At 43.1% G+C, this 72,089-nt stretch overlaps 1 protein-coding gene across 2 annotated transcripts; it reads right to left on the bottom strand.

Annotated features, from left to right (window-relative positions):
- Positions 1-11,947: 11,947 nt before the first annotated feature.
- LOC148508008 (uncharacterized) lies at positions 11,948-56,309 on the bottom strand. Of its 2 annotated transcripts, none has more exons than XM_088445078.1 (2): positions 56,279-56,309; positions 11,948-14,049 (listed from the first exon to the last, which is right to left on the bottom strand). In XM_088445078.1, exon 2 carries the CDS (start codon positions 14,024-14,026, stop codon positions 12,173-12,175), a length of 1,854 nt encoding a protein of 617 aa, XP_088301204.1. In that variant the 5' UTR covers positions 14,027-14,049; positions 56,279-56,309; the 3' UTR covers positions 11,948-12,172. The 2 variants fall into 2 exon arrangements, with proteins under 2 accessions (XP_088301204.1, XP_088301203.1); XM_088445077.1 differs by lacking the exon at positions 56,279-56,309 and adding an exon at positions 25,662-25,694.
- Positions 56,310-72,089: the final 15,780 nt, after the last annotated feature.

Genomic DNA, 72,089 nt, shown 5'->3' with positions numbered 1-72,089 from the left:
TTTGCATCCCTACAGCAACCCCATATACTTTTTGCATCCCTACAGCAACCCCATATACCTGTCCCATCCATACAGCACCCCCGTATACTTGACCCATCCCTACAGCACCCCCATATACCTGACCCATCCATACAGCACACCTATATACCTGTCCCATCCCTACAGCACCCCCATATACCTGACCCATCCATACAGCACACCCATATACCTGTCCCATCCCTACAGCACCCCCATATACCTGACGCATCCATACAGCACCCCTATATACCTGACCCATCTATACAGCAACCTCATATACCTGTCACATGCCTACAGCAACCTCATACACCTGACCCATCCATACAGCAACCTCATATACCTGTCACGTGCCTACAGCACTCCCATATAGTGCGCTCATAGCACAAACACTGAGCGCTACTTTGAGTGACAGATATCGCCATTTGTGGGTGGTAACAGGGGAAGGTCCAGGAAAATGGGGGAGTGGATGTGTGAACGCAGGAGTGTCTGAGCATCAAAACGGTGTTCTTTGTGCGTGCGTGATTAGCATGGAAGCGTCATTGTACACGTCACCTGGTTGTATTTCAGCCTGCAGCAATCGCAGTGCTTGCGGCGGGGTAGCGTCTACCTCAAGCAATGCGTGCAGCTCCGATGGCTCTCGATGTTACTGATTAATCATACACTTACTGGAGATGACGTTTGCTAAGAAAGAAAAGTGGGCATCATTACACCGGTGTGCCATCACTCTGCCGTCGCTCTCTAAGACATAGAGAACGTCCTTAAACCTGGCCGTGCGATCACAGAATTTTCATACCTGGCCCCTGTCGGCTACGAAAGTGCACTGCGCTGCGAACGTGTCTGAATGAGCCCCCAAGTCCCAACATTTTTATCTTAAAATAGGGTTTTTCCCCAACTTTGCTCCTTCTCAAGGGGACTAGAAATAAGACATGGCATTAACACCAATTACAGAATTAACAATCATGTGTTTTTAACACTCGAATTTGAATTTAACACTCAATTGAATTCCCCATTAATAAAGCTGTAAAGTAACTACCAGCCTCCTATTGTATACTATAATACCTCTTATGTCATGGTAGTTAAATCAAGTGTGGAGAGTGCAGTGGGTGACCTGCTCAGCACTAAGGCAGGCAACCACAAAGGTTCTGATGTGTTTGGCCCTTTGGCTCTATCATGGAGATCAGATCACATTATTGCCGCATAGGTCTCTGGGCCTGATTCAGACCCGGTCGCAAGCGCTGAGCGCTCGCAACCGGGTCGATGTTAGCCCACTGGGCATGCGCATGACGGAGCCGGCTCCATCGTGTGCATGCGCGAGACCTGGCTAGTGACGGGCGCTCCGTCGCTCCGGGTCTCGCACCAATGGGGGCGAGCTGTCGATGGTGATTGACAGCTCACCCCGTTTGGTGGGCGGGCAGGGGGGCTGGCTGGCCAAACGGAGGCGTTTCCCAATGGAATGCTTGCCGTTTGGGGGTGGACTCAGTAGTGAGCTTCCGGCTCTATTAGAGCCGGAAGCTCACTGGGGCTTGCGATGACCGAGACCCTAATACAAGGGTCTCGTCGCAAGCCCGATAGTCGTGATGGTCGAGACCATCGTGACCATCATCCTGGCCGCACACAAAAAAAAAAAACGCCCCGATTCAGAGCGAGCGCTCTTTCAGAGCGAGCGGCTCTGAATCAGGCCCACTGTGTATACCAGGAGCCAGACAATGGGAGAGTTTACCAAATTGAGGATTTGATCTTGGAAGTGACATTAGGTGTTTTTTACATATTATTATTATTTTTGTATATATTTATATATTCTCTTCTTCCCTTTATGTTCACTGATATGTTCTCATTGCCAGACTGCTCCCAGCCATAGGTACAGTAGGAATTTCTCTTTGCACATCACAATTTTATCAGCACGTAATTCTCACTAATCTGTGTGTATCTATTGTGATAACTTTGTATTGTATTTCTGCATTACTTTCTAAGTAAGTTTTATACTGACCTCGGATATGTTAAATAAAAATATAAGTTGGGCAGCACCACCTTGTGTTTTACATATGAAAATATTTAGAATAACATTGGCCCTCATTCAGAGCCGCACGTTAACAACAGTACGCTCGTTGCGTTCCGATGTTGACTAACCGCGCATGCGTCGGTGTTACACTGCGCATGTGCGTACGGCAGATTGCGAGCTTTTTTTCTCTCGTTCCTAAAATAGCGTACAGGAAGTGACATGTCAAATGTGATTGACAGAACAGGGCGTTTTTGGGTGTTGACGGGGGTGGAGATGAAAAAACGCAGGCGTGGCGAGGCGTTTTTGGGGCGTACATACATTAGCAGATGCGAACGTCAAATGTGTTCGGACCGTCTCATACGTCACTGAAACATCCGCTTTCCCTTCAAAATGCTCGCACAGCTTAGGGTCAGGATTACTCGACCACATTGGCGATGGCCTTCTCCTCCGTCCCGGGACTCCACGATGGTGCAGCGATTAATCGCGGGGGGTCAGTAAAGTAATTAGTGTTGGATTGAAAACCGGCTTGGTATGTGTTTGGAAAGCAGTTTATTGGGATAGCACAAAAGCGTACGCAGGTGGAAATCATACCTGCTAATGTCATGATTACATAATCAATTTGCGTACATTTTTGGGGTTTTATTTTGGCCACAATTTGGTGGTTATGGCCTATTGTAACAATAATGTCATCATCTTTTAATTAGCTCCCCTTTTTTTTGGTTTACTGTGGAATTTGCATCGCTATGTGTTTTTTTAAACGTTCCTTAAAGAGGCCTTTTTTTTTTTTAAAGAGGGTCAGTTTTTGCGTTTAAGGCCAGGATTAAATGTAACCCATTTGTACAATAATATCACAATACAATGTCAGTGTTTTGTTTTTAATTTATTGTTTACACACAAACAAATTGGCCTAATATTGTATTGCCTTTTTTTGTGGCCAAGATATTTGATCCAAAAAAAAATATAACATAACTACTAACATAAGCGTAAATACAAAATTGAAAAACATTTCACAAGAAAGGAGAGGGAAGTTTTGACCAGAGAGGAATATGAGCCAAGCACAGAAGGAGTGTGGGAAAAGACGCCATTGCTGTCACCGTTTTCTCGGCCGTTTGGCTGGGTGAGGGTGGGCGCCAGACCGGGTCCGGGATGCCATCGGGCTGGCCTGTCCAGAGGCAGATGTTGTGGCCTCTGGACTAGGCACAGGGCTAGGCACATTTGGAGGATTGGCTGATGTTGTGCCAGAGGTGGAGGATCCGGATGTTCCGGCAGGAAGGGAGGTCGGCTCCACCATGTGCTGGCGAACGAGCTGCTCCAGGGCATCGGCGATGCGGATGTTGGCCCTGGTATTTTCCGCCAGGGCCTGACCAATGGTCACGTTGGCCGCAGCATTTTGCTCCAGGGCCTCAGCCACCCGTAGCAGACTGGCGTCCATCCTCTGCAGAATCTCCGTATGGCAATCCGATTTAAAATTGAGTTCTGTGAGGAGGCCCACTGCCTGCGAGGGGGCACGCCCTGGACTGGCTTCTGCAGGGTCCTCAGCCGGATGTACTGGTTTCCTCCCCTGCAGAGCCAGCAGAAATTCTGTGCCCAAGGCTCCCCTCTGGAGCAGACTCATCCGCCTCTGTCTCTGTTAGGAAATTGGAGAAAAGACTCACATTAGAATCTACATATTGGCACAATAGCATTTCTGAGATGGTGACATCACAAGACTTACCTTGGCCAACATGAGGAGCCGCAAAGTCTGGCATGTCCGTATCCATGTTGGACATGCCAAACACCTCCACAGCCTGCACACACCCCTGTGCCATCTCTTCTAAGTCTGTCAACTCCAATGACACAGGGATGGGACCCCCACCTGTCCCCCTTGCATGCCTAGCCCTGTCGGCAAGTTTTTGTTTGAGACGATATTTGAAGTCTGCCCATCTGTGGAATGAAATTGGAACCATTATCCTTTTTTTTACAATGGGGTTTGTTTATAGGATGGGAAAGTGTTTACTTACCGCCGTTTGACATCCCGGGCTAGACGGACATAATCACCCACCCTATTGACAGCAACGGCGACCTCCTCCCACATTCTCCACTTCTGGCTTTGGCTCATATTCCTGGCTGCCTGGGGCAGGATGTCAACGCACTTCTGGATCAAAACCTCCATCTCCTTGCTTGTGAAATGTGGCTGCCTTTTTTTTTTGCCAGCTTTGGCGGGTTGACTGGGGCCAGCAGTCTCTTCCATGTCATCCTCCTCACCTATTTGGGTAAATATGCAGATTTAGCCACTTCACAACTTGCACAATATTATGTTTTAAAAGAATCATTGACACAAAATGCATGGAGGCCTTACCGCCGCAATTTTGACCATTGTTTCCCTGGTTTGAAGCCATGTCTCTGCTTCCAGCATGAAATCATCCAGAAATTCTATGTGATTTCGTGACGTATTTATACATGCGTCCTTAGTTTGCGGCCGCATCATTGATTGTGCGCCCCTATGATTCATCCTTAATTTGTGCGGGAAAAGAAACACTATTTATGGCTTGGTGTGTGTGGAGTCGAGGTGGGGTTGTTGGAGTGTTGTCGGTTAAGTGGTTTGGATTTGGTTGTTTGCGGTTGGAGGATTTGGCAGAGTTGGTTTTTTGTTTGTTTTTGCTACATTTCTTTGGTTTTTCCGTTCGCATTTTTTTCATTTTTTCCACATCCTTTCCTGATTTGGTAAGTTTTGTGCATTCAAATTTGTGGCCAATTGGTGTATTCTTCTGTTTTGTGGTTCGTTAATTTGTTTAACACTCATTTCATCTTTTTTAGTTTTTTTTGGTTTTCGGACCCAAAGAAGTTTTTTGTGGAAATCTTATATATTCGAGTTGGGTAAGTCCATTTTTTGTCTTGCATTTGCGAATTAATTACCGCATTTTTGACTGTTGGTGTAGCGACTTGCATTTGCGAATTAATTACCGCATTTTTGACTGTTGGTGTAGCGACTTGCATTTGCGAATTAATTACCGCATTTTTGACTGTTGGTGTAGCGACTTGCATTTGCGAATTAATTACCGCATTTTTGACTGTTGGTGTAGTGACTTGCATTTGCGATTTAATTACCGCATTTTTGACTGTTGGTGTAGTGACTTGCATTTGCGATTTAATTACCGCCTTTTTGACGGCTTATTCATCATATAATCCAGTTTTGCTTTTCCCTTTTCCATTTTTTGGGTCCATTTGAACCCTATTTGACGTACGGTGTGCAATGTCGTTTTCATCGATGGCCAAATGTGTGTTTCCGCTATTTTCTGTGTTGGCTTGCAACAATTTTTAAACAAAAAAAACACCCTCTAAATTTTTGAAGTCTCATTGTTGGCTTTTTTACAGTTTATACGTATCATGACAATACCCCGGCATGTAAGCAGCTATGGATGGTATCAGAAAGCTAAGTTGTTTTTTGTTACTTTTGGGGTGGGTCAAAAGCCTTACATTGTAAACTTTGAATTTCAGGTAGATCTGGGGCGAATTGTTCTGGCCCTGCTCCCGGAAGACGACCAACCTCAAACTCGTCCCAGGCGTAGGCATCGTAGGCATGCAAGGCCCCAGATATTTCGAACACGTGTCACCCTTTTTGGAATGCCCGATGATGAGGTTTTAAGACGCTACCGTCTACCTCCCAAAATCATCATAGACACTCTCTCATTAATAGAAAGTGATCTTGAGCGGCAAATTGACAGTCCAACAGCAATACCACCACTGACGCAATTTATGGCGGTGTTACATTTCTGTGCCTCAGGATCGTTTCAAACAACGGTGGGAATAGTGGCGGGCATCTCCCAATCCTCCTTTTCCCGGATCCTGAGGGCAGTGATGGAGGCACTTTTCAAGCACCTCCATCATTTTATTAAAATGCCTTTGGATATGGGTGCCCTTAGTGTGGCCAAGGCCAATTTTTACCAAATAGCTGGCTTCCCACACATCATAGGGGTTGTGGATGGTACTCACATACCACTTCAGCCTCCAGCACGGCTGGAGGCCATATTTAGAAACAGGAAACACTATCACTCCCTGAATGTAATGGTGGTATGTGATGCCTCCCTCCAGATCCTGTCCCTGAATGCTAAATTACCCGGAAGTGCTCATGACTCCTTCGTCATCCGGCAATCAGGGATATGGCAGAAATTAACCAACCTACAAGCTGCTGATGCGTGGCTTCTGGGTAAGTGGAGACCTTTAGTACATAACAATGTTAAGCTTGATACACAGTGTTCCTGATGTGGTCTATTTTTGTTCACAGGAGACAGTGGATACCCTTGCATGTCCTGGCTGCTCACTCCTTATTTGGCTCCCACACCAGGGCCACAAAGTGCGTATAATTCCGCACTTACAGCCACCAGGCAAGTGGTGGAGCGCTGTATCGGCCTTTTAAAAGGCCGATTCAGATGCCTCCACCGCTCTGGTGGCGAGCTCATGTATGTGCCGGATATGGTGTCGAAAATTGTGGTCCTGTGTGGGATATTTCACAACATTGCCATAAGGAGTGGTGTCCCAATGCAGCCAGAGGATGCCTTACCTGAGGATGGCCCCCCCGAGGTTGGTCGAAGGTCAGTATGTGGGGGGGCCATACGCGATGATGTGGTGGCCAGATTTTTTAGGTAAGTTTGAACAAAACTCCAGTGTTTATACCTAATGTGTTTGTGTTTTTTGGCGAACATCTAATTTATTTTTATTTTTCTCACCATCTTCTGTTTGTTCACATAATCTTTGGCACTCCAATGCTCACTACTTCCTGCTACCCTTACCAAACCTGGATCTGGTCCTTTTGGGCATATATTCTGGAACCCATATCGCAACGCCATGTTTGTGGAATCATGTTGGCATGGTCCTTCGTCAACCAGTTCTTGATTTTGTGTTTTTATTTAATTATTTCTTGGTATGTGTTGTATTTGAATTTATCACTGTGTATTTTTTTTGGGAGTGACCAATTTGTTTTCTCTGTTATGTTGTGAATAAATGTTTGAAGAGTGAAATGGTCTTCCTTTTTTGGGACGTTAACAGCAAGTGTAACCAGGTTAACACAAGTTACATTTGACTAAGGGGTAAACCAGTACTGACGCCAGTTGAGCAAAACTGAAATATATTTTCAGCTTCCCAATCCACACCAAAAGGAAGCCTGGCCCAACCTTGGGATTTGTAAGATTGGCCTAAGCAGCTTGCGCACCAAGTAGGAACCTGGAAAATGTAGAAATCTGTAATTGACACTACACCCAAAAAGGGAAATGACATTGTTACTGTTATGTGTTTCTGGTGTCTGTTTGACATACAAAGACAAAACACAATCTAACTTTTAAAAAAGGGAAATCCTTGCAGGAACAGTCTACTTATGTCAGGCTAAACTATCTTGGTTTTGGTTTTTAAAAATGAGCCACAACGGATATTTGTCTGAATAAATTTATTTGGAAAATAGAACCAAAAAAAAAAAACTAATGCCGAAGGAGGCCAGACAGCCGGTCGAGGGCCACCAGAAGGCCGATTACATGTTGGCGCATCTGCCCCAAAACATCCGCCACCTCTTGCCGACGCCTCTGTTCCTCTGTGGGTGAGAAAAGTGTGTGGGTTAATACAACAATAGGGAATCCACAGAAAAATTTAAAAAAAAAACCAAATCACTCCTAAACCCAAAAACAAAAATAAAAAGGGTGGGCTGGCAAAAATACAAGGCCTAGGTACAAATTCCCACAGGTATGATATGTGTATGCTTAAATCACCAGGAAGAGGTAAAGGCAAACCTTCACAATCAACAAAAGTCAAGCCACAAAAACACGAAGAAAGGCACGACACATGATTACATACAAACAGTTTGTGCTTTAAAAAAAAATTAAAAAAAACATACCGGGAGACAAATCGGGAGCTCCGGCCAAACCTCCATGATCCTCCTCGGAGGATCCGTCATTCCCCAAAGAATGGGGCGGAGTTATGCTGGACTCCGGGGAGGGGGTAATTGGAAGAGGGGTGGGTGGAGGAGAGGGGGAAGTGGGACGGAGGGGAAGGAGGCCCGACATTTCCGGGAGAGGGTCTGGGAAGGATGGGGAGGAGTGGGGAATAGGGGAAAGATTTGGGGTGGAGTGTTGGCTGGGGGTTGGGGAGAGTGGGCGGGAACGCCGTCTGGACGGACGTTGACGGCGGAGTCTTGGCTGTCCCCCTAAAATATGTCAAAGAAATTGCGTTTAGTTTATGGACAAATCCGGGCAACCAAACAAAAAAACAAAACAAAACAAAAAAAAAAAAATAGCAGGAGAATTAAAAAATCAGAAATAGAGGGGAAACATGCAGACGCAGATATGAGTACAAATAATAAATAGAACAGACAGGAAAACATGCACACGCAGATATGAGTACAAATAATAAATAGAACAGACAGGAAAACATGCAGACGCAGATATGAGTACAAATAATAAATAGAACAGACAGGAAAACATGCAGACGCAGATATGAGTACAAATAATAAATAGAACAGACAGGAAAACATGCAGACGCAGATATGAGTACAAATAATAAATAGAACAGACAGGAAAACATGCAGATGCAGATATGAGTACAAATAATAAATAGAACAGACAGGAAAACATGCAGACGCAGATATGAGTACAAATAATAAATAGAACAGACAGGAAAACATGCACACGCAGTTTGCCCCACAAACACAAACATTAAAACCACAATACATAACACTTACTTGCCAGGATCTGCATGCGAAAGCATGCCAGCAAGCGGGGCGTTCGCCGTTGCAGGTCGGACCACCTGCGCTCCAGCTGCCCGATGTTGCGGCGTGAGCCGAAGGACCGCAGGCGGGACCGTACCTCCGCATACGCGGAGCGCTTCTGCCGGTTGGTCATGGGTTGAGGCTGGCTGGTGATCCGGCGATCCATGACCTCCGTAAGCACCAGCAGCTCACGCCTGGTGAATGCGGAGGCTCTCATGATGGCAATGGTGTTTTTCTTAAAAATCATTTTTGATAAAGTGTGTAAAAATTTTTTGATTGGCTAATGTATTTTGGAAATTAACAGGAGCAATTTTAGTGGTTAGTGTATGAGTCATGTGTTCGACAGGGCCAGAAATCTCTGGAGAGTTATGATAGGCTTGATGCAGTGACATGCGTAAGCAAATTTAAATAAAGAAATCAACCCAGGGAAATATGCGGGGATCCACAGCAATAGTACAATTGTTTAATTGTGGTTCACATGTTTTTTGAACAATAAAAGCGAATGTTTCATCCGTACGTATTCTGCGGGTAAACACAAACACGGACAAGAGTAAAGTTTCTTGCATTGTGTTGAAAAAAAAAAAACAATTAAGCTAATTGATACATTGATTGGCATGATACGATTGATGGAGGTAGGCAGAATAAAGGAGCAGGTAATCGACATCTGACAAGGCCACTTCCTGTTTATACATGTGCGTGCGTTCCTTTCAAGCCATTTCGGGGATGTACGCTCGCTATTTCGTACGCTCGTTAGTTAGAGGAGTGGTCGTCAGAGTTTAGGGAGGAATTTTAGATGCGAACGAAAATACGAGCGAGCCATTGAATTTAAATATTTTTGTACGTACGCCTAACGTACGTGCGCCCGCTTGCGAGTGGGTCTGAATGAGGGCCATTGTCTTTTAAAGTGGTTTTCATAATAAATACAAAATAAATAACTTTGCCTGTGCTTCGGTTGACTTTTCCTTTCATTCAATACGAACCCCAACCTTAATAAACACAATTCCCTGACTTGTGCTCCTAGAAGAAGCCAGGTACACTATGTCCTGTCTGTAATACAATAGGCCAAACTTACTACATAAAACTAAGAATATTATATTCTTGAGGTGCAGAGTGACATCTAGTGGAATCATAGGGTACAACAGTAGTCTATGATGTCACATAACTCAGTTAATTAAATGGTCAGATTAGCATCTGTGATTTGTGGAACCATTTCATAGACACCAACAGCAGCAATAATCTTGTTCAGCCATGACTGATGCAATATAGTTATTTACTAATGTCTCCTGGATGTACAACTGGTGCAAATTTACTGGGAATCAATTGCATCTGATGTAAGAATGGAACATTTCCCATTACTGTCATACCCCTTTTACACCAAAGCAAAACCCTGGGTTTTTGCTGCGTCTACCAGGGTTGCAACTCAGTGTAAAAGGGTCCCTGAAAAATAACCCGGGTCAAGTGACCCAGCAATCCAACCCAGGTAGCTACCAGGGTTAGACCCAGAATGGACCCAGGAAATGATGCAGTGTAAACGGTGCGACCCGGGTTATCCGACCTGGGTCATGCCTAAAATGAGCTGACTGGTGGTTGTGGAGCAGTCACCTCCCACTTTTTATGACCTCACAGGTTTAGCAGGGCAGACCTGAGTTCAGTGTGAACAGGGCTGACCTGGGAGTAACCCAGATCGAAGGTGCAGTGTAATACCTCTTTTCCACCAAAAACCCAGGTCCGACCTGGGTTTTTGGACATGGTTCCAACCCTGGTCAGACCCAGGTCAGACCTGTTCACACTGAACTCAGGTCTGCTCTGCTAAACCTGTGAGGTCATAAAAAGTGGGAGGTGAATGCTCCACAACCACCAATCCGCTCATTTTAGGCATGATCCAGGTCAGACAACCCTGGTTGCACCGTTTACACTGCACCATTACCTGGGTCCATCCTGGGTCCAACCCTGGGTTGGATTGCAGGATCACTTGACCCAGGTTATTTTTCAGGGACCCTTTTACACTGAGCTGCGACCCGGGTAGACCCAGCAAAAACCCAGGTTTTTGCTCTGGTGTAAAAGGGGTATAAATGGGGTCTGGGTTTTTGGTGGAAAAGAGGTATTAGTTGGTTCCTATGTCTGTAATGTGCAGATTCCCTGTATTCTATCCAGAGCATCCCTGCACTCAGATAATGATGTCTAATATTGTACTGGCTGTTATATCATTAGTACTGTGAGAATAAGAAAATATTGTTTAGGTAAATTGCTTCCTGCTTCTAATGGGTATCTGCGTGTCATACATGAGATAGACGCATCCCCTGGAGGTACAGATTAAAGAAATTGTTACAGGCACTCGAGACAGAATACAAATGTAATTGGCTCCTTTCTAAAGGTGGGTACACACCTGAAAGATATATCTGCAGATGATGGTCGTTCATACACACTGAACGACTATCATCTGTGCTGCAGTGGGTCCCAAAGGCCGGGGGTGTGTAGGGAGCGTGGCCTAATTGCAGAATGTGTGGGATGGCCCCCTTCAGAAAAAACAAAAAACAAAAACAAACCCATTTGTGGCACTGAGGAGGGGGGCGCTGTGTGCCCCTCAGTCCATCGCACAGCCAATGGGGGGCGCGATCAGCTTGATCGCTCCCCCTTTGGCATAGGAGACTGCTCGGGCTGCTGCTTTAGCAGCCTCGGACAGTCTCTCAGTGCAGCCCAGCACACAGCAGCGCTGCTGTGGGTGGGGAGCTGTGCCAGAGTCGGGTAAGTGGTACCCGCTCGCAACTCTGCCCTCTCTCTCTGCACCTGATCACCCGTACACACTTGCCGATGGACAGATATGTCTGCAGACATATCTGTTCATTGGCTGTGCAGCACATCCAATGTGATATGTCTGTGAACGACGTTGTTCACAGACATATCGTCTGTACACAATGGCCGACGGGGGCACAATATATTGGCCCATCAATTGATCGACCAATATATCGGCCAGTGTGTACCCAGCTTTAGATTATTTATATCTGTTGTATCATCTAGCCTGTGAGTGTAACAGTAAGAGAGAGGAAAGGAAAGATACCTTTATGGACATTCAGATGAGAACTTTAATGTAAGCCTCAGTCTTTCATCCTTCAGAGCTGAAAGATACACGCAGGATTGGATTCAACACATTTTGCGTAGTATACTCCTATTTCTATGAGCTAGCGCTGGATGACCTGTTTTTTCCTTTATACAAATAAAATGATGGTAACCGTCTTTCTAAGATGTCCATCTACAAACGTGTCATTAAATGGTCAATATGCTGATGGATACTCTGAAATAAAACTGTTGCGGTGTCTTAAAAAATAACCTAAATGCATTTAATAGTTCTCTGTTCCAAAAAAATAATTTGTTGAGAACAATATTCCCCTCCAGTAAATCAGAATGTGGCTGTCTGTATATGAAAACTACTTATTAATATTTGCTCCAGATAATGCCTTATGATGTGGTGTTGTTTCTTGTATACATAATTTTGGTCTGAAAAAGGAAAGCACTGTACAGCTCATATTGTTGAAAGCATGCCTGACCCTATCCATAGGTGACATTTTTTCCTGCTCATCAGGCAGCAGCTCTTCTCCCTTCTCGATCTTCCCTAACAACTCCGCCTGCTCTCTGACCTCCTGCAGGGACCTGATTCTCTCCTGATATCCTGGTTTGGCTTCTTGTTCCTCACTCTGTATCATCAGATCAATGTATTCAGTGGTGGACAGAGGGTTTGGTCTTAGAGCAATTTCACGGAGACGCTTCAGGCTCTGGGAGGACGTGTTAATAAGATCAAACACTACAACTTTCACACGACAATAGTCCTCATTTAGTATTATGAACATCATTTCTGCAGTCATCATCTCTCCAAACGCTGCTTCATATTTTTTTTTCAACTCATCATAGGTTCTTTTTTCTTTTGTATTCACATAATCCCACTTATACTTCTGATTGTAATGGACACTCCAGACACATTTACCTGGGCATACTGCACAGTATCCATCACTCATAGCAGCACAGTTATATTTCTTTGAGTCATCAGCAATCCCACAGGGATAGTGACAGGTAAAGTGACATTGCTGGCAGTTGGTTATGAAGTTATCTCCTATCGCTTTCTGTACTGGAACAGTTATCTCTACCTCATAATCAAAGTCTTCATTTGCCGCCATACGGTCCTTGTGCTGCTGCAGAGCTTCCTGTGTCTTTCTTATTTCATCCAGTTTCATTAGCCCGGCCTTTATCTGTGGCTGTAAGGCCTGCAGGGCAATTTGAAGCTGTTTCCTTTCCCTGAGGACTTCTTTGGTCAGTGTCAGACTTTTAGTTTCTATTTTATTTAGTTCGCTGAAAAATGATCTCATACTTTGCGCCCCCATATTCCAGAACATCTCATCAAAGTTCATGTTACTGGCCTGATTGTTGGCAAACAGAGCTGAGTTGTTGAACTTGAAGTGAACGGGGTCACCATAACTGTGCAGAGGGCAGGGGATGTCAGCTTCTTTGATCGCTGCTAGTACTGGAGGTTTTGCACCATCTGAGAAGTTGATCAGGACCAGAATGTTGTCTCTGATATCTTTCCCAAAGATAGAAAAAATAACATTAAAAATATATTTCTGGGTGTGTGTCAGCCGAGCCAAAGATGCCTGAACTACAAAGCACACAGCGTCTATCTGATCAATGCCATTGTCTGCTGTAAAGAATGCATCAATGTCCTCTGTGATCTTCTTGTCCTGCTCTATTCCTCGGGTGTCTCCAAACCCTGGTGTGTCTATCAAGGTGAGGGAATAAGGGATTCTGTAGCCACTTTCATGGTTCATCTTGTAGGCTGTAACTACAGAGGTTTGGCTGTGAGCTTGTGATTTATCTGTAACCTCGTGTATAAGTTTGAACCTAAAGTCATCTTTCCAGTCCACACCCAAGATGTAGTTGGCCATCCCATTGATCAGGGTTGTTTTCCCTGATCCTGTAGCTCCTACTAATAGAATCACTTTATTAGGTTTCTGTAGGTTTTCTTTTCCCAGGTTGAACTTACGATATCCAGAGTCACAAAGATCTATGTTTAACTGATATACATCAGGCTTTCCTTGTTCTTCTTCCTTTAGTAGGATGCTGTTTTTTTTCTTTTGCTTTTTAAGATTAGAGGATTTTTCTTCTGTTGTCATAACTACGATCTCCTCACTAGGAGCACCGACCTCCGAGTCACCACATATGGTCCTTGTGTCTTTTCTTCTATCTGACTGCCCAGATCCTAGAGTCCTCAATTTATTAATTATTTCACTCATGACCAGGCCAGTAAGCTAGACACCTGTAATTTAAAGTCACATACGTTACGTACACACTGACATAAACCAGTTATCTGAAGTATTTTAACTGATATACAAAGTAGAGCATTATAAGGTCATATCAAAGGTTTTATAAAAACAGAAATGTAAGGTACAACTGTGTATCTGAACACTGCTGCTAAATGTAAACCAGCAACTTTTTGAATACAGCGCATTTGCAGATATGGATGAAGTCTGTAATTGCAGGAAGGTGAAAAGTGGGCATGTAGTGGGTGCAAGTCTAGGGGCACATGTTGAATGTTCAGACTGTAGGCATTTCATGGGCAGAACATAGGACCCGATTCAGACTAGGGATGAGCGGGTTCGGATTTCCGAAATCCAACCCCCCCCCCGAGCCGGGATCCGAGTTAGGCTCAGGTTTTCCCACCTGGCTCGGAAATGAAATCGAGGCAAAAGGTCATCATCCCACTGTCGGATTCTCGCAGGTTTTGGATTGTATAAAAAATCCCGCGATCGCCGCCATTTTTCATTCCGGCTGTGGAGCGTGCGTGCAGAGGGAGGGAGTTGTTGGCTAGTGTTGTGTGATACATTACATACTGGGCTGGCTGGCTACAGTGAAGGCTGGCTGGCTACTGTTGTCCATACATAGGGGCTGGCTGGCTACTGTTGTCCATATAGGGGCTGGCTGTTGTCATGTCCATAGGGGCTGGCAGAGGGAGGGAGCTGGGAGCTGTTGGCTACTGTACTGTTGTGATAATAAACTTAGTAGTACACTACTTATATAGTTATATACATTACAATACTGGGCTGGCTGGCTACTGTGAAGAGGGAGGGAGCTGGGAGCTGTTGCTGACACTGACTGGCTGGCTACTGTTGTCCATATACTGTACATAGGGGCTGGCTGACTACTGTTGTCCATATAGGGGCTGGCTGTTGTCCTGTCCATAGGGGCTGGCTGGCTTTAGTGCTGTGTTCAGGGGGTGCTCGTCCTTCAGGGGTGCTCTCTTCACCTACCTCCACCAGTGTTAAAAAAAAAACTTTTTTTAAAATTTTCTGTGTGCGTGCCGTGTTAGCCAGCCACACCTGTCAACGGCATAGGGAGGTGTGCAGGGGTGCTGTGCTCCTATCAAGGGGCTGCTGCCCAAGAATACAAATCAGTTTTACAAGGGCTGTTCTGTGTGGTGGCAGGCTATGCTGCCCAAAAATACAAATCATTTTTACAGGTGCTGTCCTGTGTGTTGTGGTGTAGGCCACTGCCCTTCAAAAAAAAAAAACTTTTACAGGGGTTACTCACTCCATAAAAATAATGGAGGATAAAATAGGGGAAGATCAAGAACCACTTCCTCCAAGTGCTGAAGCTGCTGCCACTAGTCATGACATAGGCCCTCATTCAGAGCCATACGCTCTGAGCAGAGCGCACGCTCTGAATGAGGGCCGCCCTCCATAATTATGGAGCGTCCTTCTGGACGCTCGTATAGCTGTGGGTCACCACCCACAGCCTATACGAGCGTGCAGTTTGATGGCCGCGATGGTCTTGACCATCGCGACCATCGAAACTGTGTACAAAAGCCTGCGGTTGAGTTTTTCAACCACAAGGCTCGGAGTGATTTTGGCTCTATCAGAGCCAAAATCACTCCCACTGACATCACTAGTGATGTCAGTGGGCCGGCTTCTGACGGTAGGCGTTCCCTTGGGAACGCCCCCGTCAGGGAGGCACGCCCCCGGGACGCCCACCAAAGGGGGCGTGCTGTCAATCAACATTGACAGCACGCCCCCTTTGATCAGACACAACGAGCGAAGGAAAATCCTTCGCTCGTCGTGTCTGGCGCATGCGCACAACGGAGCTCCCGCCGTCGTGCGCATGCGCAGTGCAGAACATCGACCCACTTGCGAGCGGACAGCCGCTCGCGAGTGGGTCTGAATCAGGGCCATAGACAATGAAATGCCATCAACATCATCTGCCAAGGCTGATGCCCAATGTTATAGTAGAGAACATGTAAAATCCAAAAAGCCAAAGTTCAGTAAAATGACCTTAAAAAATAAATTGAAATTGTCTGAGGAGAAACATACAGTAAACTTGCCAATATGCCATTTACGAAACGGAGTGGCAAGGAACGGCTAAGGTCCTCCCCTATATTCATGACTAGTGGTTCAGCTTCACATGATGATGGAAGAGCTCCTCCTCCCGCTAGAAAAATGAAATGAGTTGAGCTGGCAAAAGCACAGCAAAGAACTGTGCGCTCTAATTCTCAGAAGATATCACAAATCCCCAAGGAGAGTCCAAGTGTGGCGGCGGTTGCGATGCCTAACATTCCCAATACTTGTTGGGAAGAGGTGGATCCTTTCACCATTTGCACGCTCTCAGCAAGTGCTGGAAGGAGCACCCACAGTCCACTTGCTGATATTCAAATTGAAGATGTCACTGTTGAAGTACAACAGGATGAGGATATTGGTGTAGCTGGTGCTGAGGAGGAAGTTGACGAGGAGGATTCTGATGGTGAAATCAGGCACCTGGGGAGACAGTTGTTGTCCTTGGGATGAAAAAGCCCATCACAGTCATGCCTGGGCAGAAGACCAAACATTCCACCTCTTTGGTCTGGAAATATTTAAGTCCAAATCCGGGCAACTGCTGTCTTGCCATATGTTGCATATGTAAAGGTGAAATAAGAAGGGGAAAGGATGTTAACCACCTAGGAACATCCTCCCTTATACATCACCTGCAGCGCATTAAAAAAAAATGACTGCCAAGTTCAGAAACTGTGGCTAAGACCATAAGAAGTCCAGGGACACCGAAATCCCTTTAACCTGTTGTATCCAAGCACCTGCAAACTCCCTCCTCGTTAATTTCCTTCTCAGTCAGGATCGGAAGTAGTCCTGCAGGTCATGTCACAGGCATGACTGACTCCTCTCCTGTCTGGGATTCCTCCGGAGGATCCTGCATTGCTACACCTACTGCTGCCGCTGCTGCTGGGAGTCGTTCATCATCCCAGAGAGGAAGTTTGAACACCACTACTTCTTTTACTAAGCAATTGACCATCCAACAGTCCATTATGAGGAGGATGAAGTACGACAGCAGTCATCCTGTTGCAAAGCAGATAACTAAGGCAGCTACTTTATGTTGGTGTTAGACGTGCGTCCAGTATCCGCCATTAGTGCAGTGGGATTTAGATAACTGATGAAGGTAGTGTGTCTCCGGTACCAAATCCCATCTAGATTCCACTTCACTAGGCAGGCGATACCGAGAATGTACAGAGATGTCAGAAAAAGTGTCCTCAGTGTCCTAAAAAATGCAGTTGTACCCAATGTCCACCTAACCATGGACATGTGAACAAGTGGAGCAGGGAAGACTAAGGACTATATGACTGTGACAGCCCACTGGGTAGATGTATCGCCTTACACAGCAACAACAGCAGCGTCATCAGTAGCAGCATCTCAGAAACGCCAGCTCGTTACAAGGCAGGCTATGCTGTGTATCACCGGTTTCAGTAAGAGGCACACCGCCGACAACCTCTTAGAGAAACTGAGGGAAATCATCGCCCAGTGGCTTACCCCACTTAGACTCTGCTGGGGATTTGTGATATCTGACAATGCCACCAATATTGTGCGGGCATTACATCTGGGCAAATTCCAGCACGTCCCATGTCTTGCTCACACAATAAATTTGGTAGTGCAGAATTTTCAGAAAAATGACAGGGGCATGCAGGAGATGCATTGCGTGGGCCAAAAAATTTCTGACCACTTTCACCATTCAGCGACTGCATGTCGAAGACTGGAGCGCCAGCCAACACTCTTGAACCTGCCCTGCCATCACCTGAAGCAAGAGGTTGTGACTCGGTGGAACTCAAAACTCTATATGCTTCAGAGGATGGAGGAGCAGCAAAAGGCCATCCAAGCCTATACATCCACCTATGACATAGGAAAAAGAGGGGGTATGCACCTGACTCAAGCACAGTGGAGAATGATTTCCGTATTGTGCAAGGTTCTCCAGCCCCCTTGAACTTGCCACACGTGAAGTCAGTTCAGACACTGCCAGCTTGAGTCAGGTCATTCCCCTCATCAGGCTTTTGCATAAGCAGCTGGAGAAAGTGAAGGAGGAGTGATTCCGCTCGTTATGTGGGACTTGTGGATGAAGCCCTTCATTCACTTTGCCAGGATTCGAGGGTGGTAACATCTGTTGAAATCAGACCACTACATTTTGGCCACCGTGCTCATTCCTAGGTTTAAAGCCTATGTGGTGTCTCTCTTTCCGGCGGACACAAGCCTGCAGAGGTGCAAAGACCTGCTGTGAAAACACTGTCAGCTGAAGCAGAATGTGACACGTCAACAGCTCCTTCTTCATTTTCTCCCACAACTGGGGCTGCCAGGAAACAACTTAGATATCCTAAGCAACCCACAGGTGGTGATGCAGGGCAGGCAGGACCAAGTTTGGACATCTGGTCTAGACTGCAGGACCTGCCAACAATTTCTGACATGGCTATTGTCACTGCATATGATACTGTCACCATGGACAGAATGGTTGAGGATTACATCAGTGACAGCATCCAAGCAGGCATGACAGACAGTCCGTACCTGTACTGGCAGGAAAAAGAGGCAATTTGGAGGCCCCTGTACAAACTGGATCTATTTTACCTAAGTTGCCCCCCCTCCAGTGTGTACTCCAAAAGAGTTTTTAGTGCAGCCGGGGACCTTGTCAGCGAAAGGTGTAAAAGGTTGCTTCCACAAAATGTGGAGAAAATTATTTTCACCAAAATGAATTATCAATTCTTCCAGGAAGATCAGTCTCCAGAAAGCACAGAGGGACCTGTGTCAGTGGATTCTAGCAGGGACAAATTAAAACTCTGTGAGGATGAGGCTGTACACAACACTGAAGAGGGTGAGGAATCGGTGGATGAGGAGGATGAGGATGACACCTTGCCTCTGTAGAGCAAGTTTGTGCAGGGACAGATTAATTGCCACTTGTTTTGTGGGGGCCCAAATGAACCAATCATTTCAGCTACAATCGTGTGGCAGACCCTGTCGCAATGAGTGTGCATGTCCTCTTTATACAACATAAGGGTGGGTTGGAGGGCCCAAAGCCAATTCCATCTTGCACCTCTTTTTGTTCTTTGCAGTATGTATTCTTTGGGGCCTAGTTTTACAAACTGCCATCCTATCTGCCACTGCAGTGCCACTCCTAGATGAGCCACGTGTTTGTGCCGCCCACTCTTGTCACTTAGCATACAAATGTGTCCACCTAGTTTGTTGCTCATAGCGTGCCATTCAGGCCTCCTGTGTCATGCCATGGAATGTTACGTGTTGGCTGTACTGTGGCATTCTACGACAAAAGATAAGCCATGGCATGTGATACACTGCTTAACCTCTAGGTGGCGAGTGCTCCACTGATAAAATTTGTACTGCGGTGGGATGTTAAGAGAAATGCTTTGAGTTCAGTAGAGTTCTTTAAAATAACTGAACTTCAGTTGCTCTGTCATTATGTAATGCTTAGTGTGCGTCTTCTGGTCAATGTTAGCTACTGTACGGCTGCTTCATTGGGACTCGGTACAGTAATATGCATCTACTGTAGGGTCACTTTTGGGGATAGGTACTTTGCAGCACAGTAATAGAGTTGAGGCCACATACATCTATCCTCTGTGCGCTACAAGTTGCTCCACAGCAAGTAGTGCTGTGTGACTCGGTAGCGCCGAGCGTCTTTTATGCGTCTTTTTACCATAAAATACATCTTATTAGCACAAGAAGCTTCTGCTGATTAAAATGATATGAAGCATGCCCATGTTCTGTGAGCCAGTACGGGTGTATCTGCAAGCAAATCACTACGTTAAAGTGTTATAGTCGCTATTAATGTAATGTAACATTTTGTGTGCAGATACACCCGCACTGGCTCACAGAATATAGGCATGCTGCATATCATTTTAATCAGCAGAATCTGCTTGTGTTATCAATTTGATTCGCTGTATGATTCAGATGCATTTGAAGGTAAAAAGTTGCATAAAAGACGCTCACGCTACCGAGTCATCATGTCTCAGTGAAAGCTGTGCATGCCTGTGACCCCTGTCTGAGCCCATGAGATAAATAAATAATAATATATATATTATATATATAACAGTACAGGACTCACACACATACTGTACTGTTATTATTTAATACTTTATTACACATTCTTCTACAGCCCTGATTCCATGACCAAAATGCTATACTATAGTGTACCCAATTACAGCTTCTGTTGTCAGTCAGTTCATCGGGGGGTGATACAGAAAATGCATTGGAACTCTGACGCATGTGCTGTGTAGTTTAGGAAAAGTGACACCTGGTGGACAAAAAGTTGTATTACACGATATTACTTTTTCCAGTGCTACGCTACGTTACGTTAAGAAACATTCTGTGTAGCACGACTCAAGGCGTAGAGTGTGGCGTGTGATGCATGGAGCACTACATGGCGTATGGAGCAACTAACAAGCTGGGCACATCTGTAGTCATCCAACTACCTCAGTGCCAACCTTTTGGCCTAAAAACAATATTGTGAGGTGTTCAGAATAGACTGGAAATGAGTGGAAATGAATGTTATTGAGGATAATAATAGCGTAGGAACAAAAAAAAAATTCTGTGATTTTAGCTGTTTTTATGCTTTTTTCCAAAAAAATATAGATCCAAAACACGGAAGGGTGGTTGAGGCAAAACCAATCCAGATCCAAAACACGAAGAAAGATACAGATCCAAAACCAAAACACAAAACATGAAAAGTGGCCGGTGCACACCCCTAATTCAGACCCTCTCGCTAGATGCATACGCGTGTTCTCAGAGTATGCAAATTCAGCTTAGTGATGGCAAGGCAGGCAAATGCACGGCAAGGCGTTAGCAAGCCCACTATGTCTTAGAGAGCGTCGGCGTAGTGGTTACTTTATCAGTAACATCAAGAGCCATTGGAGCTGCTCACAGCCATTGAGGTAGATCCTACCCTTCCACAAGCACTGCAATCACTGCTGTCTGAAATACAGCCAGGTGACATGTACCGGTACTATGATGCCTCCATGTTAATTATGCATGCCTATTAAAGGCCATTAAAACACACAGACATGCCTGCTTTTGCACATCCACTCCCCAGTTTTACTAGACCTTACCCTGTTACCACCCACAAACGGCATATTCTGTCACTCAAAAAGTGGGTCGTCTGTGTGCTTCGAGCGATCGCTTCCCGATCACTATGACTGGCTCGTGCACGTACATGCGCAGATAGGAAAAATCATCTGGCTACAAGCAAACGCAGCCTAGCAAATGGGTCTGAATCGGGACCATGGTGCAGCAGCACACAGCAGGCACACTGTTACATTCCAGCATCTGAAGTAATTCACTGCACCTACATGGCTGGTGCAAAACATGATACTACTGATATACTGCCTGGTCAAATCTTGGCCACTTGTGAGGCCAGGAAAACTGCATGCACCGATGCAGACCTTGGCCTCATGCCCCCTAGAAAATGGTAGAAGCACATGCCCATTTCCGGGAACGCTGACCAGCTCTGCCTCTCAAATACCATAGCCAGACAGTCAGGCTGTGGCTGGGAGACACTGAGTGGGCCTCCCACCATCGGAGATGTGCGGTAATCATCACATTAGCATTCATCTCGAAATCAGGCCCAATGTACACCCCCATATGCATTGAAAAAAAAGATATGAAATATGGATCCCAAAAATAAAATCACACAAACATCTCTAGCATGAATACATTGTTTTGGGTTGTACCAAAACAGTTATTACATGTTACACTCTATGGGGTATATTTACTAAAGGTCAAAATCCATTTAAAATCAATGAAAAACTGTAGATCAACATCTATTTTGTGTTTCTGGGGCTAAATCACACAGTTACTAATAGACAATTTTTTATTTGTTTTTTTAAGTGTTAGTAAATGTGAGATTTATCTCCAGAAACACATCGATGATGATCAGTTTTCAATTTCTACAGTATCAATTTTAACTTGATTAAAATTGACCTATAGCAAAAATGCCCCTCTGAATGCTTGTAAATCATCATGCTTTTCCTTGCAAGTATGACACACACTACAGTTTTTTAAATCAAACATATCTGTTGAGTAAACAAATGTGTAATACAAACAGCAGTGACTCCTGCCTTCTTACCCGAGGGGGCTACCACTGCTGCAGGTCTGGCTGTAGCCGACCGGGTCCCGACGCCTGTGCGATTAATCTGACTAGGGCTTCATTGGTTCCAGCCCTGAGAAGCCCTGTAGGGCTGCTTGAAAGGCAGTTAGATTACCAGCGGCCGGGATGCCGGCCGTCAGAATCCCGACAATGGAAGCCTGATCTGGGACTCAAAATAGTTGTTGAGATCCTGACGCCTATCTTTAGCCCCATGCTGAATTCCTGACAGCTGGCATCCCAAATAAAGATAAGCAGGGACAGGTTGGATGACAGTCGTGGGAGTGAGGGTTAGGTTTAGGCACCCCCTTGAAGAGGGTTAGGCACCAAGGGGGGTTAGAGTTAGGCATCCCCCTTGCTGGGTTATGGATAGGCACCACCGGGGTGTTGGGGTTAGATGATCAGATCCCGGCAGTGGAAGCCCGACGGCGCTGGAAATCCCGATCATTCCTAGGTAAGTAATAACTAACCTAACTAACCCCCCTAACCCTAACTCTCCTTAGGGGTGTCTAACCCTAACCTCCCCCCCAAGTACCTAACCCTTATCACCCCTGCAAGTGCCTAACCCTAACCCCCCCTTCCCAGCTGCCTAAACCTAATCCTCCCTCCCCCTAGCCTAACCCTAACCCTCACAGGGGGTGCCTAACCCTATGTCCCCCCCGGGGGCCCTAAATTTAACCCTCCCCCCCGCGGCTGTCCACTAGCGGCGCCTGGCATCCCTTCGATCGGGATGCCGGGCGCCGGTCTCCCAACATCGGGAAAATGACAGGCGTCTAGATATAGACACCGGTCATTTAACCCATGCCGGGATAAAGCAGTTGGGAAGCTGGCTGTCGGGATTACGTCAGCCGGTTTCCCGATTGCATCCCTTAGGTTTAGGGTGCGGGAAGGGGGGGTTAGGCAACACCAGGGGGAATTTAGGGTTAAGCACTATGGAGGGGAACTTAGGGTTAGGCACCACTAAATTAGGGTTAGGGGGGAGAGGGGTAGGGATAGCATACTGTTGGGATCTGGATGCCGTTGTCGGGATTTGAACTGGCAGCTATTGAACCGACAGTATTTCATATAGATTCTGTATAAATGTGGTGTATAGATAGGATCACCTGTTTCATTACACTGCATTCCCAGGGCTATGGTGTATTCACTATAGTGCATTACTGTTATTAATCTGGTACAATATCATGCATCAGTATTTACTGTATATTTATTTATATAAGAGACCCATGCATTAATTGGGTTTACAACCATTGGAAGCAAAAAGAAGGATATTATCTCCTTATGGAGAACACCAATCTCTTTAATGACCGAGATGAAGCTCCTGCGGCTTGAACTGGGGCTGCAGGTGGCGGCACAGGCGGCATCTGGAGATAAGGGATAGCCTCAACCCACTGCACAAAGGTCTCCAAGTACTGCATGATCTGGGCATGGTCATTCTCTCCACTCTGTTAATCAGATGTCTTAGGAGTTTCTTTGGAGGTGGATTACCAGCAGCTTCCATGTTTCTTGGACCAGGGTACACCATCATAATTGTCACTGGGATATTATGGATGTAGGCCATACTTATAGGATTTGCAACTACCCAGAGCAGAGGTGTGGTTTCTAACATATTTGTGGTTTCACCAGGAACCTTCACGAGGAGATTTGGGCTTTGCTTTGCCTGATACAAAGGTCATGGCCTTCTCACTGAGCTCCTAAATAATGAGGCTGGTGATCTCTGGAGGAACTGAAGGCAGGTGGTAAACTGTGCACCATGAGACATTCTAAAGAGTGCTCACCAGAAGCATGTCAAAGCCAGACAAGCATTGCAGTACCAGGGGATAGGAAGGATAAGAATAAGGAAGCTGAAGTCAGAACCAGGAAGTTACTAGAAGCAGTACCAAAGGTGCAGGTAAGAACATAAATTGTACACCAGGAGTTCTTACACGTAATCATTAATTATTGTGTAATACTTCCACGTAATGCCTTGTTAAAGCAATTAATGCAAAACGTACGTCGGCAGTGACAGCCGAGTGCCTACCATGTATAAATAATTTAATGAATCTGGTATCAATTGTTATACAACTAGTGTAGATAGGACTATCTCCTCTCCTCTACATGCCGTGGACTTAGCACGAACACATCAATAACGGGAGACTTCATCTCCACGTGTATGGCATATAGGAACAGAGAGGACTGTTTGTTTTTCTATTTATTCAGCGGATTCAGCCAGATTTAATAGAATACGGGAGACTCGATCCCTTATTACATGCTATATAGAAGTAAGGATATAGTGGTAATTACAGCAACCACAGCGGCTCAATACATATATAATAAGGAAAAGTGATTAACATGTCTGAATAATATTGATAACAGTGTTAGATTGCAGATATGCATTTACACTGATCTACTGATGCATGTGTTATTGAAATAAATGGGACACGCCAATATCTCAGACTACACCTATTTGTTAGTGAATAATCTCCTATATCCTTCTATTCAAATAAAGTGAAAGACACATGTCTTACACTAGACTAATTATATGGTAATGAATTCTAATTAACCAAGGACTATCCCCACATATATATGATATCTGATCAGTAGAGATTGGCATATAAATGACTATCCTATCCTCATGAAATTTCATGAATTGCAATCCTATATATTCTATACATATGACTCTTGAAACTTGTTGAGGATCATTGCATTAATCCTTAACTAGTTATACAAATCCTAATTACAATCTATGTATTACAAGTATGATATACTATTACAAATTACCAAGTATAGGGTTTGCCTGACATTTTATGTATTGTGAAGTGGTTCTGGCACTTCCTGTGATCTAATGAAAGTCTTTACTTTTTGGTATTTTTCACCAAAAAATATATGAAAAGAAAATATATAGTGTAAAACAGCAACAATGTTTTATAAATCGTGAAAGGTTGATATAAACTCATCCTTTAGAAGCGAGTTGTAGACGTTGGACCCAATTTTTAACGTGGTCCTTCGGTGGTTGCAAAATGCAACGCTGGCCTTTAAGGTGAGGTCTTCAATTCCTTCCACACGTAGTGTTATAGATGGGGAAATAAATACAACAAACCTCCATGGTATAGATCAATTTACCCAATCCAAGATTTTACACAATATGCAGTGTACTCACCTTGAATGGGATATATTATACGCTTGGACATTCATTTTCTAATCCAAATGTCCGTCGGTATATTACTATGGGTCCTTATACCCAGTCCAAATATAATTGTGGATATAGACTAATTTCTTTAGAAAACAGTAATTTTATTTCTTAATCTGTATATGATAAAAAAGGTCTTAGCTGTATGTTGTTAATTTCACCAGACCTCAAAAAACATACAACAATTTCTGTTTAAATAAAAATGTAAAATATATAAAAATGCAATAATCAAAAAATAATTAAATAAAGCAAAAATAATTCCAAATCTTAAAAGTAGAAAAAGGAGAAATGAATGAGTGGAGGATTCTAATAATAAATACCTAGCAACATGTTTCTCAGATCCTACGTCTGCTTCCTCAGGCTGGTAACTGAGAAATGAACAACCTGGCCCTTAAGTAGGGAGCTAAGGGCATGTTTAATTAAGTTTAATGATGATTGACAGGAGCTATAATGATGATTGACAGGAGCTGTGTGTGTTTAAATTTTAGCCAAAACAACTTCTGAGTGTGTCTAAAACACCTCTGTAGTCATGTTGAAAACTGCTGGGGACCATAAATCCCCCAAATATTATTTATTATATTAATATTATTGGTTTCATCTTGGATTCCATGGTATTTCTTGGACTACCTAAACAAACATATATAGCTAGCAAACATATTAAACTACAAACTGACAAAGTTTCAAATAAATATTGCATATTATTTCAGAGTTATGAGCATTTAGGCATTACTTTTTGAACAACCCTCGTATAACCTATCAAAAGAGTAATTTCTCTCAAACTGACCATACTGACTATATTGTGAGACAGTAAACATAGATAATAAATACATAGAACAAAAAGGTAAATCCATTAGGACTGTCAATCTGTACAAATTCAATCTATAAGGATATATATAAATCTTTGAGAATATAAGGGATAAAAAAATGGAAACCAGAGAGTCTAATATCTAGAATAAAAGGTTTAGAGAAAAACTACCATAGGCTGGAATTAAGAACAAGAGAAAAGGTGATAAAAAACGAACAAGAAATATGCCAAATTAGAAGAAGAAAATTCAGAGATAAACAAGACTATGAAGAACTTTCTGTAGAAAACCATAGGATATATGTAGTGGATGAAACTGAGAATGACAACCTGAAATTTAAATTTAACGAAGAACAGATCAATGATTATGTCTTAAACAGAAAGAGAGGTCAAAGACTCTCTTCATCAGCTTTTTCACCAAAGGATTGGAAAGTGATTCAAAAAGAAGAGGGAACAACAAACCCTTCAATCACACCAACAGATACAAGACAAGACTCCCCTACAGACATACATTCCACCCAAATTTCCACTATGAAGATGACAGACATTGCAAACATTACAGATACAATGTCACGGCTCGAGGAATTGGAAGGGGTGGACCCGAACTGGGTTAAGATACAGAGAGACCAGGACCAGGAGTGAGTTGGAATTTAGATGGTTTAATATAATTCTTGTGCAGAAAAATGAATGAGGACTAAATGTGAGATGGTAAATATAGTCCTTGGTGCAGAGATGCACAACTGAAGACACTGTTACAACAAAAGATAAAGTATCTGAGGTTCAGGGGGTACTGCAGTGAAGAACTGTTGAATTGAATGCTGTCAAACTGAAAGATGAGTTGGATACTGGAATGTAGAAGGATATAACTCCTAGATGGAGTATGCTGGATTGGGTGAGCACTTTGAAAAGGACTCCGGGATGGAGTGTGCTGGATTGGATGAGCATTTTGAATAGGGCTCCGGGATGGAGTGTGCTGGATTGGGTGAGCACTTTGAATAGGACTCCGGGATGGAGTGTGCTGGATTGGATGAGCACTTTGAATAGGACTCCGGGATGGAGTGTGCTGGATTGGGCAGGAGTACTCCCGACTGGAGTACACAGGAACTTGAAATGGAGGTAACCTGGAACAGGTACCAGCGGAGCTCAGGAACATAGGTCTAGCTAGGCTAAGAGCACTATTGTACTGGCAATGAGACAGAGTCAGGGAAGGGCTTTTATACCCCAAGTCAGATGGTGATTGGCTGGAGCAAATGGAGAGCACTGCTGACTGGATGCACTTGGACCACCTGACTTGATCCAAGACGGCCGCGCCCATGATCCGAAGGTCTGACTTGCGGAAGTGCTGTGAGTGCATGGAAGTGCAGCTGGAACACCTAGGCAACAGCGGGGATGCAGGAAACCACCTTCATGCATAGGCCCCACTTTGGATTCCACTGAAAGAAGCGGCCGGTGGCTCAGCAAGCTGCGATGACATAAGTGCATGGGGAGATGCAGGGTCTCAGCTGGAGGTCTCTAGCACAGTTTGTGACATACAACCAATATCCAAACCATCAGAACCAACATTGGAGAAATAAACTGTATAATGACCAATCTCAACAAGTTTTTCCAACGATCAAAAGAGACATCCAACCAGCTCCACTTCTCATTTTTTAGAAGAGGACAGAAGGTACCGCATGAAGAACTGATTCTCACTGCTACAGGAGAAAATAGTGGTAGCATCCCCACTAAGAAGAAAAAGAGAAGAGGGACAAGGGGAAGAAACCATACATAAAAAAGAGAAAAAGATAGAAGAGAAGACTGAAATTTTCACGTCTCCTTATTAAATAAATGTGTAGGTTTTGCTCCTTCTAAAAATATCGATCCTTTCAACACGTACATCGATGTACATAAATATTCAAGAAACCTCACTTTAAAATGATATTTCTTAAAGAATGATGCAGCTTCTAGGAACTTTGATGCTAAGAAGAATCCCACAATGCATTTGGGAGGGGATTCAGTCCAACATAGCCAATTGAAACCTAAATCCACATTCAACTTTTTGCAAGAGGAATTTTATAGAAACATTTAACACCATGGTTTTGAAGGACCTAGAAAATTTAGAGAATATGGATATCGGGAAGAAAATAAAAAAACTGAATAAAAAAAGAAAGAGATACCCTAAAGGAATTAATGGAAGATGAGAAAATAATTGTAAAACCTGCTGATAAAGGGGGGGAACTGTAATTATGAAGAACAGTGACTACTATTTGGAAACCAAACATCTGCTGAAAGATGCAACCACCTATAAAACTTTGGACAGTGATCCAACTATTTTAAGTGTGAATTATATGTAATCTTAAAGAAGGCATTGGATAAAGAAATTCTACACAAATCTGAATTTGAATATATTTATATCACTAATCCAAGGATTCCTTATTTTTACATTTTACCCAAAATCATAAGGATCCAGTTCATCCACCTGGCTGACCAATAGTTTCAGGGATTTCAGGGATAGACAATTGAAGTACGTTGACATCTTTCTGCACCTCATAGTTAGTACACTCCCCTCTTACTTAACAGACTCTACAGAGATCATTAGAATTCTGAGAAATATAAATTGGGAAAATAACTTTATTTTATGTGCAGTAGATGTCTCCTCACTGTACACCTGCATTAGACATCATCAAGAATCGAATCTACAAAATTTTTCTTGGATAAAGAGCATCAATTACATGAAGAACAGATTTATTTTATCTTGGACAGTTTTTTATTCATCTTAAGTCACAATAATTTTAAACTCTTAAAACAATTGTATCTGCAAATACAAGGCATGGCCATGGAGACCAGGTTTGCACCAAGTTATGCAAATTCATTCATGGGACATTGGGAATACAACAAAATATGGAACAACCACCTCTTTGGTGCAAACCTGGTCCTATGGCATAGATATATTGATTATATCATTTTTATTTGGAAGGGAGATGAAGGTGTTTTAGCATATTTTTTTAATTATCTTAACACCAATGATCTTAACCTCAAGTTTGAGTCCACTATGTTTTTAGATCTAGATATCTACCATGAACAAGGACATATGAAAACCAAAACACATTTCAAACCTGTGGACTCCAACAATTATCTAATGCCCACCAGCTGCCATAACCCTCAATGGCTACATAATATCCCCAAGGGTCAATTCAGGCACATCAGTAAAAACTGCACAGATCTAGAGTATATAAAGAACAGGCCACATATTTATCCAATAGGTTCAAAGAAAGAGGATATCCCGAACCACTTTTGGAAAAGTGCAAAACTGACTGTGAAAGACTAGACCAACAAGATTTATTATCAAAAAAGATCATCACCACAACTAAAGAGCTCTCTATACCCTTCAACACAGGATTTAATGATCAATCCAAAAGTATAAAGAAAATCATCGACAAACACTGGCCCATTCTTCTTTGTGACCCAATTTTAGGGACCCATCTTCCAAACAACCAACAACTGATCTTCAGAAAAGCTCCCAACATTAAAAGCATTCTGGCACCTACGGTTCCACCATCACCTAATTAAACTTCTGGAAACTGGTTAAAGATTCATCAAAAAGGCTTCTTTTTATGCACCTCGTGTATATCCTGTAAATATGAACTCAAGACTAATACATTTGTTTCAAACCTGAACAAACGAGAATATTCTATTAAATAAAATATTAATTGTAACTGTGACTATGTGATGTATTTACTTGAATGTCCATGCAAACTACAATATGTTGGGAAAACATCCAGACCTCTAAAAAACAGGAATAGGGAACACATTTTAAATATAAAGAAGGGCTTGGTCACCCATAGTATTTCCAAACATTTTCTTGATGTTCAATTAAGTAATCCAGAAGGTCTAAAAGTCATTGGCATCAACTGGATCCATCTAGGGATGAGAGGTGATAGAGCAAACAAATTGTCTCAAAAAGAAACCTATTGGATCTATAAAATAAAGACACTTTTCTCTTTAGGATTGAACATTGATATAGACTTGATAGCTTTTCTCTAAACCTTTTATCCTAGATTTTAGATTGTCTGGTTCCCCTTTTTTTCTCCCTTATATTCTCAAAGATTTATATTTATCCTTACAGATTGAATTTGTACAGATTGACAGTCCGAATGTATTTACCTTTTTCTTCTCTGTATTTATTATCTATGTTTACTGTCTCACAATATAGTCAGTATGGTCAGAGTTTGAGAAATGACTCTTTTGATAGGTTATATATAAAGATACATGTTACATATATTAATATATTTGATTCCAGTATGATCATGATATGATTTATTGATTTTCCTTCATTGTATGTATGATGGCTACATATAGTGGATTTCAGCACACACACAAAACACAGAGGGCCTGATTCAGACCCACTCGTGAGCACTGAGCGCTCGCAAGCGGGTCGATGTTGCCCAAGTGCGCATGCGCATGACGGAGGTGGCTCCATTGTGCGCATGCGCGAGACCCGAATAACGACGGCCAAGCTGTCTCACACCAAAGGGGGGGCGCTTTGGCTGTTTTTGTTGGTGGGCGTGCCGGGGGCATGGCTTCCCAGATGGAGGCGTTCCCATGGGAACATTGGGACATTGGGAATACAACAAAATATGGAACAACCACCCCTTTGGTGCAAACCGATTATATATTTTTATTTATTTATTTTTTTTTTCTGGGGGGGATTTATGGTCCCCAGCAGTTTTCAACATGACTACAGAGGTGTTTTAGACACACTCAGAAGTTGTTTTGGCTAAGATTTAAACACACACAGCTCCTGTCAATCATCATTATAGCTCCTGTCAATCATCATTAAACATGCCCTTAGTTCCCTAATTAAGGGCCAGGTTGTTCATTTCTCAGTTACTAGGAAGCAGACGTAGGATCTGAGAAACATGTTGCTAGGTATTCATTATTAGAATCCTCCACTCATTCATTTCTCCTTTTTCTACTTTTAAGATTTGGAATTATCTTTGCTTTATTAATTTATTTTTTTGATTTTTGCATTTTTATATATTTTCAATTTTTATTTAAACAGAAATTGTTGTATGTTTTTTGAGGTCTGGTGAAATTAACAACATACAGCTAAGACCTTTTTTATCATATACAGATTAAGAAATAAAATGACTGTTTGTTTTATAAAGAAATTAGTCTATATCCACAATTATTTTTGGACTGGGTATAAGGACCCATAGTAATATACCGACGGACATTTGGATTAGAAAATGAATGTCCAAGGCATATAATATATCCCATTCAAGATAAGTACACTGCATATTGTGTAAAATCTTGGATTGGGTAAATTGATCTATACCATGGAGGTTTGTTGTATTTATTTCCCCATTTATAACACTACATGTGGGAGGAATTGAAGACCTCACCTTAAAGGCCAGCGTTGCATTTTCAACCACCGCAGGACCACGTTGAAAACTCACTTCTGAAGGGTGAGTTTATTTCAACCTTTCACGATTTATAAAACATTGTTATGGTTTTATACTATATATTTTCTTTTTCTTTTTCATATATTTTTTGGAGAAAAATACCAAAAAGAAAAGACTTTCATTAGATCTCAGGAAGCGCCGACACCACTTCACAATACAATTATCCTTTTGAGGGGCCTTGGTGAAAGCTTCTGCTGTTCCTGGCTGCATTCTGGGTCTATTGTTAGACTTCACAGGGAATGTAGTGCCAGCCACTTACATCTGACATTTTATGTAGCAGGGAATGCAGCAGTTTAAATAACTGTGCCTAGGGGTAACTGTATCCTTTCTAATTAAGTTACAATTGTATCTGATGAATTACTGTTTCAATAAAATACATTAGTATCTAAGATATAGAGCTACTCTATTTATGGTCAATATCTATAACTAGCTGGAACCAATCTGATATAGTGTGGGAATAGTAGCTCAATATATGTACAATTATACCAGTATTTAGGATAATATATTTATACAACTAAACCAGACATCAATATCAGGGTATAGATCAAACTCTTTATTGAAAAATATGAAAATTAGGCACTCGATTATTTAAAATAATTTTTATTCTTTTATTTTAAATCACATTGTTTCATACTAATACACATTTCTTCTCTATTTGTTTTAACCAAATGTTTCACTCTGCTTTTGTGTTATTTGAATAATTTAAAATAATATAATAAAGGTTAGATTCTAACATATGTGCGCCATATACAGATCCCCTTCATCTCTACTTTCCAACACCAGGAGTTCTAGCAGAACAGACATTGGAGATCAAGTACTGAGCCAAATACTCTGGCAATAAAACAGTGCTCAGAGGCTTCCTTATATAGGGAGGCGAGAATGTGACAATGTTTGGCACGCCTTTTGATTTTATGGAGAGCAGTGCGAGGGCATCTTTATGGGACTGCCTCTTGATACCAGAGGATGGAGCTGGAGCCACCTGCACAGTGGCCAGAGAGAGGGAGCGCCGAAAAGTCTGAACGACACTGTGCAGAGAGGAGGCAGAAGGCTGAGGTGGGTGCTAGACAGTAGTCCAGCACCACCAAAACTGGCATGCTGTGACAAGGTATAATGATCAAGTCCATTGAAATTGGAATGGACATATTAACAATAATATTGGTAACACTATGTGTTATGATCTATAGATCGTAGATCCACTGTATATATATATTTAAATTATATCAGCTTACCAAACACGGTATGTTCAGCCTAGCAGGCCAGAATGTTTACCTTTCTGTAAAAACCTAATTAAGTTTCAAAGGATGTGGTTGGTAGCAAAATGTTTGCCAACCAATAGGATGAGCCAGTCTATTGTGTAAATCAAGTATTTAGCACCACAGGGGCTAAATAGGAAATTCACACTTGTAGGCTGTCTGGAACCTAAGCCTGCCAGAGGATGTCCTATTTCACAATGCCCACTGTGTCTTCTCCATTTGTCGGACAGGAAGAAGGTCCGAACATCATACCTGGTATAAGGGAAGTAATTAAATTGCAGACTTGCTGTCTCCTCTCTCATGTGCCTTGAATTCAAAATCCATTTATGGGGCAGAGGAACCCTGACAGAAGGGATATATTAGTCGAGCAAAATGGAAAGCCTGCGTCCATTCTTTTAAGTGAGCCACACTGGCTAGGATGAACCAAACTCCTCAGGAGAGACGTGACTCCAGCATTGTTCAATTCATAAGGTGATTTCTAAACTTTGTTTTTCCCCTTTTAATTTTCTTTGAAATGGTCTACAATCTGTGTGCACTTTTACTAATTTTAATAATTATATCTACTTTTTGTACCTATAAGCTTTGAAGTATTTTTAAAAATAAAATGTAATTTCTTGTCTTGATACTCTGTGGCTTTAGACCAGCAGTATAATGAGGCACACTATAATGATTTTTATAGCTTGTAGTCTGTGAGGGGAAACAAAAGGCTGCTGTAGGTAGTGGCAAATTAGTTATATTTTGTTATTTTGCTAATTAGCAAAATAACAACGACATGATCACACAAACTAGATGGCATTCTAGGAGCAGGGCCGACTGAGACAACAGCTTCCCATCACATGTGCCCCCTTACCTAGTTGTAATAGTGTTACTGCATGCTGTATTATGTCTATGTTGGGAAACCAGCAATTACAATATATCAGAAGCACAGCCTCCCATCACATGTGCCCCCCCTTACCTAGCTGTAATAGTGTTACTGCATGCTGCATTATATCTATGTTGGGGAACATGTAATAACAATGTATCAGAAGCATAACCTCTAATGACATGTGCCCCTATTACCTAGCAATAATAGTGTTACTGCATGCTGCATTATATCTATGTTGGGGAACCTGTAATAACAATGAATCAGAAGCACAGCCTCCCGTCACTAGTGCCCCCTTACCTAGCTGTAATAGAGTTACTGCATGCTGTATTATGTCTATGTTGGGAAGCCAGCAATAACAATGTATCAGAAGCACAGCCTCCCATCACATGTGCCCCCCTTACCTAGCTGTAATAGTGTTACTGCTTGCTGCATTATATCTATGTTAGGGAACATGTAATAACAATGTATCAAAAGCATAACCTCTAATGACATGTGCCCCTATTACCTAGCAATAATAGTGTTACTGCATGCTGCATTAAATCTACGTTGGGGAACCTGTAATAACAAAGATTCAGAAACACAGTCTCCCATCACATGTGCTCCCCTTACCTAGCTGTAATACTGTTACTGCATACTGCATTATGTCTATGTTGGGAAACCAGCAAAAACAATGTATCAGAAGCACAGCCTCCCATAACATGTGCCCCCATTACCTAGCTGTAATAGTGTTACTGCATGCTGCATTATGTCTATGTTGGGGAACCAGCAATAACAATGTATCAGAAGCACAGCCTCCCATCACATGTGCCCCCATTACCTAGCTGTAATAGTGTTACTGCATGCTGCATTATTTCTATGTTGGGGAATCTGTAATAACAATGTATCAGAAGCACAGCCTCCCATCACATGTGTCCCCTTACCTAGCTGTAATAGTGTTACTGTATGCTGCATTATGTCTATGTTGGGGAACCAGCAATAACAATGTATCAGAAGCACAGCCTCCCATCAAATGTGCCCCCTTATCTAGCTGTAATACTGTTACTGCATGCTGTATTATGTCTATTTTGGGAAACTGTAATAGCAATGTATCAGAAGCACAGCCTCCCATCACATATGCCCCCTTACCTAGCTGTAATAGTGTAACCTCATGCTGCATTATGTCTATGTTGGAGAACCAGCAATAACAATGTATCAGAAGCACAGCATCACATCACATGTGCCCCCCTTACCTAGCTGTAATAGTGTTACAACATGCTGCATTATGTCTATGTTGGGGAGCCAGCAATAACAATGTGTCAGAAGCACAGCCTCCCATCACATGTGCCCCCTTACCTAACTGTAATAGTGTTACTGCATGCTGCATTATTTCTATGTTGGGGAACCTGTAATAAAAATATATCAGAAGCACAGCCTCCCATCACCTGTGCCCCCATTACCTAGCTGTAATAGTGTTACTGCATGCTGTATTATGTCTATGTTGGGAAACCAGCAATAACAATGTATCAGAAGCACAGCCTCCCATCACATGTGCCCCCATTACCTATCTGAAATAGTGTTACTGCATGCTGCATTATGTCTATGTTGGGAAACCAGCAATAACAAAGTGTCAGAAGCACAGCCTCCCATCAAATGTGCCCCTATTACCTATATGAAATAGTGTTACTGCATGCTGCATTATATCTATGTTGGGGAACCTGTAATAAAAATATATCAGAAGCACAGCCTCCCATCACATGTGCCCCATTACCTAGCTGTAATAGTGTTACTGCATGCTGTATTATGTGTATGTTGTGAATCCAGCAATAACAATGTATCAGAAGCACAGCATCCCAGCACATGTGCCCCCCTTACCTAGCTTTAATTTTGTTACAGCAAGCTGCATTATTTCTATGTTGGGGACCCTGTAATAACAATGTATCAGAAGCACAGCCTCCCATCACATGTGCCCCCCTTACATAGCTGAAATAGTGTTACTGCATGCTGCATTATGTCTATGTTGGGGAACCAGCAATAACAACGTATCAGAAGCACAGTCTCCCATCACATGTACTCCCCTTACCTAGCTGTAATAGTGTTACTGCATGCTGTATTATGTGTATGTTGGGATTCCAGCAATAACAATGTATCAGAAGCACAGCCTCCCATCACATGTGCCCCCCTTACATAGCTTTAATTTTGTTACTGCAAGCTGCATTATATCTATGTTGGGGACCCTGTAATAACAATGTATCAGAAGCACAGCCTCCCATCACATATGCTCCCCTTACCAAGCTGTAATAGTTTTACTGCATGCTGTATTATGTCTATGTTGGGAATCCAGCAATAACAATGTATCAGAAGCACAGCCTCACATCACATGTGCCCCCTTACCTAGTTTTAATTTTGTTACTGCAAGCTGCATTATATCTATGTTGGGGACCCAGTAATAACAATGTATGAGAAGCACAGCCTCCCATCACATGTGCTCCCCTTACCTAGCTGTAATAGTTTTACTGCATGCTCCATTATGTCTATGTTGGGAAACCAGCAATAACAATGTATCAGAAGCACAGCCTCCCATCACCTGTGCCCCCATTACCTAGCTGTATTAGTGTTACGGCATGCTGTATTATGTCTATGTTGGGAAACCAGCAATAACAATGTATCAGAAGCCCAGCCTCCCATCACATGTACTCCCCTTACCTAGCTGTAATAGTGTTACTGCATGCTGTTTTATGTGTATGTTGGGAATCCAGCAATAACAATGTATCAGAAGCACAGCGTCCCAGCACATGTGCCCCCCTGACCTAGCTTTAATTTTGTTACTGTATGCTGCATTATATCTATGTTGGGGACCATGTAATAACAATGTATCAGAAGCACAGCCTCCCATCACATGTGCCCCCCTTACCTAGCTGGAATAGTGTTACTGCATCCTATATTATGTCTATGTTGGGGAACCAGCAATAACAATGTATCAGAAGCACAGTCTCCCATCAGATGTGCCCCCTTACATAGCTGTATTAGTGTTACTGTATGCTGTATTATGTCTATGTTTGGAAACCAGCAATAATAATGTATCAGAAGCACAGTCTCCCATCACATGTGCCCCCCTTACCTATCTCTAAAGCTGCATACACACATAAAGATTTTCTGTCCAACCATCCAACTAGTTGTTTGGTTGGAATGAAAACCTGGTAAGGGATGAAAGCAAATGACAATCAGCAATTTGCTCCCAAATGCCGGAAAATGGACAAAATCTGTTGTTTGAACAAATTGTTTAGGTCAAACATTTAACAATCTTGTCTGAGGACCATTTTCATCTGTTTTCTGGCATTTAGGAGCAAATTGCTGACCATCAGTTACTCCAATACGTTACCAGATTTTCATTCCAACCAACCAAATAGTTCGATAGTTGGACAGAAAATCTTTACATGTGTATGCTGCTTAGAGCTGTATTCAATTTGAGCCAAGCTGGGTTAACTTAATGCGACCCGGAATTAACGCCGACTTCACCTTGTTTTGTAGGCATTAAAGTATCGTGCGTGTGCACGCTTTACCCCGTATTCAATTTCAAAGTAGGCGTAAACAGCAACCGGCGATACTGTAACAAACGGAAAGCACTGTCATTTTTGGGGAAATCAGCCTTTCACCCCCCAAATGATGCTCTGACATGGGGGTTCACTATGGAACCCCCTGATTTGGCTTGCTGAATTTATTTGGTTTATTTGGTTTTTAAATGGGCTCAATAGCTGCTAAATAGTATTTTTCTATACCTGAAGCAGAATAGTATTTAGGAGTAATTTTTCCAAAAAATAACTTATCCCAGCAAATTTGGGGTACTTGAAAATGGGGGTCAGTATATTTAAAGTTGAAAAAGTGAAGTTGAAAAAATCTGGAAAAATCCACCTACCGCACACACCTGCAAACAAAAAAACACATGGGGCATACTTGGGGACCCCCCCAGAGTCAAGTTCGCTAGTTTTTCAGTTTGTACCCCATCTTTTTTTTTTTTGCCCCCTTTTTCAAAGTAAATTTTTGGGGTATCCTTAAGTTTTTTGAAAAAAAATTTGGACACAGATTACCTTTGGGGGATTGTCTGAAGGCTGCACGGGGGTTCCCAAAATGTTGCACCCCAAATCCCCAATTCTGCACTTTTTTCGCCTGCCATTCATAGGCGATACTTTACCGCCTATTACATTGCATTGACTTTCTGACTAGGCGGAAAGTCATTCAAATTGAATACGGGGTAAAACAGGTGAAAATGACATAATCGGCAGTAACTTAATGCGGATCCGGATTTAACGCTTCAAATTGAATATGGACCTTAGAGTGTTACTGGATGCTGTGTTATATCTAAACTAAAAATAAAACCAATGGGAGCTGATTGTCCCTATGTAACACTTGTGGTATTTACAGACTGATCTCAGCAGCTGCTCTATTTAAAACTCTGCAGTACTAACCAACATTTAGCAAGGAAAAGAACTGCGCTGTATCATTCGGTAAGAGCCTTTAAAAGTATCCATTGTAGAATCCAAGTGTATTAATGAAACAATGTAATTTATTCAGCTCTCTAATAGATACAATATTGCATGGGTCCCAGCAAATATAAAACCTCACATATAAAACGCAAATATATTCCCAATAAAATTAAATTACAATACTCGTAATTTAACTATCTATCCCCTTTCTTCATCTATTGCACCAATTTCCAAACTTATAGAAGATTAATAAAGCAAAGGGGAAATATTCTAATCTAGCACAGTGGGAGTTCATAACAATTATAGGCTGATGATATCCACATAGTCAATAAGATATGAATTATGTCTAAGTAAGTAGGGAGCCAGCAATAACAATGTTTCGGAAGCACAGCATCCCTTCACATGTGACCCCTTACCTAGCTGTAATAGTGTTACTGTATGCTGCATTATGTCTATGTTGGGGAACCAGCAATAACAATGTATCGGAAGCACAGTCTCCCATCACATGTGCCCCCCTTACCTAGCTGTAATAGTGTTACTGTATGCTGCATTATGTCTATGTTGGGGAACCAGCAATAACAATGTATCGGAAGCACAGTCTCCCATCAAATGTGCTCCCCTTACCTAGCTGTAATAGTCTTACTGTATGCTGCATTATGTCTATGTTGGGGAACCAGCAATAACAATGTATCGGAAGCACAGTCTCCCATCAAATGTGCTCCCCTTACCTAGCTGTAATAGTGTTACTGTATGCTGCATTATGTCTATGTTGGGGAGCCAGCAATAACAATGTATCGGAAGCACAGTCTCCCATCAAATGTGCTCCCCTTACCTAGCTGTAATAGTGTTACTGTATGCTGCATTATGTCTATGTTGGGGAGCCAGCAATAACAATGTATCGGAAGCACAGTCTCCCATCACACGTGCTCCCCTTACCTAGCTGTAATAGTGTTACTGTATGCTGCATTATGTCTATGTTGGGGAACCAGTAATAACAATGTATCAGAAGCACAGCCTCCCATCACATGTGTCCCCCTTACTTAGCTATAATAGTGTAACTGCATGTTGCATTATGTCTATGTTGGGGAGTCAGCAATAACAATGTAACAGAAGCACAGCCTCCCATCACATGTGCCCCCATTACTTAGCTATAATAGTGTTACTGCATGTTGCATTATGTCTATGTTGGGGAGCCAGCACTAACAATGTATCAGAAGCACAGCCTCCCATAACATGTGCCCCCCTTACTTAGCTATAATAGAGTTACTGCATGTTGCATTATGTCTATGTTCAGGAGCCAGCAATAACAATGTAACAGAAGCACAGCCTCCCATCACATGTGCCCCCTTACCTAGCTGTAATAATGTTACTGCATGCTGCATTATGTCTATGTTGGGGAACCAGTAATAACAATGTACCAGAAGCACAGCCTCCCATCACAAGTGCCCCCCTTACTTAGCTATAATAGTGTTAATGCATGCTGCATTATGTCTATGTTGGGGAGCCAGCAATAACAATGTAACAGAAGCACAGCCTCCCATCACATGTGACCCCCTTACCTAGCTGTAATAGTGTTACTGCATGCTGCATTATGTCTATGTTGGGGAACCAGCAATAATAATGTAACAGAAGCACAGCCTCCCATCACATGTGCCCCCCTTACCTAGCTGTAATAGTGTTACTGCATGCTGCATTATGTCTATGTTGGGCAGCCAGCAATAACAATGTAACAGAAGCACAGACTCCCATCACATGTGCACCCCTTATCTATCTGAAAAAGTGTTACTGCATGCTGTATTATGTCTATGTTGGGGAGCCAGCAATAACAATGTAACAGAAGCACAGCGTCCCATCAAATTAGCCCGCCTTACCTAGCTGTAATAGTGTTACTACATGCTGTATTAAGTCTATGTTGGGTAACTAGCAATAACAATGTTTCAGAACCACAGCCTCCCATCACATGTGTCCCCCTTACCTAGCTGTAATAGTGTTACTGCATGCTGCATTATGTCTACGTTGGGGAGCCAGCAATAACAATGTATCAGAAGCACAGCCTCCCATCACATATGCCCCCCTTACCTAGCTGTAATAATGTTACTGCTTGCTGCATTATGTCTATGTTGGGGAACCAGCAATAACAGTGTATCAGAAGCACAGCCTCCCATCACATGTGCCCCCCTTACCTAGCTGTAATAGTGTTACTGCATGCTACATTATGTCTATGTTGGGGAAACAGCAATAACAAAAAAAAAGAAGCACAGCCTCCATCACATGTGTCCCCCTTACCTAGCTGTAATAGTTTTACTGCATGCTGTATTATGTCTATGTTGGGGAACCAGTAATAACAATGTATCAGAAGCACATCCTCCCATCACAAGTACTCCCCTTACCTAGCTGTAATAGTGTTACTGCATGCTGTATTATGTGTATGTTGGTGAGCCAGCAATAACAATGTATCAGAAGCACAGCCTCCCATCACATGTGCCCCCATTACCTAGGTGTAATAGTGTTACTGTATGCTGCATTATATTTATGTTGGGGAACCAGCAATAACAATGTGTAAGAAGCACAGCCTCCAATTACATGTACCCCCTTACCTAGCTATAATAATGTTACTGCATGCTGTATTATGTCTATGTTGGTGAGCCAGCAATAACAATGTATCAGAAGCACAGCCTCCCATCACATGTGCCCCCATTACCTAGGTGTAATAGTGTTACTGTATGCTGCATTATATTTATGTTGGGGAACCAGCAATAACAATGTGTAAGAAGCACAGCCTCCAATTACATGTACCCCCTTACCTAGCTGTAATAGTGTTACTGCATACTGCATTTTGTCTATGTTGGGAAACCAGCAATAACAATTTATCAGAAGCACAGCCTCCCATCACATGTGCCCCCCCTTACCTAGCTGTAATAGTGTTACTGCATGCTGCATTATGTCTATGTGTGGGAACCAGCAATAACAATGTATCAGAAGCACAGCCTCCCATCACATGTGCCCCCTTACCTAGCTGTAATAGTGTTACTGCTTGCTGTATTATGTCTACGTTGGGAAACCAGCAATAACAAAATAATAGAAGCACAGCCTCCATCACATGTGTCCCCCTAACCTAGCTGTAATGGTGTTACTGCATGCTGCATTATGTCTATGTTGGGTAACCAGCAATAACAATGTAACAGAAGCACAGACTCCCATCACATGTGCCCCACTTACCTAGCTATAATAGTGTTACTGTATGCTCCATTATGTCTATGTTGGGGAGCCAGCAATAACAATGTGTAAGAAGCACATCCTCCCTTTACATGTGCCCCCATTACGTAGCTGTAATAGTGTTACTGCATGCTGTATTATGTCTACGTTGGGGAACCAGCAATAACAATGTAACAGAAGCACAGCCACCCATCACATGTGCCCCCCTTACCTAGCTGTAATAGTGTTACTGCATGCTGCATTATGTCTATGTTGGGAAACCAGCAATAACAATGTATCAGAAGCACAGCCTCCCATTACATGTGCCCCCCTTACCTAGCTGTAATAGTGTTACTGCATGCTACATTATGTCTATGTTGGGGAACCAGCAATAACAATGTAACAGAAGCACAGCCTCCCGTCACATGTGTCCCCCTTACCTAGCTATAATAGTGTTACTGCATGTTGCATTATGTCTATGTTGGGGAACCAGCAATAACAATGTGTCAGAAGCACAGCCTCCCATCACATGTGCCCCCCTTACCTAGCTGTAATAGTGTTACTGCATGCTACATTATGTCTATGTTGGGGAACCAGCAATAACAATGTAACAGAAGCACAGCCTCCCGTCACATGTGCCCCCCTTACCTAGCTGTAATAGTGTTACTGCATGCTGCATTATGTCTATGTTGGAGAACCAGCAATAACAATGTTACAGAAGCACAGCCTCCCATCACATGTGCCCCCCTTACCTAGCTGTAATAATGTTACTGCATGCTGCATTATGTCTATGTTGGGGAACCAGCAATAACAATGTGTCAGAAGCACAGCCTCCCATCACATGTGCCCCCTTACCTAGCTGTAATAGTGTTACTGCATGCTGCATTATGTCTATGTTGGGGAACCACAATAATAATGTATCAGAAGCACAGCCTCCCATCACATGTGCCCCCTTGCCTAGCTGTAATAGTGTTAATGCATGCTGCATTATGTCTATGTTGGGAAACCAGCAATAATAATGTGTCAGAAGCACAGCCTCCAATCACATGTGCCCCCCTTACCTAGCTGTAATAGTGTTACTCAATGCTGTATTATGTCTATGTTGGGGAACCAGCAATAACAATGTAACAGAAGCACAGACTCCCATCACATGTGCCCCCCTTACCTAGCTGTAATAGTGTTACTGAATGCTGCATTATGTCTATTGTGGGTCACCAGCAATAACAATGTATCAGAAGCACATCCTCCCATCACATGTGCCCCCTTACCTAGCTATAATAGTGTTACTGCATGCTGTATTATGGCTATGGGAACCAACAGTAACAAAATAATAGAAGCACAGCCTCCCTTCACAAGTGTCCCCCTTACCTAGCTGTAATAGTGTTACTGCATGCTGCATTATATCTATGTTGGAAGCCAGCAATCAGAGTCAGTCTTAGCTAATTTGGTGTCCTAAGCAAAATTTTGACTGGTGCACCTTCACTACTACCCATAGTGATCTGAACAGCCCCTCATGATAAAAACAGATGGCACTCCTCGGTAGGTGCTGTTGACTTTATAAGACCCATCAATCTTTTCATCAGGACATGTCCTAATGAAAAACCCAATGGGTCTTGAAATGTTGACAGCACTAATCTGATTTGTGACAATATAAACCACCTGTTTTTTTCCTAAGGGGCTGTTCAGCTCGGACTGAATGCAATATATATATATATATATATATATATACATATAAAGTAGCAAGACCAGATTAGGGGTCCCTCTCCTTGAGTAGATGGACTTCCTCTTCACACACACAGCAATCGGGAAAATAGTACACCAGTCTGGGGTCTCATACTAGCTGGTCGGTACCAGTCTTTATTGTGCAACATAAAAGGAAAACAAAACATAAAAGTAAACACTAGCCCATCTGGGTGCTAACTAGACAAGAGGTTCCCTCTCTAAAGAAATAGTGGGGCCTACTGCCTCCACCATCAACACAAGAGAATGCACAAAACTTACAGGTAGTTTCCACCAAGTGTCTCTGAGCCAGCTAGTCTGCTTGCTCTCCCAGGTATGAGACACTAGCTTACAATCACACACAGCCTATATCCAGCCAGTTCCATGTGCAGACCCTAATGAACCTGCTAACAGGCCTAAAAGGCCAAAACCTGGGGTGACCTGTGGATGGAGCCCTCCCTCTCCTCACATCCACACCCCCAGGTCCCAAACCAGCTTTTCAAAAAGCCGACACTCAAATCTTCTTCACTGCAGGCTTTCTCCTGGGTTGTTTTTTAACACATAGGTCAAAAACCTAGGACAAATGTATCTACCACTGACCACTTTACCAGCGTTCCTAGCACATATCCCCCCCTTTGTTTCGACCTGTGGGGCGGAACAACTGAAGCCCCCAAGCAATGAATGTGTGACAACGCGTCATGGCATGGTCAGTAATCAGTTTGAACTTTCTTCCCATCAAATAGTACCTGAGAGTCTCTAACGCCCATTTTATGACCAAAGCTTCCTTCTCCACTGTGGCATAGTTTCTCTCATGTATATTCAATTTCCTGCTTAGGTAAAAAATAGGGTGTTCCTCACCCTCTTTGCTTTGGGACAGAACCACTCCGATGCCAACACCGAACGCAACGGTTTGTACCAGAAACTCTTTGTCAAAATCAGGGGTCACCAGAACAGGTAGGGTACATAAGGCTATTTTTAATTCTTGGAAAGCTTTCTCCGCTTTAGGACCCCATTCCACCATAATTTTTTGTTTGCCCTTGGTAAGGTCAGTAAGTGGGACCGCAATGGTGGCAAAACTGGGTATGAACCTCCTATAGTAACCAGTGATCCCTAAGAAGGCTCTAACCTGCTTCTTATTGAGGGGTTATGGCCAGTTCTGTATTGCCTCAATCTTATTGAGCTGTGGTTTTATCAAACCTCTGCCAATGGCGTATTCCAGATATTTTATTTCCTCCATCCCGAGACAACACTTTTTCGGGTTGGCTGTCAGACCTGCCTTAAAGATGGAGTCTAACACTACTTGTACCCTGGGTAAGTGAGACTGCCAATCAGGACTATGTATGACCACATCATCCAGATAAACTGCAGCATATCATCTATGGGGTCTTAGAATCCTATCCATCATTCTTTGAAAGGTAGCAGGTGCCCCATGTAGCCCAAAGGGTAACATCTTGTAATGAAACAACCCTTCTGGTGCAGAAAAAGCTGTTTTTTCTTTGGCTTTTTTGGTTAATGGCACTTGCCGATACCCTTTTTTAGGTCCAGAGTGGTTAAATATCTTGCTGTCCCCAGCCTTTCAATTAGTTAATCCACCCTTGGCATCGGGTAGGCATCAAATTTTGAAACACTGTTCAGCTTTTGGAAGTCATTACAAAAACACACACACCCATTGGGCTTTCGAATCAGCACAATGGGACTTGACCACCCACTATGTGATTCTTCAATTACCCCCAATTCTAAATTTTTTTTAATTTCCTTTGACACAGACTCTCTTTGGGCTTCGGGTACCCTATAGGGCTTTAGGTTAACTTTATCCCCTGGGTCAGTGACTATGTCATGTTTGATGACCGTGGTTTTTCCTGGTAGGTCAGAAAACAGTACCCTATTTCTGATCAAAAATTCCTTGACCTGCTGTTGACTGGTTGACAGGGTTTTTGCCATGGTCACTTCGGGTACCACGGGACCTGGGTTTACTGGAGGGGCTTGGATGGCTGACAGTGCGGCTCTATCCTTCCAGGGTTTTATTAGGTTCGCATGATATATCTGTTCTGGTTTTCATTTCCCCGGCTGGTAAACTTTATAGTTGACCTGTCCAACTTTTTCTAAGATCTCAAAGGGCCCTTGCCACTTAGCCAACAGTTTACTTTCTACCGTGGGAACCAACACCAACACTCTGTCCCCAGGAGCAAAGTTTTGTAACTATGCATTGCGGTTATTTACCATCTGCTGTGCTAGTTGAGCCTGTTCCAAGTGCTCCTTAACTATCGGCACTACAGCCGCAATTCTTTCCTGCATCTGGGAAACATGTTCAATCACTGTTTTATAAGGACTGGACTGCCCTTCCCACTTCTCCTAGGCAACATCTAGTAACCCTCTTGGATGTCTACCATATAATAAGTCGAACTGTGAAAACCCGGTGGAGGATTGGGGAACCTCTCTTATGGCCAACAGCAGATAAGGCAATAAATAATCCCAATCATTGTCGACTACTTTCCATAACATATGTTTTGTTAAACCTCTCAACCAAACCATCGGTTTGGGGGTGATAAACCGAGGTCCTTAACTGGTTAATCTTAAACAGGCAGCACGACACCTTCATAACTTTTGACATGAACCGGGTACCCTGATCAGTTAGTATCTCTTTAGGTATTCCCAACCTGCTAAAAACATGGACCAGCTCTCTAGCAATGGACTTGGTTGACGTATTGCGTAGCGGTATCGCTTCCGGGTATCTGGTAGCATAGTCCAGAATTACCAGAATACATTGATGTCCCCGGGCAGACTTCAACAAGGGTCCAACCAAGTCCACAGGTATTCTTTCAAATGGCACCTCTATAATTGGTAGTGGGACTAGAGGACTTTTGAAATGTGGTCTGGGAGCATGATACTGGCATTCAGGACAGGAGGCGCAAAAGTCAGATACCTCTTTATGGACAATGGGCCAAAAAAACCTCTGAACGATTCGCTCAGTGGTTTTCTATACCCCTAGGTGGCCTGCCGTTATATGACCATGGGCCAGATCTATACCCTGAGAGATTTATTGTCATATATTCTATGTTAGGATCTGGGTTGTTGTGTACCCAGGTTTGTAATAGGAGCAGACACCTGAATAGACTATAGCTGCATACACATGTAACGATTTTAGTAACCATCGATTTTCGTTCAGTTTTTCCCTTGAAAAAGTGAATGAAAATCGTTTACAAAAATCGTTGGTTACTAAATTAATTAATGATTTTGTCAACGATTTTCATGAACGATTTAATTATGCATACAGTGAATGGACATCGTTCATTCTGTACAACATGAATGATTTTCTGAAAAAAATCGTTATGTTGGACAGTCAGAATGGACGATAAACTACAAACGGGAGAGCGCTTGGACGATTATCGTTCATTGTTCACGCCAAAAAATTAACGACGTCGTTATAGCTAAATCATACAAAAAAATCATTATGTATGTACTATATAGTACTGAAAAGTGGGTTTTTTAATGGGTGAACTTGCAGACATGTACATGGATAATATGAAGTCCAAAATATAGAGAGGGAAGTGATGACTAGAACTGTAGTGAAGTATGGATGGGTAATGTCCAGGTAGTGGCAGAACTAATAAAAGTCTTTGTAATCCAAATGGTCACTGCAAGGCTGCAGACAGGATAACGGCTTACTGATTGACACTGGTGAGATGAAATCCAGAGAGGTTATGGAGTAATTTGATTAGTAGTAGCTGATGAGTAAGTGGAGAGTTGTTCTGAGATGGCTCTGGGCCTGATTCAGAGCCGGACACTATTTGCGGACGCTCGTTCAGAAAAAGGGTCTTGCTATTTAAATTAAGCGCTCGCTCTTTGCGGTCTGTTGACGCCTCTATGTCTGAACGAGCGAACGAAACATGCGCTCACTATTTTGGAAAAAACACCCCCTGGCTGCTCACATCATACGTCATATCCGCTATTTATTAGATTAATCGAGTACATCGAAAGGCGTATGAACTGCTCGCAGTGCTTGTGGTTGGATTTTCCTACCACAGTCATGCGAACAGTTCAGGCTAAAAGACAACCGAGTGACGTGGTAGATGACACTGCTTTGTTAATTATGCACACCCTTAAAACACCCGTTTTGAGCGTTTGGCATGCCTGCTTTCGGATCTCCACTCCCCGTTTTCAAGCACCTTCCCCTGTTACCACCCACAAACGCCTCATTCTGTCACTCAAATTAGCAGGCCCTTGCTGTTTTGCGAGCACACGATTTCCAACTGCACTGACTGGTTCGCGCATGCGTACTAAAACCCATACGCATGTGCAGATGAGCGAACGAGCCGGCACTTCCGAGCGGCTCTGAATCAGGCCCTCAATGTAGAAATTGGATCAGCTGTGATATGAGCCAACAGAGAGCCAGGTAAATAGAGGCAGTGTAGGTACAGGGTTAACTGCACACTCAAGCCTTTTGGCAGGGAGAGGGTTAATAGAAGTTGCAGGGTGGTTCCAGCAGGAGGCTGGGAGCAGGCAGAGCGATGTAGGCTGCTTGGAAGCTGGGATCCAGCAAGAGTAGAGGAACTCTCACAGCATGCATTGTGAAACATGTTGCACTGGCAACTATGGGGAGCTCTGAACTCCCTTAAGTACTCACTGTAGGATCATGAATGGTCAGAGAGAGCATGTGACATGCCAGGATTGGAGCAACTAAGTCACATGACCAGAAGCAATATGGCAGCACCCATTCCAGAATGGAATGCAAACACCACCAGGCTTACCCCAGCCAGAATGACACAGTGCCTGCGGAACACCTCATACAACCAATGCCTGCCACCAGACACCAGCCCCTCTGCCAAAAGGACCATGCCACAGCGCCCTCACAGGTAATACCCGTTGTCCCCTATGCCGGGAAACCCTGGTCATGACAGTACCCCTCTCCTTACGATTGGCCTCAGGACACTTACCAGGCTTCTCCGGATAGGCACAGTGAAACTTCCTGATGAGAGTAGGAGCATGGCCATCTTGGGCATTAGTCCAGCAGCATTCTTCAGGGCCATAACCTCTCCAATCCAGAAGATACTGTAACTGACCTCATTGAACATGGGAATCCAAGACTTGGGATACTTCACATTCCACACCTCTCTCAGTTTGGACACGGGGAGGAACTGGCAGGACTTTGAGGAACTTGCTGAGAATAAACGGCTTGAGTAGGGATATGTGGAAAGAATTAGGGATTCTTAGGTAGGAGGGAAGTTGGAGACAGTAGGAAACTGGATTAATTATTTCTGTAATGGAAAAGGGACCAATGAATCGTGGGGAGAACTTCATAGATGGAACTCTGAGGCACAAATTACGGGTGGAAAACCAAACTTGACTCCCAACTTGCATTTGAGGCACTTTCTTTCACTTCCTGTCCACCTGAATTTTGTAACGTAGGGAGGTCTTCTCCAAATCTGTGCGTACTTGAGCCCACATTAAGGCGAACTTCCGTACAGTGTTATCCACAACCAGTACATCAAAGACAGGCAGACTCTGAAATTCAGGGATTCAAGGGTGAAGGCCGTACACAATTAAAGAATGGAGTTTGATTTGTGGAGGAATGATGAGAAGCACTGTGCACAAATTCAGCTCAGAGAAGAAATTCAGACCATTTATCTTGAGAGGAGGACATGAAAATTCTTAAAAAGGTCTCCTAGATCCTGATTTACTCTCTCAGTAGATCCATTACTTTGCGGATAATAGGCCATAGAGAATTTCAACTTCACTTGTAAAACAGAACAGAGAGCTCTCCAAAACGTCGCTACAAACTGAACACCACAATCCGAGACAACCTCGGAAGGAAGTCCACGAAGACGAAATATGTGATGAACAAAAAGATGAGCCAGATCTGATGCAGAAGATAATTTCTTCAGAGGAACATAGTGAACCATTTTTGAAAACTGGTCTATCACAACCCAGATAGTGGTATAGCCATTTGAATTTGGCAAATCTGTTACAAAATCCATGGAGAGATGTGTCCATGGGCGGGATGGTATGGGTAGAGGTAATAGTTCACCAGCTGGGGATTGACGAGGAGACTTGTGCTGAGCACATAAAGTACAGGAAGAAATTAAACTCCATTATGTCACTTTTTTAATTGATGGCCAGCAGTAAGACCTTTTTAGGAACTCCAGAGTTTTCCAAATGCCAGCATGTCCTGCAAACCGTGAAGAATGAGCCTATGTATGTAGCTGCTTCCTTAACTCCGGGGCCACAAAGGTTTTCCCGACAGGAGGTTATAGTTGAATTGTAGCAAATACTTTTGACTCTAGCATCGGGGTACTACGTAAAATCTCAGAATTATTATCACAGGATATGGACCTTGAAAAAGCATCAGCCTTTTGGTTGAGAGCTCCTGAGCAGAAAGTCAAAGTAAATTGAAAACGAGCAAAACATATTGTCCAGAGGGCCAGACGAGGACTCATGCACTGGATATTTTTTAAGAAAAGAAGATTCCTATTATCAGTGAAGACAGTAAAGGGCAATTTAGCCCCTTCCAAAAGATATTGCCATTCTTTTAATGCCAACTTAAGGGCTAACCGTTCTCGTTTACCTTTGGCGTAGTTCCTCTCTGCTGGAGAGAACATCTTAGAAGAAAAAACGCATGGATGGATTCGATTATCCTCAAATCGTTGAGAGAGGACAGCTCCCACTGCCTCTGAAGATACATCCACTTCTAATAGGAAGGGTCTGTCCAAGTCAGGTTGTTCTAAGACTGGAGCTGTTATTAGAGCCTGCTTCAGAAGTTGAAAAGCGGTTTCTGCCTCAAGAGGCCACAGAGCAGGGTTGCCATTTATGCGAGTTAATGCTATAATGGGAGCCATTAAAGATGAAAAACCTTTGATGAAATGTCTATAATAATTGACCAATCCAAGCAGTCTCTGAACAGCCTTCAAAGTCTCAGGTCGAGACCAGTCCAGAATCGCTTGAACTTTTTTAGGATCTATTTCCAGGTTGGAACCAGAGATGATATATCCAAGGAATGGTGCACTTGAAACACTGAAGACACATTTTTCCAATTTACAGTAGAGATGGTTCTCCGTCAGATGAGACAGGACTTCTTTTACATGTTTGTGGTGGTCCTCTAGGAATGAAGAAAAAAATCAGAATGTCGTCTAGATGGACAACAACGGAGACGTATAACAGATCTCTGAAGATCTCATTGACAAAACCTTGAAAGATAGCAGGTGCATTGCACAACCCACAGGAAATGACAAGATATTCGAAATATCCATCCCTTGTATTTAATGCGGTCTTCTACTCATCTCCAGAGTGGATACGAATAAGATTATAAGCCCCAGGTAGGTCTAACTTGGAGAATATGATAGATCCCTTGACTCTATCAAATAATTCTGTAATCAATGGGAGTGGATATCTGTTCTTAACCATAATATCATTAAGGCCTCTGTAGTCTATACATGGTCTTAGCCCACCCTCCTTCTTAGCAACAAAAAAGAAACCTGCTCCAGCAGGAGAGGTAGAAGGTCGAATGAAACCTTTCTCCAGATTCTCCCGGATATACTCCAACATGTCTTTGGTCTCTGGCAGGGACAAAGGATAAGTATGACCATGAGGAGGCATCTTGTCAGGTAGTAGATCGACTGGGCAGTCCCATTTTCTGTAAGGCGGTAAAACATTAGCTTATTTTTCAGAAAATACATCAGCGAAGGGTTGATATTCTTTAGGTATTGCTGGAGATACTAACAATGCTATTTTCCTCACAGGTCATACTTTGGGAAGACAAGATTCCTGACAACTTGTACTCCATGAGAGAACCTGCATAGTGCACCAGTCAATCCTGGGATTCTGCTGATGTAACCATGGTAATCCTAGAATAACTTCATGGGAAGCCTTGGGTATAACTAGGAACCTAAGATGCTCAGAATGGAGTGCTCCAATACGAACCAAGACTGGCTGGGTTTCCTTAGAGATGGTTCCATTTAAGAGAGGTCGCCCATCATCAGAGGGCAGGGAGAGAGAGTGTTCAAGAGATGTTCAAGGAATTTGTAACTTGTCCACAAAACTACAGGTTACGAAGTTCCCTGATGCTCCAGAATCTAACAGAGCAGTGACAAAAACAGGTTTAGGCGTAAAGTCTAAAGCTACGGTTAAGACTGAATCTTTAAATTTTGGGGACGGACTTATTACTCCTAACTTGATGTCCCCAGGACCAATAAGGAAAGGGCATTTCCCGACTTATGGGAACAGGAGGCCACCAGGTGACCCGAGTCTCCACAATATAGGCAGAGGTTTTTTACTATTCTTCTCTTTCGTTCCTCCTTAGAGAGACAGGTATGATTCACCTGCATAGGATCTTCATCTGTAGGAGAAGGAGGTAGGTGGGTAGGAGAGGATAGTGAGAGTGGCTTCTAATGTTCAGTTCTGTGCTTCTCAGCCTGGTGTTCTCTAAAGCGTAGGTCTATTTTATTGCAGAAAGAAATCATATCATTAAGATTAGTAGGAAGCTCGTGGGTGAGCGGGTCATCCTTTAGACTAGAAAGTCTGTGCCAAAAGTAAGGGCTTCCTCATTCCACTTGAGCTCTGATGCCAAAATCTGAAACTGTACAATGTACTGACTGACAGGACGGGTTCCCTGTTTTAGAGTCATAATACTGGATGAGGCTGAAATGGTGATTCCTGGCTCATCAAAAATCCTCCTGAATGATGTTAGGAATTCAGTATAATTGTCCTGAAGAGGGTCTGAACAGTCCCAGAGTGGAGAAGCCCAATCCAAAGCTGAGCCGGACAATAAGGACACAATATAGGCCACTTTAGTTTTGGCAGAAGGAAAATTATCTGGCTGCAAAGTAAAATGCACATCACACTGATTAAGAAATCCATAGCATAGCTTGGGACTGCCGTCAAATTTGCTTGGCATAGGTAGGTGCAGCCGGGGGACATGTCCTGTAACCTGTATTATCAGACGGAGGAGCAGGTGTAACCAATGTTACATTTGAAGTAGTCAAAGTAGTTTGCATGATATCTTGATGTTTTACCATTTCTTGAAAAAACTGGGCCATTTGGTGTTGCATAGTTTCCAGGTTTTCCAAACGGGTTGCTATGTTCTGAATTAGATCCGTTCCGGACTCCTGTCCCATGGCCGAGTCCATTGGGCCAGTGCAAACTGTAAGGATCTGGGTTTGTTGTGGACCTGGGGTAGTAATAGTAGCAGACACCTGAACAGACTTATGGTGCATACACACGATCAGATTTTTCCTTCAGCTATGAACGATAACGATTTAAAAATCGTTCAGTCATTCATATCTGAAGGAAAATCGTTCATATCTGACATGCCTGAACGATGGACGATCTACAATGCGCGTTCCCGTTTGTCAGATAACGATTTCTGACATCTGATGTGTTTGCAGTCAGACTTGGACGATTCCATTCATTTTAATGCAGTCAAAAATCGTTCAATCGTTCAAATCGTTCAAAACTTTGGTAAAATCGTTCAAATCGTTCAATCGTTCAATCGTTCATCTGACAAATCTGACCGTGTGTATGCTCCATTACACTGAAAAGTGTTTTTTTAATGAGTGAACTTGCAGACATGTACACGGATAATATGAAGTCCAAAATATAGAGAGGGAAGTGATGACTAGAACTGTAGTGAACTATGGATGGGTAATGTCCAGGTAGTGGCAGAACTAATAAAAGTCTTTGTAATTTCAAATGGTCACTGCAAGGCTGCAGACAGGATAACGGTTTACTGATTGACACTGGTGAGATGAAATCCAGAGAGGTTATGGAGTAATTTGATTAGTAGTAGCTGATGAGTAAGTGGAGAGTTGTACTGAGATGGCTCAGTGTAGAAACTGGATCAGCTGCGATATGAGCCAACAGAGAGCCAGGTAAATGGAGGCAGTGTAGGTAGAGGGTTAACTGCACACTCAGGTCTTTTGGCAGGGAAAGGGTTAATAGAGGGTGCAGGGTGGTTCCAGCAGGAGGCTGGGAGCAGGCAGAGCAATGCAGGCTGCTTGGAAGCTGGGATCCAGCAAGAGCACAGGCAAGCACAGGAACTCTCTCACAGCATGCACTGTGAAACACGTTGCACTGGCAACTATGGGAAGCTCCCTTAAGTACTTAGTGCAGGATCGTGAATGGTCGGAGAGAGCATGTAACACACCAGGATTGGAGCAACTAAGTCATATGACCGGGAGCAAGATGGCGGCGCCTATACCAGAACGGAATGGAAGCCCCACCAGGTTTACCCAAGCCAGAATGACACCATGCCTGCGGAACACCTCACACAGCCAACGCCTGCCGCCAGACACCAGCCCCTCCGCCGGAAGGACCACGCCACAGTGCCCTCACAGGTAATACCCATCGTCTCCTATGCCAGGAAACCCTGGTCGTGACATTCTATACCCTGATTGAATTATTGTCATATATTCTATACCCTGAGAGAGATAATGTCATATAATCTATACCGTGAGAGAGGTAATGTCATATAGTCTATACCCTGAGAGAGCAAGTGTCATATATTTTATACCCTATGAGAGATATTGTCACATATTCTGTACAGTGATTTTCATATATTTCATACATTAAAAGAGTTAATGCCATGTATTCTTTACCCTAAAAGAATTATTGTCATATATTCTATACCCTGAGAGAGTTATTGTATTGTATTATATACCCAGAGAGAGGTAATGTCATATATTCTATACCCTGATAGAGATAATATTATATATTTTATACCCTCAGAGACATAATGTAATATATTATATTCCCTACGAGAGATAATGCCTTATATTCCTGAGAGGTATTATCATATATTCTATACCCTGAGAGAGGTAATGTCATATATTCTATACCCTGAGAGATATATTGTAATATATTCAATTCCCTGAGTGAGTTATTGTCATATATTCTATACCCTGAGAGCTAATGTCATATACTGTATTCTGTACAGTGATTGTCATATATTCTATACATTAAGAGAGTTAATGCCATGTATTCTTTACCCTAAGAGAGTTAATGTAATATGGCCCTGATTCAGAGCCGGACGCTCTGAGCAGAGCGCTCGCTCTGAATCAGGGCCCACCTCCAGTAATATGGAGCGTCCCCCCTGGACACTCGTATAGCTGTGGGTCACCACCCACAGCATATACAAGCGTGCAGGATGATGGTCGCGATGGTCGCGACCATCGCGACCATCGCCACTGTGAGCAACAGCCTGCGGTTGAGGTTTTCAACCACAAGGCCAGGAGTGATTTTGGCTCTATCAGAGCCAAAATCACTCCCACTGACATCACTAGTGATGTCAGTGGGCTCGGCTTCAGACGGTAGGCGTTCCCTTGGGAACGCCTCCATCTGGCAGGCTCGCCCCCAGCACGCCCAACAAAGGGGGCGTGCTGTCAGTCAACATCGACAGCACCCCCCTTTGAAGAGACACTACGAGCGAAGGAAAGTCCTTCGCTCGTCGCGTCTAGCGCATGCGCACGACGGAGCTCCCTCCGTCATGCGCATGCGCAGTGCAGACCATCAACCTACTTGCGAGCGGACAGCCGCTCGCGAGTGGGTCTGAATGAGGCCCTATATTCTATACCATGAGAGAGCTATTGTCATATATCCTATACCCTAAGAGAGTTAATGTCATATATTCTATACCATGAGAGAGCTATTGTCATATATCCTATACCCTGAGAGTGATATTCTCATCAATTCTATATCCTAAGAGAGCTATTTTCATATATCCTATACCCTAAGAGCAGTGACATCCCACCCCGCGGTGTCACCCGGTGCGGGGAGGGGGACATTGTGAGCGCGGCAAAGCATGGCCTGGATAAGGGGTGTGGCCTCACGGCCCAATTTCAGTGGTACCATTCTTAATATTACTGGGGGTGGTACAGGGGGTGCGTGCTGACTGCCTTGTGTAACAGTGCCGGCTCATAGGCAAACGCAGGGGGGTTTCCATCTGCCTGGAAACCCCCCTCCCAAGCTCACACCATGACCACAATAGAAATAGTAATGTAATAGAATTTTACTAGTGCTGCATGTTCTTCACAGTATCACAAATTAAATAATTCAGCATAACCTGTGTATCTTTTGACATGTATCAGTCAGTAATAAATAACCTGTGCACCAACTAGGAGATCTGGAAAACATGCACTGTTAGGGATGTGCTGCTATAGAGCCCAATATGTACATATATGTCCAGGGCAGTGCTAGGTTATTCTGCTGCTCCCCCAGACTCCCAGACTTGCTCCCATGCTCTGAAATGGTGCCCACATCTAAAATAAATACATTCAGCTCAGGCAGGATGGCACTACTGCAGCATATAATGGCTTACTGTGACTGCTGGTCCTGTATATGCTGGTATTATGACACAATATAGACGCATATTAAAGCTGGTTAAGTGATAATTATACCCTATTCATGGACTGGCCACACTCAAGCATTTGGAAACCCCCCTCTAGAAATCCTGCGTTTGCCACTGCGGCTCCTTCACAGTGTCAGGAGCTGGGTGCTACATTTAGTACTACAGTGCATCACCCGGCTCCTGTTACTGTGGGGAAGTGTCAGTCTGCACCTTGGTGTCACCCCTCGGCGGGTGACACCCGGGTGCAGCCCGCACTAAGAGATAATGTCATACATTCTATACACTTAGAGATGTAATGTCATATATTCTATTTCCCTGAGAGAGATAATGTCATATTCTATACCCTGAGAGACATAATGTCATATATTCTATACCCTGAGAGAGGTAATGTCATATATTCTATACCCTGAGAGAGGTAATGTCATATATTCTATACCCTGAGAGAGATAATGTCATATATTCTATACCCTGAGAGAGATAATGTCATATATTCTATACCCTGAGAGAGATAATGTCATATATTCTATACCCTGAGAGAGTTATTGTCATATATTCTATACCCTGAGAGAGATAATGTCATATATTCTATACCCTGAGAGAGATAATATTATACATTCTATACCCTGAGAGAGATAATGTCATATATTCTGTACCCTGAGAAAGGTAATGTCATATATTCTATACCCTGAGAGAGGTAATGTCATATATTCTATACCCTGAGAGAGATAATGTCATATATCCTATACCTTGAGAGAGATAATGTAATATATTCTATACCCTGAGAGAGATAATGTCATATATTCTATACCCTGAGAGATGTAATGTCACATATATTATACCCTTAGAGCATTAATGTCAGTCTTACTTGAGAGACCAGGGACAGGACCAGGCAGTGGATCAACACAGCTGATAATGAAAGTATTCCCTACAAGATGACAACATTTATACAATTTTGGAGAGATAGAGTGGAGAGAGATTAAGAACCAACCAATCAGCTTCTAACTATCATTTTACAGGGTGTACAAGAAAAATGATAGAAGCTGTTTGGTTGGTAGTTTATTTTTTCTCCATGTTATCACTCTCTAACCTAAATTGGATGTAACAATGAGAAGAATGTATCCTGGAGTACTTTCACTTTTACTTCCCCCTGTCCATGTTTCCAGGAAATCCCACCACTTCTCAGAAACCACAATCCAGACAACACTACAGATTTTCTCATAAACACACAGGGCTATTTATTAATTTTACTATAGAGCTAGTTTGATGCATTTTTCTGTTAACAAAAATATAGTTTTTATCAGGGGCATTTTAAGAGAGGAGGGGGCCCGTGTGCAGCTTCCGTTTGGGCCCCCTCGTTTCTGTCTGCGGCTTAGCGCGGCACTGAGCACTGTAGATTCTGGCTTCATGCCCGCGCCTACTTTCCCGGGGACAACTTTTCTGCGCAAGCGCGGATCACTGGGAAATTGACCGCCAACATTTTCCCAGTGTTTGATGCTCTGCAGCACCAGTCCGGCGCTACGGAGTAGCACTTCGGGAATCGGCGGAGAGGTAAGTATAATTACCTGTGGGTGCAGGGTGTGCGGTGTGGGCCCTCCTGGACCCAGGGGCCCATGTGTACTGCACACCCTGCACCTATTATAAAGACACCTATGGTTTTTATCTTTGTGGGCTCTATTCATCATCACTTCACTATGCACATTTTCACCTGCAATTGTAGAATCCTCAAGGCACACTAACAGTCCAGGTTTTAGTGATATCCATGCTTGAGCACAGATGGTTCAACAAAATTCTGTAACTGAGGTACTAATTAAAATGTCTGTGCTGAAGTATAGTTATCCTTAAAACCTAGACTGTTAGTGTTCCTTGAGGACCGTGGTTGGGAACCCCTGCAATAGACCATTGAATCAACATGCAAGTACTCTCCATAGATAGGATACAACACATGGATTTACTAATGCTGGGTACAGATTTATCTGCTTGGGCCGGACTTGGGACTGGGCTAGCCGGCTCCCCATGTGGTGCTATGCACTGATCGCTGGTGTCCGGGAGCCCAGCTCCTTCTGCCCCAGCTCCACTGTGCAGTATGACCCTCAGTGCACTGCACCATGTGGAGGAATGGAACAGCCGCACACTGGGGGTCAGGAGCACCGGCTCCTGGTACCGCAGAGCGGCAGGTAGGGAGCCGCTGAGTGCGTCATGCTGGGGACTGGGAGCTTTGCTGTAACATCTTTGTATGCTGTACCCAGTGCCAGATTAAGGTCCACATGGGCCTGGAGCTGGAATTGACGAAGGGCCTATTGTATGTCGCCACAGCGGGTGTGACTAGCACCGTGGGGGTGTGACTAATGACGTGAGGGTGTGACCAGTATTTTGGGGGCTGTCTCCACAGAGGGTGTGGCCAATGCCGTGGGGTGTGACTAGCACCTACTTTCAAAAATCTCAATCTCTCTTTGTTTTTATTTGTAGTGTAGTGTGACCGTCTTCAAATGAACAAAGCGAAACACTCCTTGTGAACAGGTTGAATGTATGGCAAAAAAAGAAAATGCTACTTAATAACGTTGTAAATATTAAACCTCTTTACCAGTGAACATGACATGAAATCTCTATATCTAAAAAAAAAGGGAGACTTCACATACTAATAACTATACTGAGAAGATGCACACACTATATATATATATATATATATATATATATAATCCTGAAAGGTCTGTCCTGCCTCAAATATTTATGCTTAGTAAGAGTGCTCTCACTGCCAGGGAGATGAGATGGACCTGGACAGAGAGAAGGACCCACTGGGCGTCAGGAATGGGGTATGCATGAAGCAGGAACAGTGGGGGGACATGACGAAGCTGGGTTACAGGGCGGAATGAAGCATTGGGGGGCCGTCAGAGCAGCATAGACAGGGGCAGAGTAGTACAAAGCTGCAGTCAGAGTGGGGGCACGTTGAGGTGGAATGGGAGGTGCTATGTGCAAAGCTGCCACTCAAAGGAACAGCCACGCTGATCTTACCCCTGTATTCCAAAATTTTAGCATCTGCTGGATGATATGTGCAAGTGTGATTCAGCAGCGCTCCGGATTACACGATACAGTACAACATCAAGTTATGTTCAAAATTTCAGCACACTTTATTAAGCGCTTCCATTTCCTGGCGAAAATGCTTAAAAAAGGGCGCTGAATTGCTGACATAACGTGACGTTGTACTGCACTGTGTCATTTAAAATATATGTGTGTATATATATATATATATATATATATATATATATATAAACACACACGTGTGTGTGTTGTGTGTATATATATATATATGTATATATGTGTATATATATATATATATATATACATATAAACACGTGTCTGTATGTATGTATAAATATGTGTATATATATATCTGTATACACCTAAGCTATCTGAAATCGGTCATCAAATTTAATTTGATAGAAGTCCAGAATTCTATAACTATAACTCTTTTCTCTGCAGTCTGCTCATAGCATACCTTTTGCAGTGGCAGCGCACGACTGTAGTCAACTTTAGCAGCAACTCCTGGCTCAGAGGCAGCTGGACGATGTCTTGATTAGAGGAAACCCGGGCAGCCTTCACGGAACTCTGCTTTCAGCTGAGCTGCTCACTGGCTCTGCGGGTGGGGCGACCATGACGTGCCTATACCTTTGGGCGCAATGGTCCGGCACCTAGGGAATGTCATGCGGCATGATGTCACATAGGATAGGAGGCACTGCCGCTGAGACCATGTGTGGTGCAGGGAGGGCTTGCGAACCCTTCCACTGCGCCACCATTTCCTTTATGCCCTTGATTGCCTGACCATTTGCAGACAGGCGGGGCTTAAATAGGTGGAGCCTCGGAAAGCACCTGAGAGGCTGTTTAATGGTAAAAAAAAATTACTTTGTCCTGACTTCAGCAGATCCTGTGGCTGTGGGTGGCGGGCCTATTCTCATGGGGGGCCTGGAGCTGTAGCTCCACCAGCCTCATTGTTAATCCGGCCCTGGCTGTACCACCTTAAAGCTGAGGGGAAGAGTCTTGTTTAAGACTATTGAGCAATAAATATCTTTGCCTTTACAATGGCTGCATCTGCATTCTGCGATAACAGAATTGCCCCAAAAGCTATTCTGTTCTCCGGCTATTCTGGTTTGAGCAAAAGGTCTCCAAGCTCAGCCCTCTGCAAGCTACTGTACCATGCAGACTCTGGTCCATTGGGAGGGATCAGGGGGAATTAGCCAACACCAATCAGGAGGTGTGGCCTCAGCTCGTCGACGCATAAACAGCTGGAAGTGATTCAAAATGCCAATAGTAGGAGTTTGGTGGTGACAGCTACATACCCGTCCATTGTGCAGCGGGTGGAGTCAGTGACAGGTGGTCACCGAAGTTAAGCAGGAATCCCTGATACCCCAAGATCCAGTGGGGATCGAAACAAAATCTGTGATCGGGTGGCAAGTGAGGCCATACGGTCACATCTGCAGATCGAGTGATCAGAATGACAGATGGTCATTCATACACACTAAATGACCATCATTTTTCTCTGGCCACAGGTCCCGCTGGCCAGGGGACATGACAGCCCCCCTCCTCGAGGCCTCGGCTGCAAGTGTTGCAGATCAACCATACACACTGCCTGATGGACAGATATATCTGCCTTCGGCTGTGCAGCAGAGCCGATGCAATATGTCTGTGAACTACGGGCACCCTATATATTGGCCAATCAATTGATCACCCAATATATCTGCCAGTGTGTACCCAGCATTTAAAAACACAATAGAACTCAGGTCTTATAAGAAGAATAACATAGATGATCCTGTGAGCAGTGTGTTCTGCAGAAGCCTGTTATAGTGTAATTAAAGTCTGCACAGATCCGTGTTTATGTGTCAAGAGTGTAATGAAAGAGTTAAAAATTTGAAGAAAATGGTGTGGAGTCTCCCCAAATAAATAACAAGCACCGGATCTTCCAGCCTGTTTTAGTCCTGAAAAATCAGGGGGGAACAGGCATGAAGTCCCCTGATTATATTAGTAAACTGTACCAGTCTAAACCAGACTGGGGATTATGCTTTAGCAGTGGGACACACACCACTGGGTCACCTTGCCATAATGGAATTGTACCCCAAACTAGTTACTCCAGTCCTCAAAATTCTCAGGAAGTAGTGACCCCCCATAAAAAGGGGTCCCCCTCCCAAGGATACCCCATGGCTTGGGTGAAGCCTGGGGCTATTCCCTGCACTCCTGGTGGCGACAGGTGCAAGGTTAATGTAATTAATATTGTTTTTTACAGTGTAAAAATAGGTCCCAGGAAGCCGGCCCAAGATTCTATAGCAGCAGCCACTGGCTGAAAGTGGTCTGATTCTTAGCCAATCAGTGCTACGGTGCAGGAACTCACATAGGAGACCTGTCAATCTCAGAAGTGCTGTAGATATATATATATATATATATATTTTTCTCCATAGTGGAGGTACAGGTGCCACTGAGCACTTACTGTTTGGAAATGGTGGCACTTGCGGTTCTCCAAGAACAGCCATGCCAGGTCAGGCTTCCTGTGACCTGTAGTCCCACTGTAAAAAAACACTATTAATTACTATCTTTCACCCATTACCCATGCACGGGCGGATTAGCCATAGAACTCACCAGGAAAATGCTCCCTCCGCATTGAAGGCTGTACCAACAGGGTGTGAGGACCGTACAGGTACTGCCAACCAGAAGGTCACTCAGTAGCGGTCAGACCTCTGATAACACAGCCCAGGGATGGAAATACATCTCTACATACACTTTTCCTAGAGGTGGAGTAAGAGGTGCTGGTACTTTCCCTGACTATGCAGCATCTCCTCTCATGGGCCCTTGGCTGCTGTGTATAGCACCATATGCATCATGTAGTAGCATGGCTCCTGCATTGGCTACAAAGCAGTGAGAGGCTCAGTAGTAAGTTGCTTCTATAAGTCAGTGGATGTTTCACTATAGGGTGTGTTAGTGCAGTGACCCCTCATTAGGCCAGTGTGAATACTAGCGTCTCATTTACTGCTTACTAATATAGTCATGCGTTTAGATATTCTACACATAAGCTGTAACAAATGTTTAGGAACATTTTATAAGGTATGAACTGGTGTATTGCTTTAAGATGGATGGATAGTAGTTTCCTTGATGTTTTGCAGAACTGGTGGTCATGAATATGACCTACAGTATACAGTGCCAGGTATAGGGCTTGAATACCTTGAAAGCCAGAACTGCTTACTTACGGCACATTATGAAATGTTAGATGGAAAGTACTTTTATGCAGTGGGCTGCTGTTGACAACTACACTGCAGCCATTGTTACACCATTGTGCTCAGTGCTGACTGAGGAAGTAGACTGAAAACTGTCACAAGCATGATTTAGGTACCTAGTTTATTGCAAATGTGCCCTGAACAGTCAGATGAAGTCACTATATGGCCAGTTACAGTTATGACTGTTCCTTGCACCCTATAAAGTTGCGCAGGATAGTTATCGATGTTACCGTCCCATATTCTACATTGGTTTGTGCATCCAGACATCGCTGTAGCAAATTGAATCTCCCTTTTAGTTTTGCACATATGGTAAATAGTTTAAACTGGTGACCTCTATTTGACATTACTTGAAAATAAACTTGGTGTACTGATACTTTATGGTGACATTTACACTTGCTGGAGACCAATATGAAACTACATGTGTTACCAGGACACAAACTAATTAAAGGTCAGTTTTACTGCTACTGTAGTACTGTATATACCTACAGCATTGTCACTTTAGTTGGTTACAACTTTCCATAGTTAACTACTTTCATACTTTTGCCACAGGTCCTGTTTGAGCTTCAAGGCCAACAAGGTCCAGAAGATAGTGGTTAGCGATAGGGCTGTAGCTAGGGTAGTGTGGACGGTGCCATCGCACAGGGCACCACAGGTCAGGGGGCGCTGTTTGGACCTGTCAAATTTCTGTTTAGTATCATTCTTGCTTGTAGCTTCCTCTTATTTCATCCCCAGCATCTCCTGGCCTCCTCTATCTCTTCCCTGGCCCTTCCCCATGAGGCCATGGCCCTTTTTTGGGTGCATTATGTCCCTTTGAAAAATGAGGGGGCGCCAATGCTCTTTCTGGCACAGGGCACCAAAAAGTCTAGTTACGGCTCTGGTGAGCGGCATAAAATAAAATGTATCTGAGCAGAGGTGCAGACATAAATGTATTGACCTGGGCTAATGTGATAGGGGGGATGTACTACAAGGGAAATTATGTTTTGGGGGTATTACAACATTTTCCATATGTACAAAGCATTCCGGTGCTTCGTCCCAGTGGGTAACGTCATCTTTAGGTGGCGTTACCAAATAGAAGCCTATGGTCATCTTTTCAGGATGCCTCCTCCAAGAGGGATCCAATCATAGTCCCTCTATCTGGGGGCATTGCAAAGGACAGCTCTTAACGGGAGAGCTGTCCTTTGTGATATTCTAAGTAGATACCGCAGTAATCAATCGCAGTATGTACCCGATGAGAGGCGGTATGTACTGCATAGTGGATGCAATGCTTAGTATATCCCGCCCATATTCATTGAAACTATGGTCAGTAACTACGGACAATATGGTGTAATGGTTAGCATTACTGCACTGAGGTCTTTGGTTTGATTCCCACCACGGCCACAACTGTGTGGAGTTTGTATATTCTCTCTATTCTTGCGCAGGTATCCTCCAGATGCTCCACATACAGTAAAATATCTCCTCTTACATACAAAATATCCACTTCAGATCGTTTGGGACTGTCACGTATACTGACTGTCATTTGTAGTTGTTTTATATAAACCAACTTGTATATTATGTTTAGTGGTCCTGTAAAGGCAATCTAAAATAAATCTTAAACTATATAATCTACATAATGGTTTTATAAAGAAACATGTATTTTAGAAATCTCAACTAACATTAGCTGTACAGCTTACTTGAAAGAAATTCCTGCCCCCACCATTGAACCACTGCAGATGTAGTTTTTTGATAAGATGGAAGAAGAATGGGAGTCCGAGGAAATGGGGGGAAGTAGAGGGACCACTTGTAGCTTTTTATGGCTGAGTGTGGCCCCACAGTCTTCCACATATGTGTAGTGATGTACTAATCCCACCTACTTTGGTGTTGGTTCTGCCTACAATTGATTTGGCTCCGCCCCCTTGAGGCCACATTTATAATTTTTCCAGGGCCACTTTTAGTTCTCAATCCGTCCCTGGGTGCAGGGAATAGTCTTGGACTTTACCGCAGCTCTGTGGTATCCTCAGGTATCCTCAACCCATTTTTTAGGGGGGTCTCCACATTCTAACAATCCCAGGGCTGGAGTGACCAGTGATGTGTGTCCCCCTCCTATGGCCTTACCTCCCAGCTGGCTGAGTCCAGTGCTGGTTACTGGAAATACAGGGGAACATTACAATGTTTACCCCCCCCCCCATTTTTCCAGTACCAGAACAATTTCAAAGCCCAGGAGCTGGTTATGTTTTTGTAGGGGTTCCTATGCCAATTTTTTTTGTTTAACACTTTCTATACACTGTAACATGCATGCATGAACCAATCATAGAGCACAGTTTCGGCGGCAAGATTTTCTATTTGTGCTAGGATAAAAATGCTACTGTACTCAGACACTTCTAGTTATCCACTTTGTGAATCTGCTGCTTCCTGTACAGGCTTGCTTTTTGGATTGACCCACCGCTACGAACCTTTGAGAACTTTCCTGCTACAGTACCTTTGCTGATTTCCTGTGCAAATTTTTTTTATTTGCCAGCTGCACCTACAACTTTCCCCTGATGTATGCCGCTCGTAGCTCTGTGAGGTTCAGCTACCTTGTGGCTGTTCTTAATGGTCAGCGGCCATTTTGTGAATTTGAATTGTGATTGTTTAATGCCATGCTGTGCTGTATCTATGCATCCCTGTAGCTTTTGCTAGGCATATCTACTAAGTTTCCATATAAAGCACAAAGATGCATAAGCAGTAGCGGTGACAATGCCCTGAAATGTATGCCGCTCATAGCTCTGCGGGGGTCAGTGGCTTTGTGGCTGTTCTTAATGGTTGGTAGCCATTTTGTGAATTTGAACTGTGATTGTGCAGTGCTGTATCTATACTATAATATGTACAAAGACCCACAAACAATAGCAATGTACAGAATTTTCAACTTTGCTCTATAATGGATGCCATTGGTACTGTAGTTCCATGGGGGTCAGTTGCTTTATGGCTATTCATAACTGTCATTGACAATTTTGTCCCATTTGAATTGTGATTGTGTTTTAACATGCAGTGTCCCTACTGGTTGGGGTTTTTTTTGTAATGCTGTTAGCAACATGGTGCACATAAAGTAGGTGATACTGGTCTGAGAAGATCACCCCTACAAATAAACTATAGTACTGCCCTGGACAATTTCAAACATAGTGGCATGAGAGGGACTGTACAAGTGAACACTTAAAAAGGGGAGAAAACTTGGAGTATAGTGCACAAGCTGGTGCATGCACTGAGCGGGAAAGAGAGCACTACACCAGCCAGCCGGCAGGGGTTAAGAGCAGAGGAAACTTGCACTGGTTGCGCAGTTCAGAGGAGTAATGGGATGGAGTGGCTCTCTTTCCCACTGGACTCATCTCAGGTGGCAGTTGCATGCGGCTGGGGAGCAATTGAGGGATCCAGTGTCTCAGTTGGCATTATTGGGTGATCATCAGAACCACTGCTGAGGGCTGCTGGCCTGCCAGGGACTGTGAGAGCAGCTGAGTGAAGAGCAGGAGGCAGGACTGGAGGCAGGTCTGAAGGCATAGGGAGACGGGAGACAGAAGGAGCTGCCTGACAGGGACCTGCCTAAAGCTGCTGGAGAAATGAAAGAGTGGTATAGCATTGAAGATCGGGGAGTGGTAAGCAACACATCCTCAGCCTTCCACACAGATGACCAGACCAACACTGCTACCTCACTGTAAAGGTGCATATCCACTACACAATTAAACAGGCCAATTGAAGTATAATGACATCGTTATTGTTCAATCACTGGTTAATCCTTCGCAAATCGGCCATGTAAATGTCAAAAATGACCAGTGATGCGTGCGCCCGCTGGTCATTTTATTACTTCTATCATCGCCCGAACAAGCTGGTCAACCTGATGATGACGTCAGGTTGCCCATGTTTGGGGATGATTGATGTGCCTACAACAGTGGTTCACAAACTCGGTCCTCAGGACCACAAATGGTTTAAATTTTCCAGGTCACCCAGCAGGTGGCACAGATGTATTCATTACTCACTGACACATTTTAAAAGATTCACAGATGGAGCTAATTATCTCACTTATGGTTCTATGAGGAGACCTGGAAAACATGCACTGTTTGGGGTCCTGAGGACCGAGTTTGAGAACATCTGGCCTACACTAAACGACTGAACGTTCAGTGTAGGCACATCACAGACTGTGGATCGACTGCATGATTACAATGTCGTAATTGTGCACTCATTTCACAGTCGCATAGTGGATACGCACCTTTAGAGAGAGATGCACAGTTCATTCCAGTCTGTCCCTGCAGAATATATAGTACATAGGTGCTCTGAATCTTAACCATAGCAACTGATGCTAATTAATAGACACAGCAGTGAGGAACATAAAGCCTAATTTGCACTTCTGATTAGCTGTTGCTCTAAACCCCTCTGGGCAAGTGATTAGAATAAAATAATTATGCGGCAGAGACCGTCAGTTTCACCTATAATAACCTAAAGGAAAAAACAGCCAGCATACCTCAGAAAGGAACAGCTTCTGTTACTTAAATAACATACTGAGATCATTCTGCTACAGTGGAATTGTTGCCAGGAAAGGATATTGTTACACAAGTGGAGAACCAGGCAAATTGCCATCTAAATTGCACTGAGGACTTGGAGAAGGCAATAGCTTCACAGATTTTTAAATTCAATGGGGTATATTTACTAAGGTGCAGGTTTTTAGAAGTGGTTTTGTTGCCCAAAGCAACCAATCAGATTCTACTTAACATTTATCTAGCACCTTCTAGAAGGTAATAGCTAGAATCTGATTGGTTGATATGGGCAACAAAACCACTTCTAAAAACCCGCACCTTAGTAAATATACCCCAATAAATTGCTATTTAGACTGAGGGCCTGATTCAGCAAGGAACGCAAGTGAGAGAATGCACTCAGCCGATGTTTCCACACTGCATATGCACGAGATACTAACTGCGATGGGAACTACGTGAGCAGAAGCTACGCAGACCCATGGCAGAGTGATTGACATGAAGTGCGATGGGGGGGTGGTCGGGTGAATGCAGTCATGCTAGTGGCTTGCAAGGGCGTGCATTAATTAGCCACTGTTGTGCCGCACGCAGCCAGCCATCTCTCTGCGTGCAGTAATCTCTCAACTCCTGCGGCAGGGTCATGTCTACCACTAGTGTGCGTATGGTTTCGATGGTTGTCGATGCATACACACACAATGAAGTAGCAGGTGCTGGCCACTGCATTAATTGATTGCAAACTGCTGTATAGGTGTGTATATTCGTAAATGTGATGTGTTTGAAGGTAGCAAATAAATATTAGTGCCCTAAAGTTGGGCATCCACTATACAATTATCTGTCAGATATCTGTCCAATCTGGCTGGTTGGAATGAAAACCTGGTAATGTATGGGAGCAAATGACAATCGTCCATTTGCTCACAAACACTGGAAAATAGCCAAAAATGGTCGTTCAGACAAATTGGTTAAAACACAAATTTAACCAATTTGAACAATTTTTTTGTCCTTTTTTCAGTGTTTAAAACCATATGATCGACTGTCATTTGCTCCCATACATTACCAGGTTTCCATTCCAACCAACCAGATTGGACAGATATCTGACAGATAATTGTATAGTGGATGCCCAGCTTAACAGTTTACAGCATGTTCCTTTTATAAAATACATTACAAATTGTGTCATTCAAGTGTAAAACAGAAAACTCAGGAATAGTTGTCTCTCCCCTCATGCCTCTGTGGAACTGCACATCCCAGCATGCCATTCCACAGTAATGACATGCCTTAATAGCAATACTGTGAAAGCCCATGCTTGGATGTATAGTTCCACAGCAGCTGTAGTGCCCCTCTTAATATTTTTTTTGTTTGTTTTTGCTAAATAGTTTTTAATGCATATTCAAATTAAAACTCAGACTTTGTTTTAAATGTTCAAAAATATTTATTTAAATTAATAACATGCAGAATGACTGTAAATTATGGGTTTTTAAATAAAAGAAACACAAAAAAAACAATACTGTAACCAAAAAAGTGATTTTTGGAATATACTATACACGATTTTCTGGTCAAATTTGGAAGGGGTACACACTTGCAGATGTGGGATGTGACTTTTGTGCCATCACCAAATGTCCCTACTTCACCTTCTCAAAAACAAAAATCACCTCCAAATATGTCTGCCACATATGATGGCAAGATACAAGTTCAAAGTATTCGTTATATGGTTTACTGAGGCACTAACCAGATCTCTTATTAGGCAAAAGTTTCAAAAGCTTGTGGAAAGATCTGGCTCAAAATTTGCAAGGAAAATCAATCAGGACAATGACACTTTGCAGCCAACTCCGGTTATGTAATTTTCCAGATCCGTGTGGACCATCATGTACCCTGCTCATAGCTAGTTCCTGCCAGAGCAGGGCACTAGTCTACCTCACTCAAACACTCTCTTTGGCTAGGAAGTCATTGTTTGATCTCCCTGAGATCTTGGCTGATTGTCCTCAGAACGGAGGTTTGCTCCCCCATGCTAGTCTGGACTGTATGATGCAAGGCCTCAATGGCTGCAGTTTGTTGATCCACTGTCACTCTAAGGCCATCGATGACTTTGGCAAGGGTGACAGTGGTGGATGGGGGTGACACAGATGATGGAGGTTGTGCCGCCCCCCCCATCCGACTGCAGCCTTTCAACCTCGACAGCTCCTTTAAAACAAACAAACAAAAAAGTTATTGTTGGACTTCACACATAAAGAGACAGATTCGGAGACAGGTGAATGCAAATATTTACCAGATACAACATGTGTGGCATCTTTAGCAGGCAACAGATGTAATAATTCGACATCTGCCAACAACCTCCATTCCAAGGACCCCAACAGCTGGATATCATGTTGGGTCAAAACCAAGTACTCCGGGAGGGGACCCCTGGCTCATTTTTGTGTTTGATCCGGGAAATTAATTTGCTCCGGAGCTGGCTGCAAAGGTCAATGGAACTTTCTGCCCATTATGGAATCTGGTAAGTGCCTCTTGGATAAGTGTATCAGTTACCATATAATGAATACTTTGTTCTTGTATCTTGCTATCTGATGATGAAGAATCATCATCATCCCTTGGGACAGACACATTTGGAGGTGATGTGTTTGGAGGAGGTAGAGGCGGAACAACTGGTGTTGGCACAGGCACACTTTCAGCAACCACATCTGCAAGTGTGTCCACGGGTAGATCTTCATCTGATAGTCCCATTCCAAATTCGACCAGAAAATCGTGTATATCCTCTTAGCAGTCATCCAAAGAGAAGGACTCTTCCTCCATGACTACAAAAGTCCCAAAAGCAAGTGAGGCTATTTATAGGCATATGCGTATGCAGGCATAACTGTGCGCCCCACATATGCAATCCACATGCGTTCAATTAACACATGCCTATAAAACCATCCTTCCACGTCAAGCCCACTTTCACTAGAAACTTCAATGTGGTTGGGTCTCCAGAATGCTGCACATGTGTATGCCTGCTGTGGCACTAGGTAACTCTCCTGCAGTGTGGTGATAGTAATTACTAATGGAGTTTTGTGGAAATAGAATATTACAATAAATACTGTCTAGTGCTAAGCAGTCATTTTTTGGGGAACAGCCAATCAGATAACACCATAGTTTATATGAAGCATGCACACTGTAATATTTGTCATTGCCCTCATGAGAGCCGCAAGTTTCACCCATAGAGAGCTGTGGATATTGGCCCAGGTGATGGACCGGCGCCATTTTGTTTTTTTCAGTGGCCATTTTGTTTTTAGATGAATCTTATTTTATCATGATATTATGGGCGTGTGTTAGTGCATCTTTCATGTACTTTTACATATGTATATATTTTAATATATCTTTCTCTCTCTCTCTCTCTCTCTCATGTATAGAATGGATATATGTGTGTGTATGTATATATATATATATATATATATATATATATATACATAACGCTCAACTTTTAAGAGAACATATTTGTGATTGTAACTTTAGAGACTAATAATTAATATTTAACATTTCTACTATACATTATCTCATAGGACAACAGTGACAAGTGAGAAGACGTGCTTGCCGGCCAACCTCCCCTGCACCCTCTTCCAGCCATTTCTCCCTTCCATCCCCTGCACCCTCTTCCAACCATTCCTCCCCTCCCTCCCCTCCTCAAACTTCTTCCAACCATTCCTCCCCTCCTCAACCATCTTCCAACAATTCCTCCCCTCTTCCAACCATTCCTCCCCTCCCTCTCCTCAACCTTCTTCCAACCATTCCTCCCCTCCCTCCCCTCCTCAACCCTCTTCCAACCATTTCTCCCTTCCTCAACCCTCTTCCAACAATTCCTCCCCTCTTCCAACCATTCCTCCCCTCCCTCTCCTCAACCTTCTTCCAACCATTCCTCCCCTCCCTCACCACAACCTGTTTCCCGTCATTCCACCCCTTCCTACCCTCATCTCTTCCCCCTATTTCCTCCCCTGAACATCCCTATTCCCACCACTCCTCCCCTGGCCCAGCTCCTTCACCAGAATCCTCCGGGAGCTACAACTGGGCTGCTTCATCCCAGGACCTGTGGCTGAAGGTACATGAAAGACCAAAATATCATTGACTCACATATCCAAAGCCTATTTCAATTAACATTTTATTATATTAGGTTAATTCTGCCTGAAAATCCCATTTACAAAGACAGCACTGTCACATAGCTTGCAGTGCTGGGTTTATCATAGCGACCATGGCTAGCTTTTCAAAAATGTTATTTTTTTTAATCTTTTTTTTTTTGTTTACATTTCAGATGTGCCACAGGTTTGTTTTTTACAGTGTTCTCAGGAGGGAGCTGGATCTCCTGAGCACATATGTGTGGATGATGGGGGAGTCCATAGGCCGCAGTAGGAGGGCACTTTAAATCTTGATTTAAAATATTTTTTTGTTTTTTTCAAAATGTAATAAAAAATAAATAAATAACCATATTATAAGTAAAACATGTGTTGTGTAATTATTATATGTTAGCATATTACAAATTAAATGTATAGACACTTTGATACATACTCTGTAAAAATAACTAACAACAACAAATACATTAGAAAACATGAATGGAGGCAACCTGCTAAACAATCAGCTCCTAACTGTCATTTTTCAAACACAGCCTGTATAGTGACAGTTAGGATGTGTGTGTGTGTCTGTAAGTTTTATATATATATATATATATATTAGTGTCCGTGGCGCAACTAACCATTCAGCGCCGGAGACCTTATGAACCAATGTATAAAGACATTATGAATCAACCAGAAAATGTGAAAAAATAATAAATTGGAGAAAATAAAAGTCAGTAGTGTATTGCACTCCCTCACTACTTTGAGGTGGCTGCTGCAATCTTCCAACAAATGATTCATTCAAAAATCATCAATAAAGAATAATAAAAACAAGTGAAGGGTGAGCGCCTTCAGTGCAAAACAATGTGATATAGAACCCTATTGTGTCCAATAATCTTCCAAAAATTTTCAAGTCCTTGTGATAATTTTCTCTTTGAAGAATCCTCACAAGGTTCTCCCATGATAAGTATATACAGATGGGTGGGAGGGAAAAAAAGGAAAACATAGGGCTATGGTATTGGAGACACTTTTGGAATTACTACATGACTCCAACTGTGGCCATTTTCCAGTAGATTATATATACACATGCCAGCCTCCTTGAATAGAGATCTGTCTCAATGTTATAGATCCATACATATCACCTATGACAATAATTAACATAAATATTAAAAGTAGATTCAGTTCATGGTATTCTCACAAAAAAATGGTAACGCTGAGATAGCAGAATAAATTAATAAAGTGCATAGAATACAATAAATACATAAAATACATTAAATACATTACAATACCTAAAAAATTCCTAAACAATACACAATCTAATATATATGAGAGAGTTATTAGTTCCATATAAAATCTATATAAGACATAAATTACCTTTTTTAAGTAAAATAAAAATCTCTGTATAATTATAAAACCTAATATAAAATTTTGGGTCTATGGTAACTTATGATATATATTAAAGAATGGTGCAATTTCGTATCCTTCATTCAGACCAGCTGGAGACAATGTATTTAGAATATAGATCCAGTACATTTCATATTTGACCAGTTTATTGTCCAAGTCCCCACCTCTGTTTCCCAACATAACTTGTCCAATCCCCTTGAAACTAAAGGCCCCCATACATCAGAGATTGATTGCAGCAATCGTGCAATTTGCAATCGATTGTGTATAAAAATCTTTCCCTTTTTCAATCGATTGCAGATTGCAGAATTGCCACAATTGATTGAAAAAGGGAAAGATTTTTATACACAATCGATTGCAAATTGCATGATTGCTGCAATCAATCTCTGATGTATGGGGGCCTTTTAATGATCTAGGTTGGAGTTGTGATGGTTATTAAAATGTCTGGGTATTGAATGGGAGTCTACTTTATTGTGGATACTTCT

Source organism: Taudactylus pleione, unplaced genomic scaffold, assembly GCF_031769625.1.
Source record: "Taudactylus pleione unplaced genomic scaffold, aTauple2 ptg000377l, whole genome shotgun sequence".
NCBI lineage: Eukaryota > Metazoa > Chordata > Amphibia > Anura > Myobatrachidae > Taudactylus > Taudactylus pleione.
Note: the sequence above shows the minus strand (reverse complement) of the source record. Positions and strands in the feature narration are given on the sequence as shown.

What these genes read in the sequence shown, in the direction of transcription:
- LOC148508008 (XM_088445078.1), bottom strand. Translation starts at nt 14,026, where the DNA reads ATGAGTGAAATAATTAATAAATTGAGGACTCTAGGATCTGGGCAGTCA.